General features: G+C 37.1%; 2 protein-coding genes and 1 pseudogene across 2 annotated transcripts; 2 read left to right on the top strand and 1 right to left on the bottom strand.

Moving 5' to 3' along the window:
• Positions 1-11,353: 11,353 nt before the first annotated feature.
• Positions 11,354-14,197, top strand: CGLD27 (DUF1230 family protein (DUF1230)). The gene is made up of 7 exons (XM_079031253.1): positions 11,354-11,769; positions 11,875-12,027; positions 12,852-12,929; positions 13,038-13,133; positions 13,196-13,231; positions 13,360-13,526; positions 13,894-14,197. The coding sequence occupies exons 1-7, from the start codon at positions 11,488-11,490 to the stop codon at positions 14,054-14,056; spliced, it is 975 nt and encodes a 324-aa protein (XP_078887379.1). The 5' UTR covers positions 11,354-11,487; the 3' UTR covers positions 14,057-14,197.
• Positions 14,198-14,945: 748 nt separating this feature from the next.
• On the bottom strand, positions 14,946-17,350 carry LOC145093182 (Chaperone DnaJ-domain superfamily protein). Its single transcript, XM_079031254.1, has 3 exons — positions 16,914-17,350; positions 15,724-16,727; positions 14,946-15,246 (listed from the first exon to the last, which is right to left on the bottom strand). The coding sequence occupies exons 1-3, from the start codon at positions 17,271-17,273 to the stop codon at positions 15,102-15,104; spliced, it is 1,509 nt and encodes a 502-aa protein (XP_078887380.1). The 5' UTR covers positions 17,274-17,350; the 3' UTR covers positions 14,946-15,101.
• Positions 17,351-25,538: 8,188 nt separating this feature from the next.
• On the top strand, positions 25,539-26,704 carry LOC145093183 (putative carboxylesterase 2 pseudogene; annotated as a pseudogene).
• The last annotated feature ends 45,385 nt before the right edge of the window (positions 26,705-72,089 follow it).

Here is a 72,089-nt window from a genome sequence, read left to right on the forward strand (position 1 = left end):
AGTTTTTAAAGATGTTTAAATTCAAACAAGGTTCGGTTGACCCAACCTTCTTTCGCAAAAAGGAAGGTAACCACCTTATGATAGTTCAGATCTATGTCGATGATATCATCTTTGGCTCAACGAATCCTAGCCTAACAGCTGAATTCAGAAAGTTGATGGAGACAAAATTTGAAATGATCTCAATGGGTCCGATTAACTTTTTCCTTGGTTTAAATATTAGACAGGGACCCGAAGGCATCTTTATAAACCAGGAAGCATACACCAAGACTCTTCTTGCTAAATTCGGCATGATGGGAGATTCAAAGGTCAAAGTCCCTATGGCGTTCGGTACCAAGCTCACCATCTTTGGAAAAACCGGCAGTTGACATAACACTATATCGCCAAATGATTGGTTCCCTGATGTACCTCACAGCTAGCAGGCTTGATATAATGTTTTCCGTGTGCTATTGTGCCAGGTTTCAAGCAAATCCTCGTGAACCACACATGCTGGCAGTAAAGAATATACTCCGGTATTTGAAGCAAACCACCTCTCTTGGTCTCTAGTATCCCTCAAACTCAGGTTTCTTTGTTCAAGCCTACTCAGATGCAGACCTTGGAGGATGTGGTTTAGACAAGAAAAGCACTACAAGAGGCTGTCAGTTCCTCGACGGGAAGTTGGTGAGCTGGCAATCTAAGAAACAAACATGTGTTTCTCTATCTACAGCTGAAGCAGAGTACATTGCAACCGCCTCCTGCACATCTCAAATGATTTGGATCCAAAGCCAACTCCGGGACTATGGACTCATTATGAAAAAGATCCCTCTATATTGCGACTCAGAAAGTGCAATCAGGATTTGTCATAACCCGGTGCAACACTCCAAGACCAAACATATTGCATTGCGGTATCACTTTATTAAGGATCATGTGGAAGACGGAAACGTAGAGATTCACTTTGTTCGAACCACTGATCAACTGGCTGACATCTTCACCAAAGCCCTTCCTGAAGCAAGTTTTAATAAAATTCTACAAGGACTAGGTATGATGGAATCGGAGTCAGTACCAAAAACACCTTCTCAAAACTAAAAGTTAGGAACCGAAATGAATCGATCGTTCGGTCTATTTCGGGTTCGGTTCCAAAAAAATTTTTGTTTGGTTTGTTTTGTTTTTCTCTTTACCAAATTATCAAAAACTCCAAAAATATATTTTTTTGTCTCTACTTCTGTTTGTATTCACCGTTTATGGATTATCGATGGGGCAAGTATCATTCTCACACTTTTTAATAGCTAAGTGTCCCTAGAAGCATGCTGTTGCATGTTGTCCAAAGCCTCAACTGATTCTGAATAAAGCCTTACTGACTTGGTATATACAAACCTTGTCTTCCCAATTAGGCTGATACATTTATTCTAATCATGAGCTACCTTACTCTTTTCTCATATGAGATAAGAGTTTTCTGCTTGGTCACTATTTTTGTAGCAGAGGTACTTTGGTTTCCTTACACCTCCTCAAATATTTTTCTCCATCATATTCGCTTCATACAAGTAACCCTTGAGACTTTGAGAAATTACCACTGAGGTTTATGGTTACACAATCTCTGTGTTTGTGATCTTAGCTTCGTGTCACTACGTGCTAAGTGAAACCCACAATTCAATACCTACTATGCATTGACGGTGAATAATTAAATTTGCTCTAGTTTTGACTCACGAATTAACGAATCCACCCAAGTGGTTGTACCATGAAATCTCTAATTTTCTTTTTGTGTGATTCTTATGAAATTGTTACATACCATAACATTTCTTCCCTTAGAATCCAATTTTAATTTTTCTTGAGATTTCACACCAAGTATTTCCAACATGTCACTTAAATATTATCCAAACCTACTTGTTCAACAGACCACATTGGTCTCACAAGTTCTTTAGTCGATTTCTGTCTTATGTTAAGATCAGGAATTCTGAACTGAAGCGAAAGCCTCCCAATAAGCCTTATTAAAAGATGCCTTTCAACACTTCTTAACTAGTGATTGATCGTAATTCAACGGGAAACCACACAAACACTTTAAGGTCTCTCTTGACTTTGAAGAAAGAGATTCGTGTCCGGGATCCACAGTTTTATGTTTCTATTGACATCACAAACTCCCACATATATGTAGATTTATTTCTTTATCTTTGACACTCTATGCACGAAAATATATTTGATTTTCCAAAAATCTAGTTTCCTTCATTACAAGCTATTTTTTTTGGCTCCGGGATTTAATGCTATATTCTAAACGGGATGTGGTTGTTAATGCTACACATGTTCACTTTTATTTAGTGAAGACAACTAATTTTAAGGATTATCTGCTGACTCAGCCGGGAGCTTATCGGTTCAGGAATTCAAAAGGGTATTTGATGAGAAAGCGTGCAAAACGGAAGAGTTTTTTTCTCTCTCATGCGTAATCATAGGAGTTGCTAAACTGTCACGCGTCAATCACCTCAGGAAACGCTTCGATTTTCAAGAAGATTTGGGGGCAGATTCTTCTCTCTCCTCTACCCACGGTATAAAGGGTAAACCCTAAAGTCTTTTACCTCTTTACTGCACCAAATATTCAGACAACAAGAAACGATTATTTTCTCCCACTGTTCATCTTCTTCTCCAAAACACTCTTCAATGGCGGATTCTTCCTCTGTTCACGCTACCTCCCACATTCTGCCTATCCGACCTCAGCAAAGCCTGATCATTGATCTCACCCCACATGCCTACGACGCCTTCATGTTCCCAATTGTGGAGTGTCTTAAGCATTCTCCACTGGTTCAAGCATTAACCAAGGCTGAAATCGTTCCAATGGAGTGCTTGTCGCAGATCTTCTCAACTGCCCACTATGACAAGTCTGTCGATCGCATCTTCTTCGACATTCTTGATACCAAATCCTCCATCTCCAAACAGCGATTTTGTTCGCTTCTAGGGTTCGATCCTGATGAGTCAAGGGTTAACCCTGAGTCTATTCCTGTGGGACAGTTGTTCTCCATGTTTTACAACATGGGTTACACCGAGATTCTAACCACTGTTACCAAGTTCACGAAGTCATGTCTTTCTCCTCAGTGGAATGGCTTCTTCACTGCGCTGTTCAAAGGATTATTAGAACGAAGTGCAGGTTCTGATGGGGCTAGCCGACTGTTTATGACAATTCTCTACGGGCTGTACCACAGCGTCAATCTCGACTATGGCTCGGTTTTATGGCAGCAGTTGATTCAAAGTCTTGCTTCTACTGCTCGCCATTCTGAGATCTCTTATGCCAGATTCTGGACACTAGTCACAAAGTGGGCAATGGACAAGTATTGTAACTTATACCAGATTCTGGACACTCGCCATTCTGAGATCTCCACTCTCCTCAATTGCCGTTTTCCACACAACGAAGATTATTGTAACTGATGCTTCAAAATTTCAGTTCGTTGGCTCAATCCCTGAGTCAATGTATGCGTGTATTCCAAGGGATAGTCACATCATCAAGACTTACAAGAGTTTCTTCGTTCAGGCCCCAGAGAGCTCACCCCAGAAATGATTCAATCTATCCACGACACTGACATGCCTGCTCCCAGGGGAAAGAAACCAGAAAAGGGGAAAGACAAGAAGGTTGTCAAAGGAGTGAAAGGTCCTTCTCCAAAGAAGCGAAAACCTTCGAAGGCAGCTCAATCACCTCCACCTAAGAAGAGGAAAACTCAGCCTAGGCGCAAACTCATTCTTGCCACTTCCTCCAGTGAATCAGAGGATGAGAGTTCAGACTCTGAGGAGTCGCTTTGAGGTGACACTCCTCCTCGTTCGCCTTCACCTGAGGTACCTGTTTCAACTACACCAGTATCTCCTCCCCCAATCTCTATCTCTATTTCCATTCCCCCCATAACCTCCACTACCCATATACCACCCACCTCTATCCCTGTACCACCTCCTATCTTCACAGAAGCTACAAAAACAACCACCACTGAAGTTCGAACCAACGTATCTAATACGGGGGCTCATACTTCAGCACCCAAACACACACCCACTACTGAACATACTTCCATACCCGAACCTACTCCCACAGCCGAACCTTCACCTTCGCCTTCATCTCCCAACCACTCAGCAGATGATGAAACTTTTCTTGGAGGAGAAGACATGACGTTTGACTCGGTCTACTATAGTCTGTATCAGGTTCAAAGTGATGATGACGATGATGCTCCTGTCACTAAAAAGCATCTCAAGGAACTTCAGGAGAAAATCGACAGTCTCATCGCTTCCTCCTCTTCCTCTCGGTCCACTATCTCAGAGGTTGCCATTCAGGGGCTAGTTGATACGTTCAACAAGGCACATGAAGCCTCCATCAAATCTACAACTGTTGCTATCGATGCATCTACCAAGGCGTGTGCTGCTGCGACCGAAAAAGTCAAAAACCTATTTGGCGCTGCTAACAATCTTTTGCAGTCTTTTCAGGGAGCCGAAGAAACCAATGCAGCAAAGGTTGACTCTCTTGTCGAGAAGCTGGCCACTTCTTTCGCATCCGAATTGCAATCCTTTGCCAGTCTTCGTCAGTCTCTCGACGATGACAATAAAACATTCCAAGTGACTGTTGAGGAGCGCTTGACAAAGCTGCAAGAAGATCTCGCTTCAGAGAACTCCGTGATGGATGCTCTTGCTCGAAAAACCACTGTTCTAAAGGTCAAGAGTCTTCAACTCTTCCAATCAGAAAAGGAGGCTGCGTCTCTCCGATCTGAGCGAGCGATCATCTCTACATGTGTTTCGGATGTCCACGCCGCCCTCTCCAACATTATTGAAGCACATGATCTCATCCTGAACTATTCTGTGAGGTGCACTCTAGCTGAGAAGCTTGCTCCCACCCTTGCCCTACTCAGCAAAATTGAAGGGCTTCCTGAGTTCGTGGCCCATCCAAAACAAGGGGGAGAAGATGTGTCTCGACCGCCTCCTACTTCTACATCAACTAAAGCAACCGAACCTCCTCCAACAGGTCAACCTTCAAGTTCGGGTGCTAAAAACAAAGGGAAGAAGATTTTTGAAGACAGTGATGGTGATGATGATAAAGAGACCATCACTGATCTCTTGAAGAAACAAGGCCGGGAAAAGGATGCAGACATGAGTGCTCGTGTTGCCAGAGAGGCTGAGGCGAACGAAAGAAAAATGAAGGAGGCTCATGATCTTCTTGAGAGTAGAAAAACTCTATTTCCTCCGTGGACTCTCGAGAAGCTTATCAAAGAAGCTATTGATACTCCCAGCATCCTATGGCTCGAACTGGTGATTTCCTTGGACAGGGTCCATTCTGTCGACTCTCAGTTTGACATGCCCTTAACCCGAAAGGCCTTCATTTTTCAAGCTTTCTCTCATGTTGCTGATGTCCCTCACCCTCACCCAAAGGTTGATAGGGAGCTCGTTTAATTCTATCTGAGGTCTGCTCAGCCTCAGTATCAGACATGGAGTGCTCAGAAGATCATAAACGTTCGGGTCCTCAAACCTTTTAAGGATGGGAACTTCACAAACGTTCAGTTCAAAGTGCTAAGGGGGTCTGCTAAAACAGAACATGCTATTTCACTTGCTGATCTTCCCAACCTGAATCCACATGATTGGATCATCTTGCACAACATCCTCCTCACCAACGAAGCTGAATATGGGCTAATCATAGATCACTTCAAAAGGATGTTGGTCTGCTACATCACGGAGGTCGCCAAGATGGATCAGGAGATCGCAAGTATTTTCAAGAAAAAGCCTACCATCTCTCCTGTTGGTTCTGCAAGTGATTTAAATATGATGCAGATGGGAAGAATCGACCCAAAGCGGAACTCTGTCATGTTCACAAGGAACGAAGGCCAAAAATGCATGTTCGCCTTGGCAGATAAGCATCTGTATACCACTACATGCTTGGAACATGTTCTGGGAATCATCAATCAATGCAAACAGAACTCTGCAGATGACAAGAAGTATTTTGATGACATGATCCAGTGGTATATTCGGTTCAGACAGACCATCCTTGCCCTCATTCCTCGTCTGTTCGAAACCACCAAGAAAGTTTCTGTAGCTGGACCCAACAAGCCGAAGTAGAATCTCGCTCCAATTGGCGCAAAGGGGGAGATTGTAGGGTCCATTATATGTTGCGTCTTGGGCTCGTTCTTAGTCCAATTTTGTTTCCAGATTGGGCCTGTCCATCCGTGAGTTATTTTCTAGAGTTTAGTATTTATAGATGCTTGCATGCATCTTAGTACATAAGTTTTTTTTGGAGTCGATCATTCACAGATATTTACTTTTTATCGTTTGTAACCCTAGTAGCCTCTACAGCGGAAGTTCTTTGTCGAGCTCTGCTGAGGCTTGAATCTATTGAATCATTCAACATATTTTGATTCACTCTTGTGTTTGATTTTTTTGTTTACATTTTTGTGATTAACCTGTTTAAAGATCTAAACGATCAAAGAGTTCCTTAACTCATCATATATATATATATATATATATATATATATATATATATATATATATATATATGTATAGTTATATAAGCAATGTTTGAAGGACTTAGGAAGGCTAACTTCGCTTAAATTCCTTTTCCTTGTTTGGATGTGGTTTAGAGTATCGGTTATCCGTCCGAAGGTCGTCTAAACATTGGTTATATATCATGTATACATATGTAGTCATAAAAGTTCTCTCAGCCAGTTCATCTCCGTTGGGTAGCAATGCATCCTTCCATTATTCATATGTCTAGAACACCAGTAACTATTATAGGAATAGTTAGGAGATTCTATTTTCTCTCACTCTCTCACTCTCACTCTCTCACACTCTCTCTCACCCTCACTCTCTCGGCCTCTCTCTTTCTCTAGTAGGAAGAATTACTCAGGAGTCAGTTCATTCGTGAGTCTATACTATTAATATAATACTTTAAATAGAACGTGACACACTATTTCCCGATACGACGCTTCATAGCTCCATCTCCGTGTAACCAGAGTCTCCTGGAGGGAGAGCGGACATCGTGTGTATAGATCTATACGGAACAGACACTCCCGCATCCTGACTGCTAGCTACAGTCCGAGCCGGTAAGGCCCATGAGTGACATATGTCACTATACATCGCATGACCTGGAGGGTCATCAAGGATTTGATCGTCAATCAGCATGGTTACATACGAGTTCACATTCACCCTTTTATCCACACTTTTATTTAGACTGGGCTAGGCATATCGTCTATTCGATACCCTCCTAGAGTCTATGTTTTCCTTGTTTTAGACCTTGCTAGTTGTATCGTTCATTTGATACTGTCTGGGGTTTGTGTTTCCTTGTTTTAGACCTTGCTAGCTGTATCATTCATTTGATACTATCTGGGGTCTGTGTTTCCCTGTTTTAGACTTTGCTAGCTGTATCGTTCATTTGATACTATCTGGAGTCTGTGCTTCTTTGTTTTAGACTGAGCCAGGTGTATTGTTCATTCGATACCCTCCTAGAGTCTATGTTTTACCTATTTTTAGACTTCGCAAGGTGTTCCGCCTGAAGTCTATGATTTATTTACCTTTAAGCTTGCGAGGCGTTCCGCCTGGAGTCTCGGTTTTATTTACGTTTAGCCAGAAGTGTTTCTGCTAAGGAAAGATATGATTTTCCCTTATTCTTACTTGAGGCTTTTATCACAACTCCTTTAAAGTAAAAACTATATGTTGATAATGTTAGTACTTTTAGGGAAATTACTCCTTAAACATAAAACAATCGGGTCTTGGTAGAAGACTGCTTCTATTTAGAAAATATAGGATTTTTTTGGAAAGAATTCTAATACTATGTAGATTCTAAACCACCATCTTTCATAAGGTTATTTTGAATAAAGATGTGTATTTATACTAACGTCATTAAATACTTATGAACTCACCAGTATTATAAAAATGCTGATACTCGCTTTCAAAATAACTTGTATTCTCAGGACATCGATAAACAGGTACATCCCGGGAGCTTTTGTGAAGTCAGCCTAGTACCAAGCTGCATCTATATTATTCTCTGTATTACTTTGATGTTGCTATGAAACGTAACCTATGCAAAATTATTACTATTAATGCAATGGTTGTTGTATTTTGATTACAATACTGCATATGTTGTGATAGTTGACATGACGTCATCCACCCAGAACGTTTCCGCCATTCCGGTTTTGAGGTGTGACATTGTTTTAAGAAAGTTACAATAATGCTTATTCAGTTATAACATATTTTTTTAATGTTAATTCAAGTATAACATTAACATATTTTGTAATGTTAAACAGAATTTGAATAGACTAGAAACATTTCATCGATGTGAATAAAAAAGGTGAATTTGTTGATTCTTTAGTTGAAGACCAATATATAAGTTATTATTATTTAAAAATGAAGTAAATTGTTGGTTTTTTGTGCTAGTTTTAAGGTATATTAACAATCTTTGTGAAATACAGAATGTCTTAGTTGTTGAGGTTGCTCTACAGACTCATTACATAGCCGACTCTGGTTGATTGGATCGCAATATTTGAGAAGGTGTTGGGTACACAAAGGGGGCATGTGAGAGACATTAGGCCTAAACCTTCTTTAGCTGCAGGTACAAGTGCTCAATCCCAATGACAGTCATAGTCACAAGCACCACAACCAACACATGTACTTGTTAAATTCTTAAAGAATTTGGTAGCTTTGTTATATTGTTAAGAACTTGATGTATTTGTAGTAATTTTTGGTAGCTCGGTAATTTGTTAAATTGTTAACGACTTACTTGATTTGGTCGTTTAATAGTTTGTTAAATTGTTAATGACTTAATTCATTTGGTGCTTTGATGGTTTGATAGTTTGTTGAATTGTTAATGACTTAATGTGCTTGTGATTTAATTGTAGGATGTTGATGTGAATGCTTTTCTTCAAAACCCGACATTTGTGATGGCCATTGGAGACATTATTCGATCGTTTAAAAACCAAGTCAACAACGATGTGGAAGACGAAGACACATAGTATTTCTTGTTTTTATGTTATGGATGATGTTATTTTGAATTTATTAGATATTTATGGATGATATATTAGATGTTTATTTGGGATTTATTAGATAGTTTATGTAATATGGTATGTTTGATGTTTTATGTGATGTTGTATGTATTTATTTATGTATTTTTATCAAATATGCATTTTATAATATATATATATATATATATATATATATATATATATATATATATTATAAAATGCATATTTGATAAAAATACATAAATAAATATCATTAAAAATATGTTTTTTATCCTAAAAAAAACATTAGCAACGACGCCTTTAGGGACGACGAGGACCAATTGCGACAATCAATAACTCCGGGAACCTTAGTCGGAAAAACGCCGACCGGTGGCCAGAATTTTATTAGAGACGACAAACGAGTATTAGAGACGACATGTATTAGAGACGACGCTATTCGCGATGACAAACAAGTATTAGCTACGAGTAATAACGACGACCTTTTAGTGACGACAGGTCGTTGCAAATACCTTTACTGACGACAAGGGTAGTCAATTGCGACGACTTTTGTCGCTGCTAAAGGTTACATTTTTTGTTGTGATATAAAAAGCTCACAGTTGGGATCAGCCAACGAGGACTGGTCTATACCGAAGTACTCAATCTCAGTCTAAAACTCAAAACCAGTCTATTTTCAGACCGGTTTGCTTATTCACGGTAGAAGGAAGAATATATATTTTACCCTAAAAAATAATAATAAATTTTCAGTATTTTATGAAAGAAGTAGTTTATCTTAAAGCTTATTTTATGCATGGTAGATGGACCAAATACTCAAATAGCATCGAAAAAAGGTTTTCCGATTTCTCATGCTCTCTTACTTCTCACATGGTTCACACGAGAAATGCGCACAATAAGATTGTGTAAACAAACACTTTCCACACTCAACCAAAGGCTACACACGCACATAAACATGTATCCACGGATATTCACATCATTTTGACTCTATTAGGGGAAAAATATTTTAAAATTTAAAGAGAAATTAAATATTTTTTTACTTTTTCTTCCTATAAATCTTACTATTCAATTAAATGATGATATGTGTCATATTTAATGCTCATTTAATTGTATTTTAGTATACTAACACGACATATTTAATCATTTAATTGGATAGGAAAATTTATAAGAAAGAAAAAATAGAAGGATATTTAATTTCTCAAATTTAAAAGATTTATATGCGTCAATTACTCAATTTCGACCTATTGACTTGTGTATTAATTTGGTGACTTTGTTTTCAGCTTTTTGCCTCTAAGACGTATGAAAAGAAAACTTATCATATCAAACGGCTCAAAACTCATCCAAATATATTTCTAATGAATACAACTTCTTAAATAATTTTATTTGAATAAATAAACTATTATCATATCATATTGGAGGCATTAATTATATCAACACATTGCGCTAAAAAACTAACATTCCGGGACGAATCTATATCGACTTTTAATCAAAACCCTTTGACCAACTTGGCCAAATTCCATAAAAGATTAAAAAAATTTGGTTTTTTTTATTTAACCACTAAGAGTTATAAACTTTTTTTTAATTAACTTTTAACTTTTTTACAAAATCACTATGGTTAGCAGTGGCGGACCTATGTAGGGCATTTGGGGTCCCGGGCCACTGCTCAATTTCCGGCATGTAGTGTAATTTTTTTTTCTATTAGATGCACCCGCTTGAAGTACGAGGGACACCCATACTAAAACAGTCTGCGTCCGCCACTGATGGTTAGAAATTATTCAGTTTAACAACTTAAAGAAAAAATTGTAAGAATTATAAGGAACCATTGATTATAAATTTAGACTAAATTATACTAATGGTCCTATGGTTTAGAATAATTTATACGTTTGATCTCTAACTTATTTTTTTTTAACTCGTAAAGTATTTATTATTATTTTTTTGTTACGCGTTTGGTCCATGTCTTATCTAAAAAGACTATTTTTCCTTGATTTTTTAATTTATTTAAATAAACACACCCTAACCCTACTTTTCTCATCTTATCTTACCTACCTATTATTTTTTCCTATTTAAATGATAGTCTTTTTAGGTAAAACAGAGACCAAACGCGTAACAAAAACAATCAGTAGGAACCAAACACATAACAAATAAAACAATAGGAACATTCCGAATAAAAAAAATAAGTTAGAAACTAAAGATATGAATTATAAAATCATAGGTACCATTCATATATTTTAGTCATAAATTTACGATGGTAATAGAACAAATGCTTTTTTTTTCTTTAAAACAAAATAGGCTAGATGCATAATTTAATCTGACGCTACTATGATGCCACGTGTCCTAAAACAACCAAACCTCAAAAGAAAAAATAAAAAAGAAATCAAATTTATCTCCAAAACCAAAATTCCCCCACCACATAAAACATCACCTTCTCCCCCAAAACCATCTCAACAAAAAGAAAGAAAAAAAATCATAATTTTCCTTCGACTTAATCCATTTTGCAGAGTGAGTTCGAGTTTATCTCCTGGAAATTCTCCAAATTTCCAGGACATAAAAATAAAAACAAAAATAAATGATCAGACTAAGTGTCTACTGCTCCTTACTCTCACCTCCAAGTCAAAAAGTCAAAGACCACCAGAGAATCTCTCCGGCGTCGTTTTGGCAGCAAAAATGGAACCGGAGTTCGAGTCTGAGTTCAAGTTCGAGTTCGAGTTCGAGTTCATCAACTCAGAGGAGTATTACGACTATTGCTATGGCTTTAAAAAAAGACGAAATGGATGGAAGATTTAGCAACTTACCGGGTCAAAGCTGGGAACCCGGGTTGGAAATGGAAGTCCCTTTTGAACAAAGGCCGGTATGTATTTTAAAATTTTTTTTATGTTTTATGTTCTCATTTTCACATGAAAAAAGCAAAAATAAATTAATAATAACCTATTTTTATTTATTTATTTATTTATAGGTGAATGAATACTCATCTTTGAAAGAAGGGCCATTATATTCATGGGGAGAATTGAGTCCACGATCTTTTTTCATACGCGTTGGAGGTCTTTGGTTGGTTACTTTTACTGTTCTTGGACTCCCTGTTTCTGCTGCAAGCTTTAATCCTTCAAATGTAAGAAATAATTTTTTTTTCTTCTTCTTCTTTATAAATAGGAAAAATAAATAGGAAAAATGACACAAATGCCCTATGAACTTTTTAGGGTTTACCCGTTGAGTCTGAATTTTTTAGGGTTTATTATGGTCCTTAAACTAGGATATAACCTGCTTTTTTAGTCCCTATCAACTTGTAATAGCCGGTTCAGTGACCATTTAGACAAAAAAAACTAACATTGTGCCCCCATAAAGTCAAAAAAAATAAGTTAGGGGATCGATACAAATTGAGTGTGAATCGGCTTTAGAAGAAAATGTGAGTTTTTTTTGTACGAATTGATCCCGAACTTATTTTTTTTTGGCTTTATAGGGGTACAATGTGAGTTTTTTTGGTCTAAAAGGTCACTGAACCGGCTATTACAGGTTAACGAGAACTAAAAGAGCAGGTCATATTCTAGTTTAAGGACTCATAAAGCCCGACAAAAACTTTAGGGACTCAATAGGTAAATCCTAGGAAGTTCGTAGGGCATTTGTGTCATTTTCCCCTTATAAATATATTTACAAACTAAAAAAAATATGGGTTTTTATTTTTATTAATTCTTAAGTATTGAAAGAATCAATGATTTTTTTTTTGTGCATCAAGTTCACTAAACTCTTTTTCTTGTATTGATTATACCGATTAAGCGATATAACTTGGCCGATCATAATGCTGTGTATTGGATCACAACATTTTAAATTTTAGGGACTCTAAATGTGGAAAAAAAATTCTATAAGGACCAAATGTGGAAAATTTTTAGTAGATTAATTACAATAGCATTGACAACATTTTGCTTCGTTTCTATGCAGGATCCTTTACGATTTTTACTAGCGGCAGGAACTGGAACGCTTTTTCTTGTATCATTAGTTGTTCTCAGGATTTATCTGGTATGTATAATAAATATATCCCATTTTTTAAATAAATCTAAAACTACACCAAATTATTTAAGTTTCATGGTAAATTTATATATAAATTTAAAATTTATATATATTTAGGGATGGAGTTATGTCGGTGACAGACTGTTATCAGCTGTGATCCCATACGAAGAGAGTGGTTGGTATGATGGACAAATGTGGGTAAAGCCTCCCGAGGTAAGGACAAAATAGTCATTTTACATACGATTGATCTTGGATTAAATTTGTTTTCTTTGCAGATTTTGGCGCGTGATAGGTTATTGGGGTCATACAAGGTAACCAAAAGTTTTAAGAAAAAAAATATATTTGTGAGAAATATATATATATATATATATATATATATATATATATATATATATATAATTCTAATTCATTAATTAAATATATTTTTTTATAAATGTAGGTGAAACCAGTGATAAAATTGTTGAAACAAACCCTAGTGGGAACAGGGGTGTTACTTGTGACAGCTGTTTCATTGATTATTTTTGCTACACCAGTTGAAGATTTCTTCCAAAAAACATTTGCAAATGAAAATTATGTTGCAGCTACAAAGATCAATGCGAATATGAGGTAATTTAAAACAAGGATTATTATATATATAAGAAATATCAATATACATAGCATTTTGTCAACATTATAATTTTGTAGAATTTTCAAAGTAAAATGTCCTAGTAAGAAAAAAAAATTGTATTTTGCAATGCTATGATTTAGTAGATTTTGTAAAGTACAATAACTTACTAAGAAAACAAAATGTAAGTAAGTAAGATGCTATTATAATTATAATTATACCCAAATAAATGAAAGTATTATAGGTAAAAAATTAAAATACATTACCCAAAAATATATATATATATATATATATATATATATATATATATATATATATATATATATATATATATAAAGTAATAAAGTGATATTTTTTTTAATATTACAGCAAAGAGGAGCTTTTAAGATTGCCATTGGAAGTGAAGGCAGATGATAAACTGGCAGCTGCTGCTGCTGAGGCGGCTGATGGAAGGCCGGTGTACTGCAGGGACAGGTACTACCGTGCACTAGCGGGCGGACAATACTGCAAGTGGGAGGATCTACTCAACTGATTAAAACAAGAATATAGAAAAAAATATATATATTCATGTTATATATTATATATAGTATATAATAATATAGTATATACACCTTGTTTGATTTTTATGTTGAATTATGTGAAAAAATATATATATACGAATAGTAGATTGCCATTTTGAGATGTTAGTTGGAGAGACGTTATAGACTTCAAACTGCAAAGGCATATAAGTTATCAAGAAATGAAAAAAATATAAATTTTGATTTTGAATAATGAAATGGGTTACTTTTGAACTATAAAGTAGTTGTTTCTCAAGTTTTCATTTATATATCAACATTTTTTCCTGAAAAAGATGGCATTTTTTTTCTATTTTTCCAAAACAAAAACCCTCTCATACAAGATGTTTTTTCTGGATTAAACTTCCGTCTTTATTTATTTTTTTTTTTACTGAAAAAGACCTTTTATCTTTTTATTTTTCCAAAAAAACACTTGACTTTGATTTTTTTCAGAAAAAAACCCTCGAACTTCTTACTATTTCTAAATAAACCCTCAGCTGTTTTAGTTTTTCTCGAGAAAACCATCACATGTTACAAGTTTTTTCGGAAAAAAAAAATGACAAATGAAAAAATACAAGGCTTTTTTTAGGAAAAAATAATGTTGAGGTTTAATCCAGAAAAAAAAAAACACAAAATATAAGGTATTTTATGAGATTATGCTAAAAGGGCCAAATTGGTAAAAATGGAAAAATGCAAGATGTTTTTCACTTTTCAAAAAACACAATATATATAAGGTTTTTTATGATATTTTGTATTTTAAAAAATTACCCAATTATAGCAATGTTATCCATATACAAAGCAATTTTCATTGTTATAATTAATTACATTTTCCAAATTACAATGTAAACTATATTAAATAAAAAAAAATAAACTAAATATACGTTGTATATCATTAAATGCACAAAGTGGAATCACCATCTTCTTTACATTACAAGATTTTTGTTAGACATAATTTATAAATGCAAACTACTTTAAATTAAAAAAGAAAAAAAAACATACAACCTGATTTTCTTGAGATTTTTCCTACACAAGTCTTTTCCACCAATTATATATTTCATACATTTTTCCTTGAAATATATCTCTAATTGTTTGTTTTTGTCTCTTGGATTCTTCTATATCTAAAGTTCTGTATGCAAGAGCTAGCAAATAAATGGCTGGATGAACCCTCCTACATGTCAAAATAATCGTTTATCAAGTTTTTAGGGAAAAAAAATTGTACACCCATATTCAATTTTTTATAAAAATCATAAGTAACTGTGAAAAAGATTATTTTCTGAGCTTTTTTATATACCCTTAATTATCATGTTTGACAAACAAAAAAGTAACTGATATGCTAGCTTTTTAAAAAGCAGCTTTTCCGGAGCTTTTTTAAAATTTCCCGTATATACCCTTAATTAATTATAAAAAACATATCCTTCTAAATGTCCTTTTATGTCATTTTGTATCTTGCAGCTAGCTTTTCAACTAATTTTTACCAAACATCATTTTTTTTAACTAACTTTTCAGTTAACAACTAGTTTTTCAGCTAACAACTAACTTTTCAGCTATCAGTTATCTTTTCAGCTAACAACCAGTTTTTCAGCTATCAGCTAGCTTTTCAACTAGTTTGCCAAACATAGCCTAAATGATCTAGGATTAAGAATACCTTTCAGAAGGTTGACTTAAGTCAACACCATCCCAATACCTCTGAGATGAAACATTTTTTCCGTTTTTACCCCTCCCATATGTCTCAACATACCAACCACCAATATCATGCGACCCTGAACGAGGCTCAAATAACCAATATTTACTTGGAGGTAATCGAGCTCTTGTGCATCTACACTCACAAACAGAAGCTTTTTCTCCCAATTGAAACCAATGCATATGTTTCACCATTAATGTCCTATGTTTCATAACCACATGAGTCTTTACACCACAATTATTATGAAAATAACAACACCCTTCTTCATCACTACTCCCTAATCCAATAATTGTCCCCAAAAACATCTTATCTTCCTCATCATCTTCATGTAGATTGAGATAAACATGTATATGATCTTCATAATCTTCATTTGATATGTCAATGGTGGAAGTAGAACTCTTTGGTGGGATTCGATTTGCAATTGCAACAATCTTTCCTGATACATGTAACTCAAGATCTTTGTATGCATCACATTGTGACCTAATTTGAGTTCCCAATTCATGAGTTTTGAATCCCACTTCCAAATTCTCAATTTTGGAGGCATGTGGTGATAATTCAGGTACCCTTTTGGCTATACATACTTTCCCAAAAAGGTCATGTCCTGAAACTAAATGAAGGATTTCAGAAGTTCCATGGAAAGATCTTTCATCAGCTTCAAAACAATCAGGGAGGAAATCCATTGAATGGATTATAGGACCATGGTAGGCTGTGTGTATGGCTGAATAAAAGTCGTTTTCTAGTATATCAAAGTAGCTTGTTCCATTTGCTATTCTTTTCTCTGATACGATGTTGTTTATGGCATATCTATACCATTTTAACCATTCTACAACTTCCATTTGTTGTCCTGTTGCTTCATGGGATTCGTATGTGTACATTGATGAACCTTGTCTTGAGGGTTTTTGGAGAATTGGTTTTTGAGATTGTAGATAGTTGTCGTAGTGAGCTCTCTTTTGAATGTCTGATAGTATCTGCGTTTAATTAGTCGAAAGAATCAAGATCCTTTTTCAGATTTGAATCCGATATTTTCAAGGTTATTTAGTTTTTTTTATGTTTGCTAGAATCAACATTCAATCATTCCCAGTTGAACTGATTACAAACTACAAACAGGTAAGAAACAGCTATTAAGACATATTACAGTCGAAATATTTGCATACCTCATAAGCTGCGAGAATTTGAACGAATCGGTGGGAATTAGAAAATCCATCGGGCGATTGAGAAAGATCGGGATGAGTTTCCTTTGCCAATTTCCGAAAAGAGGCTTTAATTTCTGCGAAAGTGCAAGACTCAGGAACCCCTAGGAGGTCGTAAGCGTTCCTGCCGGACAATTCAGGTGGCTCCGCCGACTCAGCGCTGGTGCTCAGTGCCCGATTACGAGTGAAATAATATAGAAAGCCGGTGATGTGATACGTATGCGAGGGAGATGAAAGAAATGAATGATAGCGGTTGTGGTGGTGGTGGTGGTGGTGACGACGGCATAGGCTAAGGAAAGTGGAGTAAGCGCCGTTTACCGCCATTCTAACGACTGTTTCTACCGGCTTGGGGCAGCGACTGGAAGGAGGTGAGGTTGCTCCCGGTAGTTTCAGTTTGGCCCCTGTATTTTGAAAACGTATTGAGGAACTGGTATGTAATACCCCTTAAGTTTCTCAATTATTAACCGCTTTACCCTGAATATAAATTCTTATTCATTAATGTTTGAATTTTATTTTATATTTCACATTTATCCGGGGATGAACGTGATGTGGTTATTGATCAGAACCGAACCATTAACCGTAAATATGTTTATTAAAATTTAGTAACAAAATGGTACGATAATATAACAATGTGGTTATAGAGTTATTTTATGTGGTCCAGTTTCATATGGTTGTGCTGATAGTTTTTAACCACATGAGTTTGTTACGGTTTTTAACCACTTGGATTTTATTTTTTTTCATGTTTTAAGAATTCGAAAACTAATAGTTGTAACAAAATAAAAATCAATAAAATATAAGACAATAACTTAAAACATTAACAAACTAATAAACGAATAGTCACCTACTATCTTTTTCTTTTTAATAACTATATTATATATCAACAAACCAAAAATATTTTTGGGATCCCACCTAGACATCTGGTATATATTTCTTTTTATTATCTATACTGATTGTGAGACTCGTATACTTTACGGATTTATTAAAACAAAATGTTAAATCCGAATGATTAAATGGGAAGTTTATTTGAATTTGAAATTTAAAATAAGTAGAAATTCTGAAAAAGAACATGCAAAAAAATGAATTAGAATTATGTGTTTAGTTGTTAGATCAGTGTAAGAAACATGTTAATTATAACAAAATGTTAAGGGAATATGACTTATTAAGGTAATTAACTTTTCGGTATCTTCACATCTGGGTAACTATCTTTTTTTTGTACACATATAGGTAACAAACTTGTTGGAAGTGTTCACATATGACCATTATGACCTGCTATAGCAGGTTAAATCCTAGATGTGAACGTTTTCAACAAGTTCGTTACCTAGATGTGTACAAAAAAAAAATAGTTACCTAAATATGAACAAAACGAAAAGTAAAAATTAAATTACACGAATGGTCCCTATGGTTTGGGAGAATATGTGTTTTTTTGTCCCTAACTTATTTTTTTTAACTTGGATGGTCCCTATTGTTTACTTTTGTTGCACGTTTGGTCTCTGTCTTTCGTAAAAATACTATTGTGCCCTTATTAATTTATTTTTTAATTAATTTTCTTATTTATGTATTTATTTTTTACATATTTAAAATTTTAATAGACCCCACATATTTGTATCTCTCCTCGGATGATCCCTACTGTTTATTTTTTAATTAATTTATTTATTTTAACTCGGATGGTCTCTACTGTTTAATTTTGTTACGATCTTGGTCTCTGTCTTACCTAAAAAGACTATTGTGCCCTTGTTAATTAATTTTCTTGTTTATGTACTTATGCTTTCTATATTTAAGTAAATTTAATAGACCCCACATATCTGTATCTCCTCACCATCCCATCTCTCTTCCTTCTCAACTTCTATTTATTTTCCATCTTTAGTGATATTGACGTCTTCATCATCCCTTCTTTTTTCGGTCATTTAACTCCGTCGAATCAACACCACAACCTACTAAAGATGAAGAAACAGTAGTTATGGTGCTGCTTCGCCAGAGTTGAAGTACCAAAAAACGAAGGATGGTGAAAACGCCGATATTACTAAAGATGGAAAAGAAATAGAAGTTGGGGACGATGAGAGATGAGATGGTGACCGGTAAGACTCAATTTAAAGTTCTCAAATCTGGTTTCAAGTTTACGGTGAGGAAATACACATATGTGGGGTATATTAATTTTTTTAAATATATAAAAAATAAATACATAAATAAGAAAATTAATTAAAAAATAAATTAATAAGGGCAAAATAGTCTTTCTAGGTAAGACAGGGACCAAAACCGTAACAAAATATACAGTACGAACCATCCGAGTTAAAAAAAAATAAATTAATTAAAAAATAAACAGTAGGGTTCATCCGAGGAGAGATACAAATATGTGGGGTCTATTAATTTTTTTAAATATGTAAAAAATAAATACATAAATAAGAAAATTAATTAAAAATTAAATTAATAAGGGCATAATAGTCTTTTTAAGAAAGACAGTGACCAAACGCGCAACAAAAATAAACAATATGGACCATCCAAGTTAAAAAAGAAAAAAGTTAGGGACCAAACAAACAAATTCTCCCAAACCACAGGGACCATTCGTGTAATTTAATTTTTACTTTTCGTTTTGTTCATATTTGGGTAACTATTTTTTTTGTACACATCTATGTAACGAACTTGTTGAAAGCGTTCACATCTAGGATTTAACCTGCTATAGCAGGTCATAATGGTCATATGTGAACACTTCCAACAAGTTTGTTACCTAGATGTGTACAAAAAAAAGATATTTACCCAGATATGAACATTCCGAAAAGTTAATTACCTAAACAAGTCATATTCCCAAATGTTAAATAAGAAAAGAATAACATGTGACAAAATTATTTTCATTTATTATAGATGATTATATATTATTAGCAACTAAATAACAATTGTTATATATAACTATTTAGATATTAAATTCGGTGCAATTTGGTTATTTGCGGGTATTGGAAAATTAAAAACGGCTCCGTCTCGAAATTGGTAGATTTTAGAAAATTAAAAACTGACTGTCAGTTTCCATCTAGATTTTGGTTTATCGATTTCAGTTTTTGCAGTTTTTTCGGATACTTTTATATGCAGCTCAATTTTTACTCACCCCTACATTTATCCATCACCTTACCGTTACGTTGGAGGGTTTTTGATGTATCTATTAGTGACCTTATATATGATGTGCAAAAGACAAGAGGTTTTTAGATATTACTATTGTTTTTCTTTTAAATGAAGGGGTTAGTGGTTAGCTAGTATCACGAAAACGTTAACATTTGGAATAGAATTTGAGACCTCCAATATAAGAGGCAAATCCTCTACTAAGGGGCTAATCCCACATTGTTGTTGTTGGTGTTTTGGTTGTCGTCGTCGCTGTTGCCGTCATTGTTGTGGTGGTAGTCATGGTTGTTGTTGTTGTTGTTGTTGTTGTTGTTGTTGTTGTTCATGCTGCTGCTATAAATATAAAATTACCTTTTTAAAGATATTTCTTCTCCCTTGTGTTTTTCCTTTTGAAGAGAATACATTGATGTGACATGTCACATTAGCAAGAAGTTCAAGTCACTAGACACATAAGCTTAAGATGAACTGCTATGGAGAGACACATAAGTTTAAGATGAACCGCTATGAAGAGGGTGAACCGATAAATATGAAATATGAAAAAAAAAGTTTGTAAATTTTAATCATTAATGAACAATAAAATAGACTTAGAGTAAATCTGTATAGATATGTAAGGCTTTAGGGTTTTATGTTAAAAGCATTTTTTAGCAGAAAAAAAAACTTAGAATAATAATAAAGTATCCCATTTGTATAAAAAAATCATTGATTTTTTGTGCACACATATTATCAACCACTTATAGCTTTTGTACATGTCTAATCATTAAACTTTACCTTTTATTTAAAAAATATATTCATTACCAGTAATAATAGGTCACCACACGATTCCTAACGTGAGTTTTATTGTTTGTTATGTACACATTTTAACATTAAAATTTCTTATACACATTTACCCATTAATCTTAGATAATTTGTTCATTTCTAAAATACATATTATTGCATAAAAATAAGTTATCTACTGCCTATTGTAGCCCCTCGATATTGCAAACTTCAGGGAGAGACACTCGCATTTAGCGATGATACAAAGCATCCCCCTCCCCCTCTTTATGACTGTCTCGTGCACATTTCTTATGGTTATCCATTGACTGAAACCCTAAATGTTTGAAACTGAAACCTCTTCTATGAGGTGTTCAAACCTTATTTTGGTGAGTTAGAGTGTGGTAGTTTATATTATTACATACATATAACGTAAAATATTTTTACAAATAAACTAAGAATATTTCAATATATAAATACGTAATTTTTTACATACATGTAAAGTATATTTACAATAAATATGTGTTATTTGTATATAAATAGACATTTCAATATATAAATATATATATTTTTTGACATTTGAAAACTATAATCTAGTTTTGTAGAATATTTATTTGGAGAAGATGATATCCTTTGATTCCTTTGATCAATTTAACATAAACTTCATAAGACTTAAACATAGTGAAGTATATTTATTTGGAGAAGATGATATCCCTTTGATCTTGAAGATGATGATTTATGATTCTTTCTCATTTTAATTGAGCAATTCGATTGATGGATGACACACATAAAATTATGGTGTTTATATAGAGAATAAATTTATATTAGAGGGGAAAATGAACCAAATCATATTCCACTAAAAGGTTTTTCTTATAATTATATGTTTAATTTATCAATTACAGCTTATAAGTAAGTCATAGTCCCTTAAGTTACAAGAAAATATAGATCCATCATACTGCTATTTATATTCAAGTTTAAGGACTTGTTATCTCGGCAAATGTTATAATACATAACATAATTATACTCAAAACATAAAAACATTATAAACTATGGTTTGATAGTTTGATGACCGTAGATTATTTTCTTAAGATATTACATCGAGTAAATTACATAAATGGTCCTAATGTTTTGAGGTAATTTGCACGTTTGGTCCCTATTTTATTATTATTATTTTTTTAACTTGGAAGATCTCTACTATTTCTTTTTGTTACGCGCTCGATGCATGTCATACCTAAAAAACTATTAATTAAATAGGGAAAATGATGGGGAAGGCAAGTTAAGGTGAGGGGTGAGGTTGGGGGTGTGTTTATTTAAATAAATTAAAAAATCAAGAGCAAAATAGTCTTTTTAGGTAAGATATGGACCAATCGAGTAACAAAAATATACAGTATGGACCTTCCGAGTTAAAAAAATAAGTTAGAGACCAAATATATAAATTACCTACACCATACAGACCATTTGTGTAGTTTACTATATTACATTTGAAAACCAAGATCCCAAATCATTTCGCCTCAACCTAAAATGGTACGATTTGTACTATCTCTTAAAACTTTTCGATAGGGATAATGACTTAAAAGGGTAATGTATTTTTGATTTGTACATATTTGGTTACTGAGTTTTTTTTCGTCCACATTTACCCATTTAATTTGTTAAACTGTACACATTCAGTCCTTATGACCGGTTACTTCAGGTTAGCCGGGAATAATAACTTAATGGGGTAATATATTTTTCATTTGTACACATTTAGTCTTTAATATTTTTGTACATATTTAGTCCTTAACATTTTTTTGTTTCAAATATATAAGTCATTTTTTTGTACTCATTCAATACTTATGAATAATTTCTTTAGGTTTTTCTCACGACATCTTACGTCGGACAATCATTGATGAGTTGTTTGGGGTTGTTGATGTTTATGTACAACATGATCCCGACTGCTTGGTTGCGTAGGTCTTGTGGTTTGGCTCAGGTCTTGTATTCTAAACGTCGTAACTTTTTCATACGGTATCAGATTTTAACGATCTTTATATCCACGTGTTCATTTTTTCATTAAGATTACTCCCGTTAAAATGTAATATATTTTTACTTACGATTTTATAAAAAAAACATCCATACATGCATTCATAAAAGACGTATGGACAGGGGCAGAAGCAGGAATACATAGTAGGTGTTGCCGAGATGAATTATATGTTGCTGACAAATGAAAAATAGCTAAACGAAAAAAAATCAAATTTTTTTCCACTACGGATAGAAAAAATAGGTGTTGCCGGTGGAACACCGGAACCAGGTTAAATCTGTCTCTGCATATGGATATAAAAATCGTAAGTAAAAATATATTATTTTTTAATGGGAGTAATCTAAATAAAAGTTTTAGTAGACTAAAATATGAACGTATGGATATGAAGATCATTCGCATGAATATAAAGATAGTTAAAATTTGAGATCGTATGAAGAAGTTATGATGTTCAGAACACATGATCTAAGCAACCAAGTAGTCAAGATTGCGATGGACATCAGCATCAAAAGGCCCAAACACTTCATTAATGAATTTCTCACCTAAGATTTCTTGAGAAAAAACTAAATAAATCATTCATAAGTATTTAATGAGTACAAAAACAAAAAGACTTATCTTGCAAAAAAAAAATATTAAAGACTAAATGTGTACACAGTGGGAAATATATTACTCTATTAAGTTATTTTTACCAGCTAACCTGGAGTAGCCGGTCATAAGGACTGAATGTGTACAGTTTAACAAGTTGAAGGGGTAAATGTTGAGGAAAAAAAAATCTCAGTGACTTAACGTGTACAAATCGAAAAATACATTACCCTTTTAAGTCATTATCACTTTCCGATAATTTGAAGAAAAAAGATCAATATACATATGATCTTCATTGGAACTCATAAATAATTTATTGGTACTATATATTTTTTTTGTTAAGTTTTAAGTCGCAAAATTGTTGTATCATTGCATGGTATCTCATTTTAATATCGGTATGTTATATTAACATATTATTTTACTAAGTCATTACCAAAATATGCAAAGAAATAATACAATTTGGACAAAATTGCAAAAATGATCTATATGGTATGTATTTTTTTCTGAAATTTGGTCCAAACTTTGATTTTTTATTTTTTTTATTTATTTATTTATTTATTTATTTATTTTTTGGCTTCGTGACCCTTTTGAGCTAGTTTCGCTACGTTTTTAGTTCCTCAACATATTAAAATGATGGTATTTATTTCACATTTTTCTTTCATTTTTTAAATCTAAAACATATTTATTTATTTTAACAATTAAAAAATAGGAGGGGCCCTCTCTCTCTCTCTATCTCAACAAATTTACACACACACACACACCTACACTTCTACTTCCCCATTTCCTCATCCGTTGTCTTCTCTCCTTATCGTCGATTGAATCTAGAATATGTGGTAACAAGAAATATTGACAGGAAAGTGAATTCGAAGAAGCATACATCCAACATAGGCGGCGATTTATTCTCTTAATTTATATGCAATCTCTTCTTACCTCATCATCGCTTTAGGAAGGATTTACACACACACACATACTTTTTGAAATCGATTGAGAAGTTGAAGACATATCAGGGGACCAAATTGATTTTGAATATGTCAAGATTCAACCACCATCGATCTCTCAAGATTCAAACCCGGTAAACCCTAATGAAATAATAAATCAATTTTGAATATGAAATCAATTTTAAGGGTGAAATCGAACCATGATTATCTTCTGTTTATCTCAGATGACTCGATTAATACCTCCTCTGTAGTGAGGCATCTGGTTTTTTTTTTTGCTCATGAAGCTTAAAGTGAAAGATCCGATATTCGGGAAGAGAAGAATGTCAACGGAGAAGATGCGGGTTTCGCTGGAGGGGTCGTCGGTTGCTAATTGTGGTGGTAGCGACTTAGGTGAAAGGAAAGTAGGTGATGGAAAAAGATTGGTAATTTTAGGGTTGATTTGTTATCGATTCCATCATCAGAATGGAATGGTTTGGAGGTGGGTTGATTTGGGAATCGAGGTTTGTGTTGATTGGGATATTGTTTCCTCAAAATCTGTTAACATAGAAAAATCGATGAAATTGGAGGTGGGTTGATGTGGGAATCCTTGATTTGTTTCTCCATTATCATCTCAATCATCGAGTAAAGCGTAGGCGATGACGAGGGTGAGAAAGAAGAAGAGTGAACGAAAGACTTGGGTAAATTGTGGAAGGAAGAAGATGGACACACAAGAAGGTTAGAAAAAGACGGTAATGTGTTTGGAGAGAGAGAGAGAGAGAGAGAGAGAGAGAGAGAGAGAGAGAGAGAGAGAGAGAGAGAGAGAAATGTGGGTCCAATTTAGTTATTGTTTTCTTTTTCATTTAAATTAAATAGAAAAACACACAAAAAAAAACATACCAGAAGGGCATTAAGTCATTTCAGTTTACTGATAGACAAAAAACGCAACGAAACTAGCCCAAAATGACCATTAAACCAAAAAAATCGAGATTTGGACTAAACTTCAAAAAAAATTGCATACCATAGGAACTATTTTTGCAATTTTGTCTACAATTTGAAATTATGAATCACATAACTTAAATTCTTAAATCATTTTATTAAGATAAAAAATATTTTTCATATGAACACCTAATAAATCATTTTAATGTTTTAAACATTTTCACACCACACATTTGGATCAACCTCAGCATGCATGAAGAGACCTTCCATGTATCCAATGGTCCTTGCAGAAGTTCAACATCGGGCATCAGCACACACATCAATTAATTGGCCTCAAGCATCTATAGTAATTATACCTATCGTCTCTTTCTCACTACCATTACCACAAAAATGGCTTCTGGTTCACCCTCAAAGTACATGTCAACCTCCAAAGAGTATCCTCTCCATCTCCATGGTTGGCTGCGAATACACAAAGATGGCCGATGTGAAAGATTCATCGGAAATGATATCATTCCGGCTGGAACTGATCCCATAACTGGCGTCCAATCAAAAGACGTCATTATTTCACACCAATCCAATCTTTTTGTAAGGCTTTACATTCCCAAAACCATCGTCGACGACATCCCTAACCGGAAACTCCCAACTCTGATCTACTATCACGGTGGTGGCTTCTTGACTGAATCCGCCGCTTCTTCCACCTACCACCCCACACTTAACTTGATCACGGCAGAATCCAACGTGATTGCGGTGTCTGTAAACTACAGGTTGGCTCCGGAACATCATATACCAGTTGCATACGAGGATTCATGGGAAGCAATCAAGTGGGTGGCTACCCATGTTAAAGGAAATGGTCCGGAGTCATGGTTAAACTCCCATGCTGATCTTCAGAATGTGTTCTTCGCTGGAGATAGCGCAGGAGCCAACATCGCACATAACATGGCTATCCGGGTCGGGTTGAACCAAGTAAAGGTTATTAACCTAAAGGGTGTTATTATGATCCACCCTTACTTTGGTGGAAAAGAGCATATTGGAGAAGAGTCTAAACATGAACAACACAAAGCTTTCATGAATCAGATGTGGCTGTTGGCTAATCCATTAGGGATCGGGTTAGATGACCCGTTGTATAATCCGGTCATGGACCCGTGTATTTCAGCTTTCGGATGCTCCAAGATTCTTTTGTGTGTTGGTGGGAGGGATAAACTAAGGGGTAGGGCCCTACTCTATAAGGAGTTGATGGAGACGTGTGGGTGGAAAGGCTTTATTGAGTTGATGGAGAGCAAAGGGGAGGGCCATGTCTTCTTTTTGTCTAATACTTCATGTGAAAATGCTCGTATCTTACGTAAAAAGATTTGTAACTTTATCAATTCGATCAGCAGCAAAATCTGAAAGTTGTATATCTATTAATCTATTAACTATTATAAAATATTGACAATGAGAATTACTAGTATTCCTTAGTTTTTTTAAGCCATGCAAAAGGTTAAACATATATCTAATGCATGATATATCTCTTATCCGTATCAAGATACAACCCTTACCTCTTTATATGTTTCCTATCTCTCCTTATCTTGACATTTATTTTACATTTGAATTTGAATATGGATTTAATCCACCCAATTTGTAGTTTAAAACACACCAAACATCAATGTTGAATGAAATTAGTATTGCATTGATGATAAATAATTGATAAGTGATAGGTCAATTGAAGCATGCTCATTGCAACTTTTATTTCAAGTTAATGATGATTTTTTGTGTTATCTGTATAAGCCATTGAGATCGTAGAATCTAAATATCAATAAAACTTAGAATTTTTTCGTGTTTTAGGAGGAAGAGGCCATTGATGATTCAGATAAGAAAATAGTGAAGAAACTAGAAAAAAGAAATGAAGATAGGGAGCAATTGTGTGTTATCTTTATAAACCATTGTCTTTTTTATACTTTATATATTTATTGATTAGTTATGTTGCTTCAACTTAAATGATCTTTAAAGTTAGAGATCGAAGCTGGATTATCAAGTTAAGAGCCACCATGATGTAAGTATTTCTTGTAACAAATTTTCTCTTACATCATGTGATTTTTTACTTTCTTTTAAGTCTTGTGTCTTACTATGGAACCTATTACATCCACAAGAAGAGTTTCTTAAAATGCATCGGTTTTTTAAGCATTGGATTTTGGAAGCAATGAGAAGCACAATTAAAGTTTATTGTCTTTAACTTTCATTTCTTATAAAGATTATTTATAAGAATTTTTGGATACTAGATTAAAGTAGGATGCTAAATAAACAAATCAATTTTTGAATCTATTTTGTTGTTATTTCACTCGATCAACTAGCATATGATATTTTTGCTAAATTTCTTTTTAATACTTCTCAAATTCTTGTTGCCTCCGGTAGATTTTCCAAAAGCAAAGACCATGTCAAGCACTTGTAGATAGCTACATGAAATATCAAAGGTGATAAAGCATGTAAGTTTCTCATGTACATATTATTATTGGCATTTTTTAATGTTTAGTTTAGGAAACTAAACCATTTTGGCCCATTGGGCTCGTTTTTTTAGCCTAACCTTCAAGGGGTATACTATATACTTTCACCCTAACATCTACCCAACCTAACATATAAGCCCATTCCACCAATTAAAGCCCAAAAATTGTTGTTTCAATTATCTTCTTACCTATTATTCCATTATTACATACTACACATGTAATCATACCAAATTGTTTTTAGTCGTATGAGACCAGATACAGACAATCCTTTAATGAACTCGATCAAAATACGGTCCAAAACTGGCCAATTTTAAATCTTTTGGACACATGTGTCTTGATTTTTGTCTTTTAGATCTAATTTCTTGTGGTTTTTAAATTCTTGTAATTTCATTTTTATTTTTATTTTTTATAACAACGTTGCTATTCATATATTTTAATTGTCATCGTACAATGAGTGAGATGACAAACGGGCAACAAGCTGTGCCGCTAAGCCTTTTTGAATGGTAAAGCTAATTTTTGTAATTTCATTTGTTTATTTTTTTATAAATTTTAAATTTATCAAAATTAAGAAAAAATCGAGTTGTAATATTATAGTACTTGATATTGTATGAATTATTGGAGTAATAATTATTGTAAAATTGATAGTATGGGTTGGTCCAGTTTCCGACCAATATTAAGCTTGCCTGCCACAGCCACATATAATTTACTACTAGGTTTATGCATCTATGCATTTGTGTTCACCATGAGTTTTTATAATAATTATTAAGTTTTGGAAACTACATGCGTAATATTAAAGTAGTTATTATTTCCAAAGTAGTTATTATTTTTGCAGACGACTATCAATGAAAATATATATATGATATTTATGATTTTTTAGAAAAATCAAAACGAAGTCGTTAGTTGCGGAAATTTGGTTGCTGACTAAAAAAAATAACCTAATCACTGATATTTATTTTCTGAAAAACATGTATTATCTTATTATGTTGAGTGTGAAAATCAAAATCCGTATTACGAAAAACATAATTCGTACGAGGAAAATCAATACATTTTCGAGGAGGTTATCTTATAAGAAGATTGTTTTGTAAACAAAAATTATCATAACCAATTGTCTATTTTTTAAAAACAAAATTTTCACTATGTTGTTGAGATAACATGAGTTCAATCATTCTAGATGAGTATTTAATTGTTGTTTGTGCTGATGGTTCATGACTGTTAGAAAATGGGGAATTGAAATCAATACATTTTCGAGGAAGTTATCTTATAAGAAGATTGTTCTGTAAACAAAAATTATCATAACCAATTGTGCTTTTTTAAAAACAAAATTTTCACTACGTTTTTTCTTCTAATTTTACTAACAATTCTTTACACCTTACCCTTTCTACTCTTGTTGAGATAACATGAGTTCAATCATTTTAGATGAGTATTTTATTGTTGTTTGTGCTGGTGGTTCATGACAATTAGAAAATGGGGAATTGATATACGTTAGAAAATGGGGAATTGATATATGTTGATGGCAGTTAGACTACTGATTGTTTTAGTAGCAATTCATAAATTTGTTATTCACAAAGTGGATGTTAAAACAACATTCTTAAATGGTGACTTGAAGGAATAGGTATATATGAAACAACCCGAGGTTTTATTATGCCTAGAAACGAGCATAAGATGTGCAAGTTGGTTAAATCGTTGTATGAGCTTAAGCAACCACCAAAACCATGGCATCAAAAGTTTGATAATGTTGACTTGTCACATGGCTTCAAGTTGAATCAATCAGACAAGTGCATATAGTACATTTGATGAGTATGGTAAAGGAGCTATCATATGCTTATGTGTAGATTATATATTGATCTTCGGTACTGATAAAAGGAAAGTTGACATGACCAAAGAGTTTTTATCATCTCACTTCTCCAATGAAGGATATGGGGGAGGCATAAATTATTCTTGGAATAAGAATAAAACGTGAGCATCAAGGAATCTCAATTTGATAGTCTCATTACTTTGACAAAGTGCTTAAAAAGTTCAAATTTTTAGATTATTCTCATGTGAGTACTCATTTTGATCCAAGTATGAAACTTATGCCAAATAGTGGAGAAGCAGTTTCACAACTTGAATATTCAAAGGGCATTGGCTGTTTGATGTATGTTATGACCAACACAAGACCTGATATTGCGTTTATTGTAGGAAAGCTTAGTAGATTTAATACAAATCCTAGTACTCATCACTGGCGAGTAGTAAGGAGAGTGTTGAAGTATCTTAAGAAAACCATGGACTTTGGTTTGACTTATGTAAGGTTCCTTTGCTTATCGGAGGATCAGATGCTAGCTGGATCACTAATGTTGAGGACCACTCTTCTGCAAGTGGTTTGGTGATTCTTCTTGGTGGAGTTGCCATTCCATGAGCTTCTAAGAAACAAACATATATCACAAATGCAAATATGCAATATGAATTTGTAGCCCTTAGAGTTTGTGAAAAAGAAGCAGAATGGTTGAGGAATTTAATCTTTGAAATTCCTTTATAGCAAAGCCTATATCACCTATTTCTATACATTGTGATAGTGTTGCCACCTTGGCAAAAGCAAACAGTCAAGTATATAATGTAAAGTCGTGACATTTGGTGTAACGTCCCAAAAATTAAGACAAAAAATTTCAATTTTTAAAATAATAAAACCATCATTCAAAACGTGTCCGTAAAACCATAATAAAATCAGAGTATGACCAAACATCCAAATACATCAGAGTCAAATAAAATACGCAACAATATGGTGTGTGCGATGCGATCACCCCGAGCTCTTCCCCTTTGATCTGGAAGTACCTGAAACATAAATTGAAAATCATAAGCATGAAGTTTAGTGACTTCTCCAAAACACCATATATCATACATATCTAACATACAATGGGCCATTGCCCAACACCCATCGGCCCCTCCCGGCATTGGGCCTCGCTCGGAACAGATCTGTCAATATTATGAGATGGGCCCCGCCTCATCACATCCATCAGGCCCTGCCCGGTATACATATAGACACATAAACACATACAATAATCACTAAGACAAATAGCACACAATAAATTCATTAGGCCCTACCTGGCATTGGGCCCCACCCGGTATACATATCACATACAACTAATGCAAGAGTCACATAGACAACTAGCATCATATCTATAAAAAAATCATGGGCCGAAGTTGGTGCATTCGACCCGCCAAGCATAGTGAGGAAACTCACGTCAAGCTGCCGAATATCTCAAATAAAAGCTTGGATGGCTGACCCGGAAAATCCCTGTGCCAACCAATCAAATAAAAGTCAATTAATAAGTTGGGCCATAAAACAAAGCCATGAATCTCGTTCATCAGTCCAACTCCCAGGGTAAAAGACCATTTGACCCTTTCCTCACTTGGCCCAATAGCCAAGGCCCAACCAAACAACTCCGAAAGCCCAATATAGCCCAAAATCCTAAATGGCACTCAAAGCCCATTACGGCCTAATCATAGAAGGCCTAATGTCCAACAATAGCCCAAAGTACAGAAATGATCCATATAAGTTAAGGGTCAAAGCCCAAATAACCATGCCCACAACTCCATCAGCGCACTAATTAGCGTACAATCGGTGTACCAGGCTTGTACACCATACATATGCAATTGATCCAGAGACGAGGCTCTCACCCAGTACGCTCAATGTACTCAGAAGTACACCCCGCGTACTGGCCTAATTCCAAGTCCTTGATCAAATGTATTAACCACTTAAAGACTTAACATCCAACCATTCAACTAACATCATATTAAGGTCCTAAACCATAAAGTCTAAGACTTTAAGCCGTTGCGTGGCTAAAACCACCCTAAGTCCAATTCTAGCATCTTAACTCCATTAAGAAGAATATCAACCTTGCATGGTTGAGCTAAACCCATCAAGTCATCATTTTTATGTACAATGAACCTCAGAAAAGCCTAAATCTATTATCCCAAGCTGCCGGAGTAGCCCATACTTCCAAACAAGGTTTAAAGGACCCAAAAGTGCGCAAATAAAGCCCTAAACTAGATCTAGCATAAAGAACTATTAAGTTAGGAGCTTTATACCTCAAATAGATTGCAAAGTTGTTGAAGATCCTAGATCTTCAAGCTCTAAGTCCACCAAATCCTCACCACCAAGCTTCACTTCCTTCAAGGGGCACAAAGACACCACAATAATCACACAAAGGCTAACAAACACTCAATGATGATTAGGGTTTCGTTCTTAGGGTTGGAGAAGTGGAGGCTGACCATAAGATGCATGAAAGGCAACATAAGTTGTTTAAATAGGGCACAAACCCTTAAAATTAGGGGTTGCCCATGCTTAGCATACGCTCAACGTACTCCCATGTACGCCCAACATACGTGGGTGCCTCCGTATCCAATCTTCAAGCTAGTACGTTTAGCGTGCTCATAAAGAACGCCCAACGTACTCGGTTAGGGACCAATAATGGAAATAATTTACAAATAGGGGTTAAAAGGAACATACCCATAAATTATGAATGTTACAATTCTCCCCCACTTGAATTAGACTTCGTACTCGAAGTCCGATTCAGCAAATAACTTAGGGTAATGCTCCCACATCTTGTCCTCCAACTCCCACATCTATTCTGAACCCTTATGATGCTGCCACTATAGTTTCACCAACTCAACAACTTTATTCCTCAAGATTTTCGTCTTTCGATAAAGAATCACCACCGGTCTTTCGATATAATTCAGGTGATCATCCACCTGAATATCCTCTAGTGGAACCACTGCGGAATCATCAACCAAACATTTTCACAGTTAAGAGACATGAAATGTGATATAGATCTAACTAGGGATGAGATTTAGAACCGGAAAACTGGACCGGAACTGGAATCGGACCGGAACCAGAACCGTTAGAACCGAAATATATAGAACCGGTTCCGGTTCCGGGTTTTTAAATTGGCTTTATCCGGGTTCCGGGTAATCCGAGTTTGGGTCCATCAGGTCCGGGTATACCGAGTCTAAAACCGGAGTGTTAGGAACCGGAACCATTTTTAGGGTCGGTACCGGTTTTTGTGAAACGTTTAAAAGATGCATATCTCATTCATTTCAACTCTAATTGACATGCGATTTTTTCCAAAGTGTAGTTTAGAGTTTGTAAATTATTTTAGACTATAAATTTTCCATTTTTAGTTTTATATTCATTGATTTAAAGTCCCCCAAAGTCGAGATATCAAAGTTGAAAGTTTTAGTTTTTTAGTTTTTTTGTATTCTGTGAAAGTTTTAAAACATGCATATTTAATTCGTTTGAAGTCGATTGACATGTGATTTTTTCCAACTTGTAGTTTGCAGTTTGTACATGAGTTTAGACTATAATTTTGTCATTTTTGGTTTAATATTCAATTATTTACAGTCCCCTGAAGTCGGAATATCCTCCAGAGTATGGATAATACGCTCACTCTATCCGTCAATCTGCAGGTGGAAAACCGTGTTGGAGTGTAGACGAGTACCCAACTCCTCATGAAACCTCTTCCAAAACTTGGAAGTAAACCGGATGTCCCTGTCTGAAACCACCGAAACCGGCACCCCGTGTCGTGCCACAACCTCCTTGATGTATATGTCGACAAACTTTTCCGCATAAATACTCTCCTGAATCGGAATAAAATGTGCACCCTTGGTTAATCGATCGACAATAACCCAAATCCAATCCACTTTGCGTGTTGTCCGAGGCAACTTCGTGATGAAATCCGAGGTAAACTCTTCCCATTTCCAATGAGAATGTATAACGGTTGCATCTTTCCGTGAGGTCACTGATACTTGGCCTTGACTTTCCTAGAAGTCAAGCACTTCAACACATACAAAGCTACATCCTACTTCATACGTGGCCACCAATAATCGAGACGGAGATCTCTATACTTCTTTGTTGCTCTGGGATGGATAGAGAAGCTCGACTTGTGTACCCCCTCCATCAAAACCTGCCATACACCACCCCAGTAAGGAACCTACACCCTGTGATGGATGTTCAGTAACCCACGACTATCATAATCGAAGGAATCCACCTGACCCGCTATGTGCTCACTCTTCCGATGCTCTTCGTTCATAGCCTCAACCTAAGCCTCTCGAATCTGTTCCAAGAGTGAAGTAATCACTTTCATCCTCAAACACACATCCCTGATCGAAGCCACGATCGCCTTACAGCTGAGAGCATCAGCCACCACATTGGCCTTCCCTGGATGGTAAAGTATCTGACAATCATAATCCTTTACCACATCCAACTACCGACACTGCCTCATGTTCAGATTCGACTGATCCATCAAATACCTCAGGCTTTTGTGATCCTTGTAGATAGTAGAACAGACCCCATAGAGGTAATGCTGCCAAATCTTGAGGGCGAACACCACAGCCCCCAACTCCACATCATGCATAGGGTAGTTCGCCTTATGAGGATTCAGTTGCGTCGAATCGTAAGCAATAATGGACTCTTCTGCTTCAGAACTGCACCCAAACCCATGATCAACACATCACAATAAACCAAAAAATCCTCAAGACCCTCCGACAGGGTCAGAATCAGCGCCCCAGACAATCTCTGTCTCAGGGCCTCAAAAGTTGCCTGCTGCTCAGACCCACAACAAAAAGTGACAGTCTTCTTCGTCAATCAAGTTAGAGGGACCACTATCTTGGAGAAATCCTAAATGAATCTCCAATAGTAACCTGCCAACCCTAGGAAACCCTGAATCTCAGATGGAGACCTCGGAACCCCGCATCTCATCACAACTTCGACCTTGTTCGGATCAACCAGAATACCGTTTTGGTTGACAAGGTGCCTCATAAACTGCACCTCGTGTAAACAGAACTCACACTTGGAGAAATTCTCATACAATCTCTCCCTCCTCATAGTCTCCAATACCTCCCTTAGATGCTCCTCATGCAGCTCCTAGGTCTTGGAATACACCAGGATGTCATGAATAAATACAATCATACACCGATGCAACATCGGCCTGCATATGTGGTTCATGAGGTTCATGAACGCGAATGTAGCCTTGGTGAACCTAAAGGGCATCACTACAAAATCGTAATAACCATAACGAGTCCGGAAGGCTGTCTTCTACACATCATCCTCTCTGACCCTCATCTGGTGATAACTCGAACGTAGATGAATCTTGGAAAACTAAGATGCACCCTAAAGTTGGTCAAACAAATCATCAATCCTCGGGAGTGGATAATAGTTCTTCACCTTTAGCTTATTCAACTCCCAGTAGTCAATATACATCAGATGTGACCCATGCTTCTTCTTCGCAAATAGGATCAACGCTCGCCATGGCAAACTACTCAGTAGAATGAACCCCTTGTCTAACAGCTCCTACAACAATGTAGACAACTCATGTGTCTCTGTAGGAGCTAACCGATACGGTCCTTTGGCTATCAGATCCGCACCAGGAACTAAGTCAATCTTAAACACCACCTTCCCCTTCGGATGCACTCCAAGAAATTCCTCGAAAAACACATCCGAGTATTCCCGAAAAACCAGAACATCATCCACAGTCGCCTTACCCGTCTCCTGGTATCCATAACATAGGCAACATATACGAAACAACCCGGTTGAAGATAACATTTGGCCCTAGCTGCTGAACATAGAATCAGCCCACACTAAGCACTCTCTCCCTGAACCACTAACTCTCCCCCACTTGGGGTACGAATGCGTACCATCTGATGCTTTCAATCAATCACTGCTCCATTGGGGCTCAACCAGTCCATCCCTACAATAACATTGTTCCCGCGCAAAGGAATAGGAACAAAATCAATTGGACCTTGCTCGTTGAACATCTCCAGAATACAACCTCGATGAACCCTCGACACTCGGACAGATCAGTCATCCACAATCTCAGCCTATAGTGGACAATCCAGCTCCCCCATAGCACCAAGAAACCTCTTGCTAAGCGCAAGCGATATAAAAGATCGGGTAACCCCCGACTCAAACAATACTAAGGTAGAGATACCGTTCACAAGGAACGATCCTAAAACAAAATACACAAATATAAGAAGAAAAATCAACATAAATAAAGAGATAAGGAGAAGATACATACCCGTAACCACATCAGGTGCTGCCCGAGCCTCCTCGGTTGTAGCTGAAAAGCCCTGGTCCTCATAAGAGGCGCATCCACCTTGCTCTGGTAACCATCATTAATCCATAGAGTCGCTGGAGTGGGTGATACCACTGTCCCGCTGCTGCCAAACTCGGGAAATTAGACTTCTTATGGCCCTTATAATTGCAATTAAAGCAAATCAGATAAGATGTCTGGGTAGTGGTAGTGGTGACAGTGCAATCCATGCTAAAATGACCTGTATTGCCGCACTTAAAGCATCAAGAACCACCCACCCTGCATGCCTCATCGCCTGTCTTGCCGCACTTTCCACAGCGGCTCTGGCTCTGCTGGCCTCTCGATCTCGAATAAAAAACCTTAGGCCTTTTGCTCGAACTTCCTGAACCCTAAACCTGATCTAGCTTCCTCTTCCTCTCCATCTCCAAGTCAAACTCTCTCTCTGGATCTCACAATCATATCCTCCAGTATCCTGCAACTGGATCAACTCATAAACTGTCGGATATCACTCCTGAACATCTCATGGTATGTCTGCTTCTTCATCTCCTAATTCGTCACATATTGCGGAACCAACAACACCCTCTCATGGATCATAGCGGTGATCTCAACCACCATCTCAGTAGCCCGGTGAAGGTCCTGAAACTCCCTCGCCAACTACTGCACCTTAATAACCGGTGCAAACTTAGCTAGAAGCCTCGTTACAAAGTCATCCCATGACATCGAATCAACCGCCTCGTCCCCTATGGCGCGTCCAACCTCCTCCCACCAATCTCGAGCGTTGTCTTTCATAAGACAGGAAACAAGTCCAACCTTTGCCATACCGGGATAGTTGCTAGTGTGGAAGGCATTAGCGTCTGCTAACCAATGTATGCTCGCGACCGGTTCCTTCTCCCCGAAGAACTATGGAGCCCCACATGCTCGGAACTCCCTGAAATTCAACGTGAGCTCCCATCAATGCCACTATCTCAAAACAAAAAGCGCCCAATCGCTCATCCAAAATCTCCAGGATACCCTCCTTGACCATACCAAAGATTCTAGGAGTCTGTTCAAGTATGTTGCGGGGTGATCGCAGACGAAATGAACTCCCACATATGCTCATCCAATTGTCCCACTCTAGAGCCTGAACCATAACCACTGCCAAAGCCTCCTTGTGTGGCCACCATACTGAAAATAAACCGCACAAAACATCAAAGTATACATATATATATATATATATATATATATATATATATACATACTTACATACATACATCGAGGAGTCCCATTCTCTAAAAGCTTCCTGGTATCATCGTCGTTTTCCTTGACTCAAGTACGGATCCTCTGCTTCCAGTACTATGGGCCCATACTACCATCCACATATATCCATACTTTCCTCAAGGATCACGAATCCTCAAAGTCACTCCCTTATCTTTACATACAACTCTCAACAAGATAATGCTCCCAACACCGAATCTCTGCCTAGGTTTTCCTAGGGCAATCACCACACCACTCTCTGCCACTAGTTGCAGAAGGATCTCCCTCTAACACCCTCTAACTAGCTCATAAATATAATTACATATCACCAACAACAAATAATTCTTCGAATGAAAGGTCTCACACTACAACGGTTGGACTAAAACAAGAGGTCTGTAATAGAGTTAAAACCTAATCTTCTAAAATTATTTAGTCTTAATAATATGTAACTTAGCATATTCGCTTACTATTTAGCTGAACTTAATGAGAACTCCTAAAAATCACAAAGCAAGCAACATTCGAGCATTGAGTAATCAAAATAAAGCCTAACGTAAATAGGCGATCCTATCACTGACTGATCAGTACTAGAATGAAAGTCTACAAGCTCATATTGTAGGCATACAAAGGCATCTCTCCTAGATCCTTAGCCCTAATCTAGCATGTGATTCACAGATTCACAGATCAAATATATCAAAAAATATGTATGGGTATTTTGGGAAAACTTACTTGAGCTTGGTCGATTGCATTCACCACACCCTTTTGTTTTGGTAGAAAATTCATTTTATAAAACATTCCTATTAAAAAAATCTACCAAATCCTCAGTTTCAGTTCAGAAACACCCGATAGTGTGCCTGACTACCTCAAACCAAGGCTCTGATACCAACTTCTAACGTCCCAAACATTAAGACCAAAAATTTCAATTTTTAGAATAATAAAACCATCATTCAAAACGTGTTCATAAAACCATAATAGAACCAGAGTATGACCAAACTTCCAAATACATCAGAGTCAAATAAAATGCGCAACAATATAGTGTGTGCGATGCGATCACCCGAGCTCTTCCCCTTTGATTTGGAAGTACCTGAAACATAAACTGAAAACCGTAAGCATGAAGCTTAGTGAGTTACCCAAAACACCACATACCATACATATTTAACATACAACGGGACATTGCCCAACACCCATCAGGCCCTACCCGACATTGCGTCCCGCTCGGAACAAATATGTCAATATCATGAGATGGGCCCCGCCTCATCACAACCATCAAGCCTCACCTGGCATCGGGCCCTGCCTGGTATATATATATATATATATATATATATATATATATATATATAGACATAAACACATACAATAATCACTAAGACAAATAGCATACAATACTATCATTAGGCCTCGCCTGGCATCAGGCCCCGCACGGTATACATATCACATACAACACATGCAAGACTCTCACACACAACTCGCATCCTATCAATACCAAATCATAGGCTGGAATTGGTGCCTTCGACCCTCCAAGTACAATGAAGAAACTCACCTCAAGCTACCGAATATCTCAAATAAAAGCTCAGACTGCTGATCTGGAAAATCCCCGCACTAACCAATCAAATAAAACCCAATTAATAAGTTGGGCCATAAACCAAGGCTATGAATCTCATTCATCAGTCCAACTCCAAGGATAAAAGAGCATTTTACCCTTTCCTTACTTGGCCCAATAGCTAAGGCCCGTGCCAACAACTCCAAAAGCCCAATATTGTCTAAAATACTAAGTGGCACTCAAAGTCCATTATGGCCCAATCCGAGAAGGCCCAATGTCCAATAAAATCCCAAAGTCCAGAAATGATCCATAGAAGTTAAGGGTCCAAGACCAATCAAAACAAATCTCAAATAAAGCAAACCCACAACTCCATCAGCCCACTGATTAGTGTACTCTTGACGTACAATGCTCGTACGCCCTACGTATGCGATTGATCAGGAGACGGTGCTTGGACCCAGTATGCTCGGTGTACTCAAGAGTATGACCCGCATACTGGCCTGATTCAAAGTCCTTGATCAAACGTCTTAACCTCTTAAGAACTTAACATCCAACCCTCAAACTAACATCATATGAAGGTCCTATACCTTAAAGTCGATGACTTTAAGCCTCTACATGGATAAAAACACCCAATGTACAATTCTAGCATCTGAACTCCATTAAGAAGAACATAAGCCTTGAATGGTTGAGTTAAACCCATCAACTTATCCTTTTTATGTACAATGGACCTCAGAAAAGCCTAGATCTATTATCCTAAGCTGCCGGAGTAGCCCATACTTCCAAACAGGGTTTAAAAGACCCAAAAGCACACAAATAAAGCCCTAAACTAGATCTAGCATAAAGAACCATCAAGTTAGGAGCTTTATAGCTCAAATAGCTTGAGAAGTTGATGAAGATCCTGGATCTTCAAGCTCCAAGTCCACCAAAGCCTCACCACGAAGCTTCACTTCCTTAAAGGGGCACAAAAACACCACAAAAATCACAAAAATTCTCACAAATACTTAATGAAGATAAGGGTTTCGTTCTTAGGGTTTGGAGAAGTGAAGGCGGACCATAAGATGCACCCAATGCAACATATTTTGTTTAAATAGGGCACAAACCCTAAAAATTATGGATTGCCCCTGCTTAGCGTACGCTCAACGGACACCCAACATACGTGGGTGCCTCCTTATCCAATCTTCGAGCTAGTATGCTCAACGTACTCATATAGTAAACATAGCGTACTTGGCTAGGGACCAATAATGAAAAGAACTTACAAATAGGGGTTAAAAGGAACATACACATATATTATGAATGTTACAATTGGGTGTTAGGAACATCACAATATGTAAACTTATTGTAAACTTTATACCTCAAATAGCTTGAAAAGTTGATGAAGATCCTGGATCTTCAAGCTCCAAGTCCACCAAAGCCTTACCACGAAGCTTCACTTCCTTAAAGAGGCACAAAAACACCACAAAAATCACAAAAATTCTCACAAATACTTAATGAAGATAAGGGTTTCGTTCTTAGGGTTTGGAGAAGTGAAGGCGGACCATAAGATGCACCCAATGCAACATATTTTGTTTAAATAGGGCACAAACCCTAAAAATTATGGATTGCCCCTGCTTAGCGTACGCTCAGCGGACACCCAACATACGTGGGTGCCTCCTTATCCAATCTTCGAGCTAGTATGCTCAACGTACTCATAGAGTAAACATAGCGTACTTGGCTAGGGACCAATAATGAAAAGAACTTACAAATAGGGGTTAAAAGGAACATACACATATATTATGAATGTTACAATTGGGTGTTAGGAACATCACAATATGTAAACTTATTAGTCATAGTATTATCTCTATAGAGTTTGTTCAATCTCAACAAAACTTATCTGATCGCTTGAAGAATGGGTTAATTGGAGACTTGGTAAAGAAGTCAGTTATAGGGATGGGTTTAAGTCCCACTTAATATCTCCTTAGGTAGGATACTCAATTCCCTTCTAATACAGTGTTAGAAGTTAAATTAAATGTGGAAAGCTTGCTTATTGAGATTGGATCACTATTTTGTTACTACATCCCAAGTAAGTGCTTATAACCTGTATAGTTAAAATAGGTTGATTAAGTTCTTAATAGTTCTTTTGAAAAAGTGAATTAATAGGTGCATGATAGAAAAGGACTACCTTTGTGAGTGTGAAGTGATGTAGCTTCAAAAAGCTTGGGCTATGCTTTTATGCACTCATGAATGGATAAGACACATCGTGGTAATAGTGCCAAGTATGAAACATTATATATAATGTTTAACTTTTGTGTGTAGTATCTTCAGTTACTCAAATGATTTGAGGGGTTTAATCCTTAGGACACCCTTATTCTCGAGTATTTGACATGTATGTTATACTAATATGAAAATTCAATCTTCAAGATAGTTTCATTAATGCATGAGTTTGATTTGTGTTTGCTTTTAGTTAATTAAGAAATGCACTAAAATGGTGGAGGAATGATGGTGATTTTAGTGTTATCAACACATTTTAGTGTATTTATTTGTTAATCTTGAGATAGGTTGAGCTTCAAAAGTCATCGGTCTTTGCTTATTGTCAGCATAGCTCTTTTGATGATCCTGAGCTGCTTACATTCTCTCCCTAATTTTTTTCAACTTTTCAGCAGTTTGATGGACTATCTCGGGTACCATAAACTGCTTTTCCCCAACCTCAAGCCAACAAGACGGCGTACGACATTTTTTTCCGTACATAGCTTGATAAGGTGCCATCTTAATGCTCGAGTGGAAACTATTATTGTAGGAAAATTCTACCAAAGGAAAATGTTCATCCCAGTTGCCTTGGAATTCCAGGGTACATGCTCTCAGCATATCTTCAAGCATTTGTATTGTTTGTTCGCTCTGACAATCAATTTGTGGATGGTAAGCTGTACCTAAACACAACTTGGTACCCAATTTATCTTGTAGACTTTTCCAAAATCGCGAGGTGAAACGGTTGTCACGATCTGACACAATCGTTAATGGAACACCGTGAAGCCTCACAATTTCTTTTACGTAAGAATTCACAAGCTTATCCATAGACCATTTCTCATTGGCTGCTATGAAATGCGCACTCTTAGTGAAGCGATCCACGACCACCCAAATCATGTCGTGACCACTCTTTGTTGTGGGCAGTTTAGTAACAAAATCCATAGCAATGTCTTCCCATTTACCCATAGGGACAGGTAAAGGTTCTAAACTCCCATATGGTTTCTGATGTTGTGCCATGACTCTAGCACAGTCACACACTCTGCCACGTACTTTGCAATATCAAGCTTCATCGTCGGCCACCACTAATAGGGTTTCAGGTCCCTATACATTTTAGTGCTGCCAGGATGAATTGAGTACATGGTTTTGTCAGCTTCTTCCATCATAAGATCTCTTATTCCTCCTGACTTCGGTACCCAAATACGATCTTGGAATACCTTCAATCCATGATCGTTTGTACTGAACACCAACGTTTTACCCAACCGTTCCTCCTTCCGGTCATTCTTTTTAGAAGCTTGCTCTTGAGCTTTCTTTATACTCTCCACAATTGTCGAGACAACTTCTATCCTCAACGCTCTTGGCCTTTTTTTTTTCTCAAGATTGACTTTCCGACTGAGAGCATCTGCGACAACATTTGCTTTACTGGGGTGGTAAAGTATCTCACAGTCGTAGTCCTTAAGTAGTTCTAGCCAGTGTCGCTGCCTCATGTTCAATTCTTTCTGACTAAAGAGATATTGAAGACTCTTATAATCAGTGAACAGTTTGCACTTCGTGCCATAAAGGTAATGTCTCCATATCTTCAGAGTGAAAACTACTGCTGCCAGCTCCAAATTGTGAGTGGGGTAGTTCTTTTTATGCTCTTTCAACTGTCGAGATACATATGCTATCACCTTTTCTCTTTGGGTCAAAACATAACCCAACCCAACACTAGACGCATTGCTATAGTCAGCGAAGTCTTCAACTCCATTGGGTAGAGAAAGAATCAGTGCCTTACATAACTTCTTCTTTAGAAATTCGAATGCTTCTTTGTGCTTATCACTCCAAGAATAAGTAGCTCCTTTACGGGTCAAAGTTGTTAGTGGAGTAGCGATCGAATAAAAGCCTTGGATAAACCTTCAGTAATATCCGGCTAATCCTAAAAAGATTTGGATCTCCGTGGGAATTTTTGGTTGTTCCCACTTCTTCACAGCTTCAATCTTTGATGGATCAACCATTATTCCTTATTGGTTGACCACGTGACCCAAGAATTGGACTTCTCGAATCCAAAAATCACATTTGGAGAACTTAGCATACAACTTATCCTTCTTCAAGACTTCTAACACTTCTCGCAAGTGTCTGCCATGCTCCTCTTGGATTTTTGAGTAAATCCAAATGTCATCTATGAACACTATCCAAGATTTATCAAGGAACGGATTACAAACCCTGTTCATTAAATCCATGAATGTTGCTGGAGCATTGGTTAGTCCAAACGACATAACCAAGAACTCATAGTGTCCATATCGTGTTCTGAATGCAATCTTCTCTATATCCCGCTCTCTTACTTTCAGTTGATGATATCCTGACCTCAGGTCGGTCTTTGAAAAATAGCTTGAACCTTGTAGTTGATCGAACATGTCATCAATCCTCGGCAACATATATCTATTCTTTATTGGTGCCTTGTTCAGCTCTCTGTAATCGATGCATATTCTCATACTTCCATATTTCTTCTTCACGAATAACACCGGAGCTCCCCAGGGTGATGAACTAGGTCTAATGAAACCTTTGTCCAATAACTCCTGAAGTTGCATCATCAGCTCCTTCATCTCCGTTGGTGCTAATCGATAAGGTGCTTTTGCTATTGGCATGGTTCCTGGTAACAAGTCAATACGAAATTCTACTTGTCGATCAGGCGGTAATCCAGGAAGATCTTCGGGAAATACTTCCGGATAATCACACACCACAGGAATGATCTGCATCTCCTTTTTCTCCTTCTTTGCATCAATCATAAATGCCAAATATGATGTACATCCTTTGGCAAAACACTTTCTAGCTTTCATTAGAGAATTGATCCTAGAAATTACTCTGCGTTTGTCCTCATACCCCATAAATGACTCTTTCCCTAGCGGGTTTAGTTTGACTATCTACTTTCTGCACAATATCTCGTCGTGATTTAAGCCAATCCATTCCCAACACGATGTCGAAACCGTTAAGTTCAATAGGAAATAATTACTCATGGAACTTATTCCCATTCAGGTCGATTAAGATGTTTTTCATACGATGGCTAACAGGTACAAACTTTCCATTAACAACTTCGACTAATAAAGCATTATCTAGTCTATCAACAGGAAAAGCTAGTTTTCTGCCAAATTCATGCGATATAAAGGAGTAGTTAGCTCCAGAATCAAACAAAATTTGGGCAGGAAAATTGTTTACGAGAAAGGTACCTGAAGCGACATCAGCTTCATCTTTAGTAGCTTCCAGTGTCATCTGAAAGGCTCTTGCTTTCGGTTTTGGGGGAATATTGGGTTTTGCTACCTCCTTCTTTCTTGGAGAGTCTTTCAAAATATGCCCCTCTTCATTACACCCAAAGCACACTATTTTGTTGGACGGAAACTCATTGGCGTAATGCCCCGTCTTTCCACACTTGTAGCAGGTCACATCGTCGGTACATTTCCTAGAGTGCTTTTTCTTGCACTTCTCACACCATTTCGATTCGCCTCCTTTTCCTCCTCTAAAATTTTTCAAATCAGACTTCAAAAATTTACTTTTCTTGCTGGAACCTGAAGTTCCTTCAAACTTTCTCTTTTCACCAACTTCAACTTTGCTGGCAGTTCTTCCCTTGATCATGTCCTTAAAAGACTTGGCAGCCTAAATAGCTGCCTCAAGAGTAGGTGCCTAACGTACTGGCACATCGTACTCCCATGGGAGTCCCTTTGCATATCAGTCTACCTTTTTCAGCTCATTTGGGACGATGCGCAAAGCAAACTCCATTTTTTCGGTGAAGGCGTTTGTATAATCATCAACTGACATGCTGCCTTTTGCCAAAGTCAGAAACTTGCTCTCCAACTCTAATAGATTTTGGGCCGAGCAGAACTTACGCTTGAACTACACCAAGAACTCTGCCCATGTCAGTTTAAGTGGTTCATTAGGGCTAAGGGTCTTCCCCAGAGCGTTCCACCAGCGAACGGCTCCGCCCCTGAGCTGACGCACTGCGAACATGGTCTGCAACTTGCCTTTGCAACTACACGTCATGAAGGCTAGCTCCATTTCCGATATCCAATCCATGACTCCGATTGGATCCTCCTTTCCAGTGAAGGTTGATGGTTTGTAAGTCAAAAATTCATTGTACTTGCATCCTAATCCATTATTCCCTCCATCCTGGTTGTTTTGTCGAACTATCGGTGGGTTGTCTTGACCAATTATGCCACTAAAGTTCTCACCTTCACACTACCCTCCATTAACTTCGGGCTCTTCCATGTGAATTGACAGTTCTTCACGATTCTGTCGAAGCAAACGCCTCGTTTCTTCCATTTGACGATCCAACATATTTTGAATCATCACTTGCATTCCAGCCATAGTCATTGGCTCGGGTGCTGCTGCTGCAACCACTTACTCGATCACATGTATTTGATTCCTGTTTTCGTCAGCATTTCCAACTCCACTTCTTGTCCTCACCATTTTTGATCTATGCACCGAATAAGGTGAAATTAGATCCTCATTCACGATAGATATTCAAATCATCCTTATTACTCCAAACGATTACTTGCTAGTTCTAATACCGTAGTCATACGCTTAGAATCCTAAACACATAAACCTTCAGATCCGGATGGCAACAAACCATAGATCTAAACAAATAATATCATATACGGAAAACATATAACATTTAACACATAAAAGCATTTTAGGCAACTTTCCTAAAATTAACTAGTGTTTGTGTCTAAAATATAACAGACACTATCTCAAAATCTTCACATTGCATTCTAAGTTTAAGTCTAGAAATCCTACAAATTCCTAGTTCGCTTAAACTAATGCTCTAATACCAACTGTGACATCCCCAAAATCACGGCAAGAAATGACCGGTTTCATTTATGCTTTTAAAATAATTTCAGAGTAAATCCATTGATTTAAAAGAGTTGCGGAATTTGTCCCCAAAACAATACATGATAAAATAAAGTTTATCAAAGCATTTCTTAAAGAAATGTATTTTCATTATATATATCAGAACTCAGGATGTCATGTTCCAATACAGACACAAAAGCATAAACAATAAAACATAGACCTTACACAGTTATATATAACTACTGGTCTATAAACAAAAACGTCTTCACAAGTTCTCCAACTTATGCTCTCACGCCACTACCTGTAATACAAAGAAACTGAGTGGGTCAGGCTTGGGATCCTGGTGATCATATAGGGTTTTCAACCCACAATAAATAATTATATTTAATTTCACCAACCAACAATAACCCGATTACCCATTCCCGTTATCCTCACTTTACGTCCCTAAAACAACAACTATCACAAGGGACCTAATCTAGGATTTTCATTGGGATGGACAATACTGCAAAGGGGTTTCCTCAGCAATGAATGTCCTAAGGCAACCATGAGGGGGGATAGAATACAGCAAATGAACACCCAAGTTCACCAACACCTATAGCTTATTAGCCTGCCAGCATTCCACAGGACAGTCTAGAAAGAGTTTGTGGTCGTCATCCATATTCTGATGAATGACTAGATCACAATCACATCGAGGCCTCTCATCACTTTATCACACATCAACTATCTACCCAAGTTCTACCCAACATTTTTGTAGATAACAACATACATATGCAACTTAAAAACTGATAAGATACTTATTCAATACTCATCCCAAATAAATAGATAACATATATATACATGTATATTTATACACATGTAACACATATTCTAAAGTAGATACTTCATATCTATGTGTTAGAAGAAAGGGAATATACACTCACTCATAACATAGATGTAATACACTCAACCAATACTTGTATTAAAATCGTGTTTATGAAAGGGACTATACACTTACTTGAACAGAAGATGATCGGACAACACTATGACTCTAAGAGTAGTATGTCTTCAGTGAAACCGGAAGATCTTCACAAAAACCGGGCTTCTCGCTGGCAGAGTTTCGGCTTGGTAACTTTACTTCTCGGGATCTTCAGGGCTTCAGGACTTGCTTTGGGTCTCGGGATGATACCGGGGCTTCGAGGATATAATTTGCACGTAGATCGATGAAATAAGGGTGAGAGAGAAGAGATTTGGCAACCACAAACGGCTTCCCTTTGTGTTCTATTTATAGGGTTGGAGTCGGCCGCGAACGCAGAGCGTTCCCCAAACGAACGCAGGGCGTTCCCCGAAAGCAGTGCGTTCCCTTCGAACACGATGCATAGGAGCGGGGTTCCGATCCTATCCCTTATCCATTGAGTCAGCATCGACGTGTCCAATCCGGAGCCAAGCACAGAATGCAGGGCGTTCCCTAAAGGACAAACAGTTAGGCGTGGAACGCAGGGCGTTCCCATTTTGGGATGCGTGCCTCGAACTTCATATATTCATTACTTTCGCATATGATCTACATTTTGACGTTCTTTATATCCACACGTAGGTGAGATTATGCTCTACAACATTTGTTTAGACTCCGTCAGCTAATTTTGATTTTGATTTTTATTATATTATTTTTAGTAGGACGGGACAGGAAAACTCCGTTAGAAATTCATATCTTCTTCATCGGACATCCGTTTTCGTCTTTATTTTTACCGTTGGACTACTATCGATGAGATCTTTGATTCTCGTTTAGATTGTTTCGGCTAGAAATTCCTCGATCTCAAATCCGAACTTCAGGTTGCATACCGCTAAGTCGAAACTTAGAAAAATCATAACTTCCTCATACGGAGTCAGATTTAGACGTTCTCGTTATGCACGCTCTTGGTTTAACGTATTCTACGACTTTCTTTTAGATTACTAAGGCTAAATATCGCTCTATCTTAAGTTCATATTTTACGTCATACAGCGTCATGCTGGTTCTGTCACGAAACTTTGACAGGTCATAACTTCTTCGCTTTAACTCGGATTTCGACATTCTTTATATATACGGAACCATTGTCACGACCACTACAACTTCCTTCATAGATATTGGGCTTATCTAATATTTTAATTTTACGCTTATTTTTATTCTTAATTCATTTAAGCCAGATAATTAAGCATAAAACACATAATACTCAAATAATACTTTCTTATTATTTCAAAATGGATTACAAAGGTTAACCTAGACTGTTACACCATTATTAATGCCTAGCCTAGAGACACGGGCGTTACAGTCCTTAGCCCTAAAGAATCCGGAGCTCTATAAGCCTTAAAATCCTTAAACGTGGGTGTCTGTGCTCCTATCTGACCCAAAACGATCTGTACCTGAAGGGCCCCGAGTCGTTCATTAAGAAGCTCCATAATCCCCTCCTTGATGGTAGCGAAAATCATAGGGGTGGCCTCCATGATACAACGAGTGATGTCTAATGCCATAAACTCGCGTAACCGCTCATCCATTGGTTCGACACCAGTGCCAGAACCAAATCCAGAAGCTTTCCTCGAGTGGACACCATAATCAACTAAAATATAAACATTCAATCAATCAACATATTCTCGAGGAGACTTCAACTCTATATGTCCCTCAGAATTTCCAAGACCGTCCTTGACTCGAGTACGAATCCTATGCTTCCAGCAGTATGGGCCTAATACTACCTTCCACACATATCTATACTTTCCTCAAGAACCATATCGGATCCTCTAATTCACCCTACTAAATCCATACACGCCATCTCTATGATAAACAACATACATATCCCACTATGGCATTTTCTAGGCTCTCCTAGGAATTTTCAACTCGACTGCCCTGTAATACTGAGAATCTCAACCAAAATTGTTGGTTTCCTTATGCATGCAAGTTGTACACAAAATGAGATCACATAGACTGTCGGATAATGATTCTTCCCTAAGTTCACAACCAATTAAGGAACATGAAATTAGGCTAAATCGATCATTTTAGGACTATATGATCCTAATCGTATTAATCTTTTAAAGCATACACTTAGCAATTAACTGAGCCAATATCAATTCAATGTAGCACATAACATCTAATCCTCCTAGGCTAAAAGGCATGACATAAATCAGACAACTCTATCATATGATTCCTAAAGGTATCCTGAGGCTTACTCTAGCATGCAATTCACATATTAGGTATATTAATCAGAACACATGGTATGGGTATTTTGGGAACCACTTGCTTGAGCTCGGCTGATTAAGAAAAATTATCAATTCCTCAGTTTGAGTTCTAATACACTTGAATGTGTGCCCGAATCCCTCAAAATAAGGCTCTGATACCAACTTTTAACATCCCCAAAATGGTGATAAGATTTTTCAATTTAAAAAAAAAAACCATTTATTCCATACATCAGATATATCAAAGTCAACCACAATTCAAAGTATCAAAATCATCAATGTAAAAATAATCATAAGTGCGGAATCATGAGAGGGATGTTGTGCCATCACGCAGAGCCCTTCTCTTTCATATCGAAAGTACCTGCAACCATAAACATAAACTGAAAGCACAAAGCTTAGTGAGTTCCCCAAAGTACCACATACGATACATACAATTGGGCCTATCCCTGGGGTATATTCCAACCCTACAGACAATCATGGCCCCATCCCTGGGGTTTCATTCAACCCAATCATACATACGTGGACCCAGTCCTCTGGTTTCTTCCAACCCAAACATACAAATATGGGCCCAATCATGGGGTTTCTTTCAACCCAATCATACATGCAAGAGTCACAAAGACAATTAGCATCCTACATAACACAATCCAATGGACCGACATTGGTGCCTCCGACCTACAAGTACGGTGAGGAGACTCGAATCTCAGTCAATGCTCAACTGCTATTGCTCTTACTGCTATAATACTCATGCTATGCTCTACCTATGTAGTCATACCAGATAAACCCTTAGCTCTTCTTCTAAAACTAGGTGTTTGACCAAAAGTCAACTCAAGCCAAAAGTCAATGGTCAAAGTTAACAACCAATGTTGACTTTAGTAAACCGTCATGCCGTGTCGCTCATACTTCAAGAAAGTTGTGATTTTCCTAGTCACCACACCGTGGCGATTTAATGACATGATGTGGGCACTGGGTTTCCAACAACTTAGTAGGTTAAGTCGTTTTCTTCGATTCCCAGAGCTCTAAAGCTCAGATCTAGTCCAAAACATGGTATATAAGGATAAAGGTTCCAAGTTTATCCATTAAAACCTCCCAAAAGGTAAAAATCTCAAACCTTAGCTTCCAAAGAGGCTAAATAAGACATAAATTCACCCATTAAGCACTTATTCTAGAAAGTCCTTAGCGCATTGCTCCAGAAGGGTTTCTAATACCAAAACATCATAAAAGTTGGTGCTTTATGGACATGCATGTCCAATTCATGTCTTGAAGCCATAAAGTGTCAAAACAAGTGTTTTTGATAAAAACACATGCATGGCTCAAAAACTCAACTATACTTGAGATCCAAAACCATCATCATACCAAATGATTTAGAGATTCATAAAGTTGCAAACTTTATAATATCTCACCATCCAACTAACTATAATATGAAGATTAAGGGCCCAACCTCAAGATCTAGCAACCTATCATGATAAAATCGAGTCTTGGACACTTACAAAGGTCCATAAGATTCTAGGATGAGAATGAAGACTTGCTTGTTGAATCTTGGTCACTTTTTCTTCCCTCTTCCTTCATAAGACTTCCAAGAACATAAAAAGGGCTTCAACAATAGAGGAAGGAGATTAGGGTTTCTTCAAAGCTTTACGATACTGATGGAGGCTAAGGATGAGCAAACCCAAGCCTCTTCATTCCTTTAAACATGGCACAAAGCCTAGAAAAGTAAGGTTTAGTCATCAGCGGTGACCATGTCGTGGCCTATACTTGCCATGCCATGGCATGTCAATTCAACTCGCAACTCAAAAATGACTCGCCACATCGTGGCCATCCTTCTCCGTGTCGTGGCAACTTCTAAAAGTCAAATTTTCATAAATTAAAGCGTATCTCAAGTTTCAAATGTTACATATAATTAATATACAATGATGGTTTTAACAATTAAGTGTCACCAAAAGCAACCAGTGGTCACATTCATTTCTTTGTGAATTTTATTTATGTGACTAAATGATATCATACATTACTGTTTTACGTAAAAGAATATAACTAAAGGTAAAAAAAATTACCACATAATTTAGGAAGAATGGATTGCTAAAACTAATATACAACAATGGTTTTAAGAAATATGTGTCGCCAAAAGCAACCAATTGTCACATTCATTTCTTTATGAGTTTTCTTTATGTGGAAAAATGATATCATATATCACAATATAACGTAAATAAATGTCACTAAAAGGTATCTAATAGCCACATGTTTTATAAAAAGGTGTTGATATACATATTATCCAACGATGGGTTTAAAAAGTATGTAGAACATAAAGCAAACAATGGTCACATTTTTTTATTGATATGTGGTTAGTTCATGTGACTAAATGATTTCATGTGTCACGCTTTGTCATAACTGAATATCACTAAATGGTACCAAATGGCTACATCATTTAGAAAACAAGTATTGCTATAAGTAATATTTAGCGATGCTTTTCACAATTATGTATCACTAATACCCAATCAATGGTCACATTATTTTCTTTAAAAGTTTTATTTATGTGACTAAATGATATGATACGTCATGATTTAACATAAATTAACGTGACTAAAGGGTAAACAATAGCCACCTCAACTACAAAGTAACAATGGTTAATACCAACTCGTCTCACATTATATTTAACTAAAAGGTAGATTATAGCCACACTTAAATGATGAATTTCAATGTGGCCGTAAGACACACATGGTTTCACGACATAAGGTCACACTTTTGACAAAAAATAAATGTGACAATGAGATACGGTCACATTTTTTAGGACTTAAAAAGTGTGACCATGAGTTATTTTTATTGTAGTGCAAGGACTTGGACTAGATGTAGATTTATTTTTGGTATTTCCTTGTTGCTTTAAATTGTGGTTATGATATATTTTCAACTCAATTATATCTTGGGATGTTAAATGTTCTTTTTTTTTTTTTTTTTTTTTTTTTTTTTTTTTTTTGTTTCAGTTTAGAATTCCACATTTTATAAAAAAAAACTTTGATAAATCCCGGAATATTAGTATAGAAAAGTCGAGTCATTACAGTTCCGGTAGCAAAAAGATGGAAAACCTCTATTAAGAACCAATCTAACGGAAGAGGTGGCAATAATCTAGCAGGTATGTATATCTCTCCAAATGATCCTCATAATGTTGGTGGATATATTGCATATAGAACACCACTAAAACAACAATTCAATCCATAAGTTATTTATAAAAAAGTATATGTATCAAAACATATCAAACACCAGTAGCACCACACAAACATTGGTAACAAAATATCAAACGTCGATAGCACCATTTCAAATGTTGGTTGTATAATATCAAACATCAGTTGTACAACATCAAACACAGGTAGTTCCACGTAAAATGCATGTATAACGACAAATTCATTATGTCAAACAAATAAATTCTCAAACGTTCAGTGATGTTGATAATGGTGCATGGAACGATGATGCTAACAATGGTACATGTCATAATGAAGGTGGCGGTGATGATTTCATACAAACTGATGAACCAGAATAAGAAGGTGCTTTAAGGAAACAATATACATAAGAAGATGATGTTGAAATTTAATGGACAGTTGTACTCAACATTCACACACAAATGCTATTTTTTGGACTTTTAGATTTATCGCACTGTCTTGACCATGGATATACAGTCGGTCCATTGCACAACCTAAACCATACTCGTCCAATAAAGGTACTAAAAATTTACAACAACACATAAAATCTCCATTTGACACTAGGAGTAAAAAGTATAAAGTGTGGATTTCAATAGAAAAATGTTAGAACTACTAAAAAAAGATTGCAAGCAAAGTGTGTTGATAAAAATTATCAATGGTACTATAGCATATTCCAAATCCGTAGACTTGTGGACCAGCACACATATTATTCAACACATCTGAACCCAAGTCATCGACAAGCAAGAAAAAAAGTATTATGACATTTTGTTGCATATATGTTGGGTAATAATCATGTCGGAGTCTAACACGAAAGCCACATCCAACAATATTTAACTGAAACAACCCAAAAATACGACCCAAAAATTTCAATTTTTATCATATCAAAAACATGAAACCAAGTATCACATAACAAAATCATACGTTGCGTGTTTCAAAAACTATGATAAAATACTGAGAGAAAGAAAACTGTATCACAACTGTATCCAAACATATCAACTAATGGAATCAACTCCCAGGACAAAAACTGAAGCTGTGGTGAGTGCGATGCCATCATCCCGAGCTCTTCCTTTTGCTTGTGGAAGTACCTGAAACCAAAACTGAAACTGTAAGCACGAAGCTTAGTGAGCTCCCCCAAACTACCACATACCATACAATACATATAAAGCACATACTGGGCCTTGCCCACTGCATCGGACCGAAGTCCGGAACTAGCTGCATCGGACCGAAGTCCGGAACTGACTACATCGGACCGAAGTCCGGAACTGACTGCATCGGACCGAAGTCCGGAACTGAATGGGACCTTGTCCCCTGCATCGGACCGAAGTCCGGAACTGGCTGATCATGGCATAGCATAACACATATCAACTAATATAAACACATATACTGCATACTGCATCGGAATAGAGTCCGGAACACATAACACAAACATGCTTGAATCACAAAGACATCAAGCACTCTAACTATTGCATCGGACTAAAGTACGGGACTACTGCTAACTAAACGGGCCGGCATTGTGGCCGTAGACCCGTTCCTACTGGAAGGAAACTCACCTCGTGAACTGGTTGCTGTGTGAATGGCTCTGGAAGCTAACTGTTGCTGCTCCGGTATCTCCCCGGCTACAAATCCATAAACACACTCAATCAAATGCTAATCACTGCACTGGGGTAAAATGACTCTTTTACCCTTGGTCAAAGTCAACCCTCCCGGTCAAAGTCAACCCACAGTTGACCTGACTCGCCGAGTTGGGCCGCCAACTCGCCGAGTCTCTAGTCTCACTTCTCAGCCCTACTCGTGGCTACTCGTCGAGTATGGCATCGACTCGACGAGTACCCTCTCGATCCAAGAACTCAGACAATCTGCATCCGACTCGCCGAGTCATATGAACAACTCGACGAGTTGTTCTTGAGCTAAGAAGATTGCGTTGGACTCGCCGAGTTGTATGAACAACTCGTCGAGTCCCTCCATTACTGAGTCTGCCCTCCAACTCACTGAGTCCACTCTACTACTCACAGGCTCCCACTCGACATCACTCAAAAGGGGAAAAACGGGACTCGCGACTTGACTCGCCGAGTCACATCCATGCAGCTACTCTAAACTCGATTCTGCTTGAATCCAACGTCTAAAACTTATAGATCTGGGCTTCCTTAGTTCGATTAGCACATAAAGATTCTATCTTTACGTGCCCATAAGCGACCAAGAAGATAATAAGGCTCAAAAAGCATAATAAAGGCTAGATCTAGGGTTCTTATGCAAAGCATCTTCAAAAAGGCAATAGATCTGAGCTCTACAACTCCTAAATGAACAGATCTAGGGATATCTCGACCTATTAAGGCATCCATACAACTATAAGGTTTGGAAAATACATCAAACTAGCCCTAAAAGTGTTCTAATGGAGGTCTAAAGCATAAAACAGAAGGAATCCGAGAAATACCTCAATGAACTCTGATTTTGCCCTTGGATCTTTGCTCTACACCTCTTCTCTTTGTTCCTTTCTTCTTCTTCTTCTTCAAGCCTTCAAAATCCACACAAAAACACTTAAAACAATCAAGGGATGGATTAGGGTTTTCTCACAGCTCTCTGAGGGTGAAGGAGGCGAGTTTGGGGCATATAACATTGCTTAAATAGTGAGCAACCCGGGGATTTAGGGTTTCTTCCTGGCAGGCAGACTCGCCAAGTCCCGAATATGGACTCGCCGAGTCGCCGACTAACACGTGCTCGAAAACTCAACCCTACTCGACGAGTCAGACCATAGACTCGCCGAGTCCCTCAATAAAACTTCTAAATAAATGCCACGGAAGCAACATACCAGAGACGGGGCGTTAGATTAACATTGAGCTTCAACATCCATGTTACCTAGAAGCAAGTATGGTGTGCCAAACCGTATATGTTTAATCTTCTAATAGGAACTCAAGTGAAGTCATTTTCCAAGCCGCCCATGTATTGCTACAACCTAAAAGTGTAATCCTGGTTTAGCCATTCACATTAAAACAAATGTTGAAGATCACTTTGATTTCATGTTTCCCTGCATCAGTTGCATGGTAGTAATTATTACTTGTGTATGAAATTATTTTCATTAGGTTCAACATTTATATAGTTATAATTCGTTTATTAACTTGTTTTGATTGTCATGTAGCTAAGGGAATTTAACAATACTTGTCTTCTTGACCTTGTGATTAATCGAGCCCACCTTAATGGTGAATTCAAGGGCACCATGTTGATGACAATGGAAATGGATGATAACAACCAAATTCTACATGTTGCATATAGAATAGCGAAAAATGAGTGTGTAGTCCACATTCTTATTTCTACAAAAACTACATGACTCCAACATCCTTGAATGTGATCTTGTTTTTTCGATGCACTTATGATCCAAAATTTTATTTTAGGTTTCATAGAGCTGTCTAAATCCTTGCTCGCTAACCGAGTCAGTGGGGCCACTGGTAGGAGCTTACTCCGTTGACGTAAGGGGCTATGGTTTTTGTAACCCTTATATTTCATTATGCTTGGGATCAAACTTAATTTATACAAGTGTGTAATCTACACCACCTAAAGTGTATTATATCACACTTTAGGTCCCCTTTGTCATTCATATAAACCTAAGACAAAATTTCACAAATGTTCCTTATGGTTTTGATTTTGTCCTTCAAGGTGTCCTTATGAAACTTTTTTTTTTGCATGAATGGACCATTTAGACAAAACTTTGTACTCTAGTGGTTCTAATGATTGTTGTCTCTTAGATGAACCAGTTAGGTTAAGGAAATGTTAGATAAAGACCATTTTTATGACATTTTGTGAAACTTCCCCTAATGACCATTTGTAGAATCGAAAGAAGTCTGTTAATTCTTGTATTAATTACCATAAATCAAATAAAAAGGCAAAAAAACTAAATCATAAAAATATAATATTTATATAAATAAAAATAAAATTTACTAATTTTAATCATGATATATATATATATATATATATATATATATATATATATATATATATATATATATATATATATATATATATTATAAATAATCTTCTTTGTCTAAATTTTATCTAAAGTATTTAAACTACAATACATCATTAAATTATTTTGTTTTATAGTTTTTATCTAAAAAAATTAAAGTATGAAAACATCATTTTATCTATTTTTATTTTTTATGTGATTATTTTTGAGATTTATGATTATTTTTCTTATCCAAATATATTTAATTTTATAAAAATAATATGATACATTATTATTTTTGAAATACAAACCTTTTAAATATATCAATTATTTTTATTTTCCTTTAAATAAAATGAACTGATATGATTAATTGTTTTAACATATGTAGTAGCATAGTTGAAAAAAAAAAGACTAAAGTAACTATCAAGATTTAGTTATGTTATTTATATTTACCCCCCCCCCCCCCCCCCACACACACACACACACACACATATATATATATATATATATATATATATATATATATATATATATATATATATATATTGCTTTGAAAAGCTTATGTCTTGATTAAGAAATATATTCAAAATTTTATAAAAATAAATATCTTTTAAAATTAATATCAAAAGTTTATACCAAACCAATATAAATTTTATTATATTTATATTATGAAATTAAAACTTAAACATATTTTTACCTTTAACTCAAAACCATATATTTGTAGTTTTAAAGTAAAATACCAACATACTATTATTTTTATAATAATGTATTTGTTTTATAATAATACATCATTTTTTTTTTCCAAAAATAGATATATTTGGATAACAAAAAATGAAGATAAATCTCTAAAATAATATCACATGAAAATTAAAAATAGATAAATGATGTTTTTATACTTCATATTTTTTGAAAAATTATAAAAAAACAAAATTATTTAATGATGAATTGTAGTTTGGATATTTTAAATAAAGTGTAGATAAAAAAATATTTATATATATTAAATGAAACATATTTGAATTATGATTAAAATTTGTAAGTTTTTTTTATTTAAATACTATATTTTCTATGTTTTAGGTTTTTGCTTTTTTATTTGATTACTGATAATTAATACAAGATTTAATAATTTTTTTAAATGTCACAAATGGTTTTTTGGTGAAATTTCACAAGTAATCCGTAGGCAAAGTTTCACAAAATGTCAAAAATGATTCTTATCTAAAATTCCTTCTACTTAATGGATCAATCTAACGGACATAATAAATATTACTACAGTACAAGATTTTGTCCAAATGTACCATTAATACAAAAAAAAAGTTTTCGTTTTAGTGACAAAATCAAAACCCCAAGGACCATTTATGAAATTTTATCTAAGTCTAATAATAAATTTACTAATGACAGTAAATTAACCTAAACATTCTTTATACAACAATAGTTTCATCGTATAATTATATCAATCTAGAATAAGATATACAAAACTAACTTCGTATAATTAACCTCACCATGTTCCTTATTAAATTAAATTTAGTTAAAAAATGTGCTGAAGTGGAATCTTTGAAATTATTTTCTCATGAACACATGTAGCTCATATGTCAACAAGATTCCCAATTATTTTCATAACGTCAAAATGTATAATAAGGTCATTGTCAAATTGATTTTTGTTTTATTGGCAATTATATATTGTTTATGTGTCGGTACGAGTGGAAACCTATAACAATATTAGGTTTATAGATAGAGTATGTGTGTAATTTATGGATAATAGGATTTAGTGATTCTAATAATTAAAAATACAATAATACATTGTTGCATCTTGCATGTGTATAATGTTGTCGCCAATGAAGAATCTTGATAAAGTCGAGTGACATCAAAACCTAGATTCCGGCCAATATAAAGGTGGAAGGCCAACTAAAACAAATATAATAATGAGGCTATCTTTTTAATAAACCAAAGTTTTTCTTTTTTTTTTCACATGTTATTTCATTTTGACACTTTGTTATTTTGTTATTTTGTGAGAATTTTAGAAAATTTATTTTCTATTTGTTATTTTTTAGGGATTTCCATTTTTTTTTTAAAATAAAATTCTATAAAATTGTAATGATTTTTATAAGAAAATAAAATCATCCTATTAATTTGGTAATAAATTCTCATAAATACTTCAAACGATTTAATTTCTTTTGCAAATTTTCAGAAAATTACATTCTGTTATGTAAATTATTACATTATAAAATATTTCATATTTATATATTGAAATTAAATTTTTATTTTTAATAAACATATGTAATACACGTGTCTCACACCTAATATACGAATAGAGAATCGATCTATGAGTACAAGGAAGAGTAGATTCAAACACTTTTGGAGTTTTTTTTAAATGGTTGAAATATATTAGCACCAGCCTTTAAAAAAACAAAGGCTGGGCAGAAAAACAAATTAAAACACTTTCGGATTTTGTGTAGACAATTATGTTTCCATAAGCATGTCATTGACGTCTAACGTTTTGTTGGTGCACCAATTCCTACATGGCTGTAATGTTTAGATACATGATCTCCATAAATAACAACATATCAACGTACTAAATAGCCATTATCTTACATCTAAAACTATCGTGTTAACATGAGTGTTGAAGCTTCCTTTCAAGACTGAAGCAGCTTTAACATTTATTTGTTTTATGAGTCATTCCACGTATTGCTCAAGCTTCATATACGACCAGAAACTTAGTAGATATACAGTTAAATGAATCGAAATGTGATGAAGAGGAATCTTTGAAATTATTTTCTCATGTAGACATTTAGTAGCTCATATGTCAACAATTCAGAATTTGAAATAAGGTCATTGTCAAATTGCTTTTTGTTTTATTGGCAATTATATATTGTGTATGTGTCGGTACACATCAGATGCAGAAATGGAAACCTATAAGAATATTAGTTGTAGGATGGATGTTTGGGCCGGAAAAAGGAACGGGTTATGACCGAATAAGTAATTTCAATTCGGTTTCCAATTTTGTGAATTAGGCTTAATCAGTTTTCGGTTTTTCGATCCGATTCCAACAATTATTGGCTAATTCAGTTCTAAAACCCGGAACCAAATAATGAAAGAGTTGTTTTGTTTAATGTTTAATGCTTACCAAATAGGCAAATACCATTTATTTATCATGAAAACTTTGGGCAAAAGAAATGTTTTTGTTTGGGACAACAGATTTGGATTCTAGGACATAACTTTTGTTAGGTACCAAATAGAGAAAATTTACTCAATTTTATGTATTTTCCCCTTAGAATTAGACTTTAAAGGTGCATTTACATTTATGTTTATTATCTAATGCTTTTGTTGCTATAGCTAGTGTAAAGATGCATCTATAAAAAACCTAAGATGGTATTTAAGCGTTAAGTTTTTGTTATATGCACAAGATTTAAAACCGAATTTTTTTCGCAAAAGAAACATGTAGTTGTAGGATGCGATGCGCCATAGGCTAGGTGTGACACGCGCTACCATATCTCTGGAAAAACAAGATTTTTGCTATATATTTTCAAATTATGGATTTATCTTTAGTTTTAGTTGTTATCTTAATCTCGTAAAATTTCAATAATTAAAATACAAAAATTAATATGCCAAATTGATTTGAAAATATGAATAATGATTAATTAATTAATTATAAGATAATTTGATTAAATCATATAAATTTAAATAGTTTAAAACACACCCATCATAAATTATAAAGGTTTATAATAGATCCTAACGGCAAATATATATATATATATATATATATATATATATATATATATATATATATATATATATATATATATATATATATAATGTTGGATTAAGGTGCCGAAGGACCTAACTAAATTGGTATGATGTTGATTAATAAAGTTAAAGTCATTTTTGGGTTATCGTCATCATCAAAAAGTTGTTTAGATTGATTATAAGAGAGAGAAAAATGATTTATTAATATATTATAAGATTAATATCGTAATTTGAAGTATTTATAATTAATTTATAAGAATTAATTAGAATTAATTTGGAATTAATTATGAGTTAATTAGAATTAATTAAAAGTTGAAGGACTATAGCTGTAATTGTTCAAAAGTTGAGTAGAAGACAGTTTCAAAACCTTAATGTGCTTGACAGTTTGAAGGCTCTTCGTGGAGTCTTTCGGAAGACTTCATGAAGACAATTAAAGAACTAGATAATTACCTTATTTAAAATAATATTATTTTATATTCAACTTAAGGTTTCTAGGAGTTTCTTAATTAGCTATAAATAAGGTCTTGTACTTCGAATTTTCGGCTAATACAATTAGAAAATTCAAAGCCGAAAATTTGCCTCATCTCTCACCTCTCTCCAAAATCTTATAGGGTTCATGTGTTGTGGGTATGAACCATTAAACGCTTGCACACAATTGAAGCTAGTTTTCAAGAGACTATTTGATTGATCTAGTAGGATCAAAATGGTTTGTTTACAATAACAAATCAAAGGTATGTTATTCATTTTATGAATTTTGATTTAAATTAGGGTTTAAAAGTTTTTTGTTCAATAATATGTTGCTACAATAGAGTTATGACCTAGATCAAATTAGGTTGCATGTACCCTTAAGAGTTTAAGGTATTTTCCAGCATGTACCCTTAAGAGTTTAAGATATTTTCCACATTATTACATGTAAAGCCCATCAACAGCATTATAACATTAAGGTATCTGACAATTGAATGTGAATAAATTGAACTTGAACAATTAAAGGATAGCAAAATCATCATTTTGTTTCAGCGCCACATCGTGGGCTCTTTTGCCACGTCGTGGGCAATGTCCAATCCGCATGTTTTTGTTCTTTTACCACAATGTAGAGATTTAACTGCTACGTCGTGAGGGCCCTTGTTAATGAAAATTTTAAGATAAATAAGATTTTTTATAAGGATAATTACCTTTATAGATAATGTATTAATTGGGTAAAATCTGAATATTTAAATTGGTAATCTGATCTCCTAATATCTTAAATTATTCTCATGACTTAATTAAATTTAATTATTTGATTAATAAAAAATATTAACTTTCAAATCATCAATATAAATTTCTAAATTTTCTTTTAAATGTTTAAAATACACCCTTATATATATATATATATATATATATATATATATATATATATATATATATATATATATATATATATATATGATGAAGTTCAATATACACAATAATTAACCAAGGAACTAATCTTTCTTTCAACTTTTAGAACTTATTTTTTATCGAAAAAAAATTAAAAATACAGAAATTAATAACTTTTATCCTTTTTTCAATGATATTAAATTCGATAAAAAAACATTTTCGTCAAATTCACATGGTGGATCCGAAAAATATATTTAAAATTCACAATGTTAAGTTATGAATTTAGCTATTTTTAGTTTTTTTGGATAAAGAATAAGATTAAGATCTTGAAGAAAATATTTAGTTCCTTGGAGAACCAATAATTATGATTCTCTATTGAACTTTTTAATATATATATATATATATATATATATATATATATATATATATATATATATATATATATATATATATATATATATATATATATATTAAAAGCTTCATACTGTATGTATAACATGCGTCAGCAGAACCGCTAGTATGTCTCATTTATGATGCCATGTTATGAATAGGAGTGACATCCCAATTTTCAAGGTCAGAAAAGACCGATTTTGTTTATGCTTTATAAAAATCAGAGTACTTCTTTTAATAAAAATATTGCGAAATTTGTTCTTAGTAAAACAATGTAAAAACGTTATCAAAGCGTTTCCGGAGAAATGTATTTTTATTCATTTAAAAACATTTGGAATGTCATCGTCAATATAGAAACATAAACATAAACAGAACTTACTTTCATTTACACTAGTGATCTATTCCTCTTTATTCTCTCAGTGTATAGTAGCTTCGTATCGATACCTGTGATACAAATAAGCTTGAGTGGGTCAGCTTGGGAAACCTGGTGAGTACATAGGGTTTTCAACCCACAAAAATATAATTATTATGTTTAAACATTTAGATATCAACCCAATTACCCAATCCCATTATCTTCTTTACTCTAACCTAAGAAATCAGCTATTCGTTGTTTATTTATTCCTAACGGTTATCCTAAGGAATAGGTACGGAATCCATCATTGCTAAGGTTTACTCAATAGGAACTAAATCCATACCTACCAAGGTTTATCTCGTTTATTGACAATATCGTTTCCGAGACTCCTTTCACAATACAGGTCAATGGGTTTTATCTCATTTATCGACAATATCGTTTCTGAGAATCCACTCAGAATACATGTCGATGCGTTTTTATAGTACACCTGGTGAATACAAATTTCAAAACACCTACAGGTTGCGAGCCTGCTAGTGTCCACTGGCCTGTCTAGAATAGTCCATGGTTGTCATCCATACTCTACGGGATGACAGGGCCAACACTTGGGTAAAAGGCTTCTCTCATGGTTCACCTCTCACCCTTACCTCATGGTCTATATCACCTCTTCATCATTTTATTTTTGTCACACAGAAACTATTTCATCTACCCATGTTTTACCCAACACATTTTGTATATATAAATTACGTATACAGTTTAAATAATTAAAAACATGTATCAAAATCGTTCACCCAGCACAGACAGCTAGTATTCAGACAATATACACACATAGCACGTAGTTTATATAAAATACTTCATATCTATGTGTAAGATGAAAGTAACTATGCACTCACCTGATATGGTTGTGACTCGGTACTCGTACAGCACTTCGTTACTCTCAACACAATTTTCTTCGGACAAAACCAAGTATCATTACCACAACAGTTTAATATAATATTCACCAAGACTAGTTAATAGTCTAGCCATTATTACTATTATATAAGCATTAAACAATACTTATATAACCCATAATAATAGTCCAATTACTTCTTATAAGGTCCTAATAACATTACTATATTGAAACATAAGCTATACTAAAGATAGGGTAGGCGTAGCTCACTTACAGCGGCTTTTCTCGAAAACTGGGCTTCTATAGAGCAGCGTTCCCGAGACGAAAGGCTCTCTTCTCGGGGTTTTAGGAGCCTCGGGGATTCCTTCAGGTGCTAGGGGGTTTACCTAGACTTTAGGGGGCTTAAGGGAGGCTAGAGAGAGTTTAGAGAGAGAAAGTTGAAGGGGAGAGGTGTGGGAAATGAGAGAACCCGACACCTCTATTTATAGGGTTAAATCCTGATGGACTCGCCGAGTCAGTTCACGGAATCGCGGAGTCGATGCCACGTGTCATCACCTGAAGGCTTTTCTTGGGGAGAAAGCCTTGGCCCATATTCAGCCATGTCACCCCTTTTGCAGCAGCACCCTGCCGACTTCTAAACCCCGTAACTTTCGTATACGAGCTCCGTTTTCGACGTTCTTTTTTTCCACGCGTAGGTAAATACAAGATCTACAACTTTCGTTTAGACTCCGTCGGCTAACTCTTGACTGATTTTAAATTTAAGAGTAGGAGGAGATTAGATTGTTAAATGACCACGAAGAATTCGTAACTCCTTCATATGGACTCCATTTTCGTCTGTCTATTTACCATTCAGTTCCTATTAATGATATCTTCAACTCTCATTAAGGTTGCGTAAGCCAAAAACCGCTCGAACTAAAATTCGAGTTTCGAGCCGTGCACTGCTATGCCAAATCTTAGAAAAATCATAACTTCCTCATACGATGTCAGATTTGGGCGTTCTTTTTTTGTATGTTCTCGATTTAACGTATACTAAAACTTTTTTTTAGATCACTAAGGCTAAAGTTTCCTCCATTGCAATTCACTATTTACGTCTCCCGGTGCCGTGCCGGTTTTGCCGTAAAACTTCGACGGGCCATAACTTCTTTGTTATAACTCGGATTTCGGCGTTCTTTATATGTACGGAACCCTTGAGACGTATTCTACAGATTGGTTAAGATTATTTATTCTAAATAATATTTTCTTGAAAAGTCATTTTCGACCCCTATTATCTCTAAATTGACTAGCCCGAATATGCGGGCGTTACAATTGTCTACCCTTAAGATGATTACGTCCTGGAATCATCAACGAAACAGGGTTGTACAATGACTCCATACGTTATCTCTTCATCCTAGGTAATAATCATAACTTCTATGTGTCTTCGAATGCGTATCTAACTCCTGGTCTTCTTCACTGCACACTTGATCTTTCAAATACTCCCTATCTCACGTTAGACTCCAAATTATGACCTTCATGTCACAATCTCGATCCTTACTGGAGACTCCTTCTTCTCCTTAAAAAACATAAAATAAGTTGTTTGGTTTCCACAATAGGCCGATGGATCACGTTCCAATGACCTCTTACCGCGTGTCGCAACGCTTAGACTCAGGTCTCTTAGAGTCAAATTCCAGAATGGAATATACCTTCCTGCATGTTCTAATGTGATAGAATCACATTTTAACATGTAGCATTTCTAGCTACTAACTTCTTTAACAACGGGTGCGATACTTCTACTAATCTCTTTGATTATCTCTCACTTCAATCTTCTGGCTTAAGTCAGATGTTACATCGAACTTGGTTCTCTGAACGACGTAACATACTCATCATAGTTGGACTCAATTTTATATGACCACTAGGGTCGGAATAACAAGAATCTTCTTAGTCATTACCGAAACGATGGTAACGACATACTTGAATCAAACAATATCAATTACTAGCTTGTTGGTAACCTTGTGACTTTCCCTGATCCAAGTGTGAGTCTTGTGCTTATGGTAGTATAGGCCTCTACTACCATTCACACCTACTCATACTCGTCCCAAATATTGTCTCGCAGTTTTCCAAGTCACCATACAAGAAAATCACATAACAACTTAACATATCATATGGCAAAAAGAAGGTTTTATTATTTCTTGAAACAATTACATAGATGTTCAAGTTCACCCTAGACTATGCCTCTAATAGGATACTCCTACGACACTATGGGTACTTCATAACTCGATCTTCAGATATCAATCCTCACTCTTCATTGTGTTGTTAGCTGCTTCGTTAGGGAGGCTTCTTGGCTTTGGAGGTGCATCCGCTCTTGATGCTTCACTTTTCTTCGGGCAATCCTTTGATATATGCCCCTTGTCCCTGCTTCCGTAACAAAACCTCTTGCTGGATGTACAGACATTGGCGTAATGTCCATTCTTCCCACACTTAAAACAAGTCACTTCTTTGTAGCATTTCCCATAGTGCTTTAGCGGTATATTTGGCTTTGTAACTCCTTTCCTCGTTAGGCAGTCTTGCTTGAAGTGCCCTTCCTCATTACATTCGTAACACACTCTTGTGTTGAATGTACACTCAGCGGCGTAATGCCCAAGCTTTCCACACTTGAAACAAGTCACTTTTTCGTAGTACCTCGCATAGGGTTTCAGTGGTACACCTTGCCTGGTAGCTCTCATCGGGCAATTGTAACACCATGAATTTCAAAATAATTTTTCGCAAAATATAAAAACATTTTTCATTTAATTTTCATAAAACATCAAGTTTAAATCTTCAATTCACATCATACAAAATCCCAAGATCATATCACATAAAAATCCCTTACGTGTGTACAGATCAAGCCAGCGCCTTCCCACGGTCATCACTAGTACTTGAAACAAGCAACACTAACACTGTAAGCACAAAGCTTAGTGAGTTCCCCAAAATACCAAATAAACACATATTAGCCACTCGAGGCTATAACTCTATGGGTCCGTGCACCCAAACTCTGTGAACCCTCAGGTTCTAACTCTGGGAACCTTCTGGTTCCATCTCTGTAAACATGCACATCATAAATCACATAGACATCATGCAGTACAACACATAGCATACACATAACATACACATACTCTGACACATAACTCTGATTACCTACTCAAGGTAAAGTATAGTGAGAAGACTCACCTCGTATATCTCGATAACCCACGAATCCTGGAAATCACTCGTGCTCGATCCTCCGAGCTATAATCCTCCTATAACATCATACATCTCTAATTAACACTTTTACCACTAAGGTTGACTACCCCTATCAAGTCAACTCTGGTCAACTCTGGTCAACGGTCAACTTTGACCGGAGTCGGCGAGTGCACTAGGGCAACTCGGCGAGTCTATACGTATTCACCAACTCTCTAGGATTCTCTTTTGACACGTCGAGTACTCCCCTGACTCGACGAGTACCACCTGGCATGAATCGCGGGGCCACCACGACTCAACTCGCCGAGTCTCAAGAACAACTCGGCAAGTCCCAGCTCGACTCAGTCCATCTGTCAACCCTCTCTAACTCTCCCTGACTCACTGAGTCGACCCTTAACTCGGCAAGACCACTCGCCGAGTGGTCAAGGACAAACTTTATGCTACTCGCCGAGTCTGTTCTTCGGACTCGGCGAGTCCATGCCATGCACCAACTCAATCTCACTTCTGAGGTCAGATCCGCTCCAACAACTCATAGATCTGGCCCTCCCAAGCACATTCATCACGTAAAGTTCATGTCTTGGTGCTCATAACACACCCCATGCCTCATAAATAGTGTTTTGACCTCAAGCACAAAGACCCCAATCCAAAACCCCCATGGATTCATAAAAAGCTTGGACAAAGGGACACTCTGGACCTCCAAGGGTCCAGATCTAGAACCTAACTCGCCTAAGGGACCAAGGAAGCACTAGATCTAGTCACAAAAGGGCTCAATAAGCCCTAAATCAACATGAACATTAACATAATAGAGAATGGCTCGGAAATAGTACCTCAAACGTGATGCTCTGGACCTCAAATCTTCAGAAAATGGCTCCTCTTGTTTCCCCCTTGGCTATTGCTCCCTTTCCCTTGCTAGATAACACCTCCAAGGTTAATAATGGCTCTTTGACTTACTCCAAACGCTCAAGCTCACTAGGGTTTCTCTCAAGGGACTGGTGAGCACAAATGACGGCCATAAGGCCCTTTAAATAGGCTCCAAACTTGAGAAATTAGGGTTTCATTAAACAGCGCGGACTCGCCGAGTCCATTCCTTGGACTCGCCGAGTCCGGGCGCGAACCCGCGTCCAAATACGCGATCATACTCGGCGAGTCTAGGATCCAACTCGCCGAGTCTCCTCACAAATCATCAAAAATAAATAGATAAATAAATAAATAATACCTGGGAATCCGAGCTGTTACAATTCTCCCCCACTAGAACTAGACTTCGCCCTCGAAGTCTCGCTCTGCAAATAGCTCCGGATGCTGCTCACGTATCTCATGCTCCGGCTCCCAGGTCATCTCCGATCCCCTCCGATGTTGCCACTGAACCAACACCAGGGGTACCTCCTTGTTCCTCAAAACCTTGATTTTCCGATCTCTGATGGCCACTGGTCTCTCCACATAATTCAGGCTCGCATCCACCTGAATATCCTCTAAGGGAACCACTGCCGACTCATCGGCTATACACTTCCTCAGCTGCGACACATGAAAAGTGTCGTGCATCTGCCCCAACTCTGCTGGCAAATCCAAACGATAGGCTACCCGGCCAACCCTCGCGATCACTCGGAAAGGACCAATATATCGTGGTCCCAACTTGCCCCTCTTCCTGAATCGAATCACACCTTTCCAAGGAGAGACCTTCAGGAGTACAAGGTCGCCGACCTGAAACTCAAGCTCGGACCTGCGTCTGTCTGCATAACTCTTCTGTCGGCTCTGAGCGGTCAACAACCTCTGTCTGACCTGCTGAATCTGCTCTGTCGTCTGAAGCACGATCTCTGTACTGCCCATCACTCGCTGACCAGCCTCTCCCAACAAATGGGGGTCCGACACCTCCTCCCATACAACAGCTAAAAGGGTGGCATACCAATGCTCGAATGATGGTTGTTGTTGTAGGAAAACTCTGCCAAGGGCAAATATGCATCCCAGCTACCCCTAAAATCCAACACACATGCTCGGAGCATGTCCTCGAGCGTCTGAATCGTCCGTTCACTTTGACCGTCTGTCTGGGGATGATATGTGGTACTAAAATGCAGTCTAGTACCCACCTCCTCATGAAACTTCTTCCAGAATCTGGAAGTGAAACGCACATCACGGTCTGAAACAATCGAGATCGACACCGCATGCTGAGATACCACTTCCCTCACATACACCTCTGCCAATTTCTCTGCTGAAGAACTCTCACTGATAGCAAGGAAGTGAGCGCTCTTCATCAATCTGTCAACAATCACCCAAATTGCATCAACTCCTCTGGCAGTCCTTGGCAATTTGGTGATGAAATCCATAGTGATCTGTTCCCATTTCCATTCGGGAACCTCCAATGGCTGCAACTTACCATGCGGCCTCTGGTGCTCAGCCTTAACCCTACGGCAGGTCAAGCACCTCTCAACGAACCACGCAACATCCCTCTTCATACAGGGCCACCAATACTCCTTTCTCAAATCCAAATACATCTTAGTGGCCCCCGGATGGATCGAAAACTTCGACCGATGCGCCTCCTCCATCAAAATGGTACGCGTTCCTCCCATAAACGGTACCCAGATATGCCCCTGAAATGTCATAAGCCCCCGACCATCGGTAACGAACTCTGAAACCAAACCAACAACCCGTTCCCTCTTCTGCATCTCAGGTCGCACAGCCTCGGCCTGTGCCCCACGAATGGCGTCCAAAACTGGAGCTATCACGGTCAATCTCAAACATATCTCCCGCAGTGGGGTGCTCTCCGCCCTGCAGCTCAATGCATCGGCTACCACATTAGCCTTGCCTGGGTGGTACAGGATCTCACAATCATAATCCTTGACCACATCCAACCACCTTCTCTGACGCATATTTAGGTTGGGCTGATCCATCAAATACTTCAAACTCTTATGGTCCGTGTATATCGTACACCGAACCCCATACAAGTAGTGACGCCAAATATTGAGGACGAACACCACTGCCCCCAACTCTAGATCATGGGTGGGGTATCTCGTCTCATGAGGCTTCAGCTGCCTCGATGCATACGCTATCACATGCCCCTTCTGCATCAGCACCGCTCCCAATCCCAAAATCGATGCATCACAGTATACCATAAAGTCCTCCATCCCTTCCGGGAGAGCTAACACCAGGGCTTCGGACAACCTCTGGCGAAGTGTCTCAAAGGAGGCCTGCTGCTCGAGGCCCCATGAAAAAACAACACCCTTCCGGGTCAATCTGGTGAGTGGCACTGTGATCTTGGATAAATCCTTAATAAATCTCCGATAATACCCTGCCAACCCTAGGAAACTCCTGATCTCGGAGGGTGACTTCGGCACCTCCCAACTTATCACCGCCTCAACCTTGGCCGGATCGACCAATATCCCTTCCTGGTTAACGAGATGTCCTAAGAACTGGACGTCCCGCAACCAGAAATCACACTTTGAGAATTTGGCATAAAGCCTCTCCGATCTCAGAACTCTGAGAGCCTCTCTCAAATGCTCCTCATGCTGCTCTCTAGATCTCGAATATACCAGAATGTCATCGATAAATACAATCACCGACCGATCCAGCATCGGCCTACACACTCGGTTCATGAGATCCATGAACACTGCCGGGGCATTGGTGAGCCCGAAAGGCATCACCACAAACTCGTAATGCCCATAACGCGTCCTAAACGCTGTCTTCTGGACATCCTCATCCCGCACCCTCACCTGATGATATCCAGACCTCAAATCGATCTTGGAAAACCAAGATGCTCCCTGCAACTGATCGAACAAATCGTCGATCCTCGACAACGGGTAACGGTTCTTGACCGTCAGCTTGTTCAACTCCCGGTAATCAATACACATCCGGTGTGAACCATCCTTCTTTTTAACGAACAGGATAGGCGCTCCCCACGGCGAGCTGCTCGGCCAAATAAACCCCTTCCCCAGCAGCTCCTGAAGCTGCGAGGATAACTCTTGCATCTATGGAGGTGCAAGGCGATAAGGCACCTTGGCGATAGGTGCGGCCCCCGGAACCAAATCGATACTGAACTCCACTTGCCTCACAGGAGGCACACCCGACAACTCCTTGGGAAACACATCCGGGAACTCACGCACCACCGGAACCTCCTCAACTGAACTCGGCCTCTCGGAATCCACCCGCGTATCCATCACATACGCCACAAAACCCTTACAACCCTGCTGTAGACACTGCCTCGCTCTAGCGGCCGAACAAAACGTTGATCCTGAACGTGTACCCTCGCCGTACACCGAAAGAACTCCCCCACTAGGGTCTCGTATGGTCACCAGCTGTCGCTCACAGTTGATACCCGCACCGAATCTGCTCAACCAATCCATGCCCACAATGACACAGACATCACCCATCGCAATAGGAACCAGATCAATCGGGAACTCAACACCGAAAATCTCGACTACGCAACCTCGGAGAACCTCCGTGGCATATATCACCCTCTCATCAGCTATGGAAACTCTCAGAGGCCGACTCAACGCCTCATGACTAACACTGATATGCTGACTAAAAGCCAAAGATACAAAAGACCGACTCGCACCCGAGTCAAATAACACCAAGGCAGGTACAGAATTCACAAGAAAAGTACCTACGCATAACATAACATAAGCATAATATCCCAACATCAAAATAAATATATGAAAGAATACATACCAGCCACGACATCGGGCGCTGCACGGACCTCCTCTGCGGTCAGCTGAAAGGCTCTCCCTCGTGCCCTCGGCGCCTTGACCTTCACTGGCCGACTCTCTGTAGCTCTGATGGCGGCAGGGGCAGATCCCTGAGGTGCTCCCTGAGATGACCCTCGCAACTGTGGACACTCCACCTTCCGGTGTCCGGTCTGATTGCAGTGGAAGCATACTGCAAACCCCTTGGGGAAATCCTTGGCCATATGCCCCTCCTTGCCACATTTGTAGCAAGATCCCGCTCTGTAGACTCCATCGTGACCCTTGCCACACTTCCCACAAGTGCGGACCTTCTGGCTCCCTGGTTTGGGATCAGCGGGCTTGGCCCGCTTGGCTGCTGGCTGAGACTGTGCCGGTCGCCGATCCCTCCCCTGAGACTCCACCTCCTCCCTGGCCTGAGTCTCCAGCTCAATCTCCCTCTTCCGGGCATTTGCCTGAAGCTCAGCAAATGTCCGGTACGAGGAGTTCGCCGCGAACTCTCGAATGTCTCGCCTCAAAATACTCAAATATCGGCTCATACGTTCCTACTCAATGGACACGTGCTCAGGGCAGAACATCGCCCTCTCATGGAACATCCTGGTGATCGCTGTAACTGACTCAGTACCCTGCTTGAGGGTCAGAAACTCCTGTGCCAAACGCTCCCTCTCCACCTGGGGAACGTACTCACCTCGGAACATGACAGTGAACCTCTCCCAGGTTACTACCGCAAGCTCAGTAGGCGTATAATGCGCCGTCACAAACTTCCACCAGTCCTTCGCTCCCAAGCAAAGCTGGTTTAGCGCGAACCGAACCTTCAAATGCTCAGGAGATGAGCAAGTGAAGAAACACCCCTCTATATCAGAAATCCACCTCATAGCTCTTGGGTCCCATCAAACTCTGGTGGTTTTGTGTTGCTGAACTCCCGGAACAGCAACGCATCACCACCTTGCAGCCTCGCAGCAGCAATAGCTGCGGTGGCCATTGCAACAACAGCCTCAGAAAGAGCGGCATAACGCTCATCAAAGGTCTCAATCAGCATGGTCTTAATAGACCCGAACATCTCTGGTATCTCTGCCCTGATGGCCGCAGCCACCTCCTCGTGGATGATCCGGCGGATCTCCTCATCACTGGTATCAGTGCTCTCAGGCATCAAACGTGTCCTCACCATGATCTACCTCTGAAATACAACATACGAAAAATTAGAACCCCTTCGAGCATACTCACACTCGACAACTCATTCCTCCTTGATCCTTGGTATTCCAAAGATTCTTACTTGGGCTGTACACCACTCCGGTGCTTTCAGTAGTACGGGCCCAATACTACTATCCGCACCGTACCAGAATACACCCCAAGTCCTCCTCTTCGGATCCCAAATCCCAAGTACTCTATCATGCACAGGCTATTCTCTAATAGATCCCTCATAAGCCTCTCACTGCTACCTACTCACTCTCTAGCATCTCATAGCAGCTCACTACTTCCTAGGCTAAGGCATCACAATCAGGCCACTCTAGTCCTAATAGGAGTACTTAGCCTACTCTAGCATGTGAATACATCATATCAATATCAATAGCACATAACATGAGGGTATTTTGGGAAATCACCGTTCGGGCGCGGACTGAT

Source organism: Lactuca serriola, chromosome 3 (genome assembly GCF_051521515.1).
Source record: "Lactuca serriola cultivar US96UC23 chromosome 3, Lser_US96UC23_V15, whole genome shotgun sequence".
NCBI lineage: Eukaryota > Viridiplantae > Streptophyta > Magnoliopsida > Asterales > Asteraceae > Lactuca > Lactuca serriola.

Excerpts from the sequence above, each read along its gene's own strand:
- CGLD27 (XM_079031253.1), top strand. The coding sequence starts at position 11,488 with ATGATCAGACTAAGTGTCTACTGCTCCTTACTCTCACCTCCAAGTCAA. Across the intron at positions 13,134-13,195 it reads TGTGGGTAAAGCCTCCCGAG|ATTTTGGCGCGTGATAGGTT; the intron begins GTAAGGACAAAA and ends TTTTCTTTGCAG. Across the intron at positions 13,527-13,893 it reads AAGATCAATGCGAATATGAG|CAAAGAGGAGCTTTTAAGAT; the intron begins GTAATTTAAAAC and ends TTAATATTACAG.
- LOC145093182 (XM_079031254.1), bottom strand. The coding sequence starts at position 17,273 with ATGGCGGTAAACGGCGCTTACTCCACTTTCCTTAGCCTATGCCGTCGT. Across the intron at positions 16,728-16,913 it reads AAATTCTCGCAGCTTATGAG|ATACTATCAGACATTCAAAA; the intron begins GTATGCAAATAT and ends AATTAAACGCAG. Across the intron at positions 15,247-15,723 it reads TTAAGTCAACCTTCTGAAAG|GAGGGTTCATCCAGCCATTT; the intron begins GTATTCTTAATC and ends TTTGACATGTAG.